The sequence below is a fragment of the Salmo salar genome, unplaced genomic scaffold, assembly GCF_965601325.2.
Source record: "Salmo salar unplaced genomic scaffold, fSalSal1 ptg000432l, whole genome shotgun sequence".
In the NCBI taxonomy this organism is placed as follows: Eukaryota; Metazoa; Chordata; class Actinopteri; order Salmoniformes; family Salmonidae; genus Salmo; species Salmo salar.
Genome location: NW_027675387.1, coordinates 3,112,579 through 3,184,667, shown reverse-complemented (window position 1 = coordinate 3,184,667; position 72,089 = coordinate 3,112,579). Strand labels below are relative to the sequence as shown.

The window sequence follows — 72,089 nt, the reverse complement described above, 5'->3', positions numbered from 1 at the left end:
GAGAGGTATATTGCTGCAGATGTTGGATCTTAATTTGAGCCAGTTTGCTACACCTGGAAAATAATCCTGCAGAAACAGGACATTTGAATTATTGTGTGGATTATAATTAATGAACAGTTTTAAAATGGAAATGTGGAATTTATCATCTTCAGAAACCTTTTCTAAAGTTTAATTACACTCAAATACACTACAAGTTTAGTTTTTCTGCAACAGGGTGATCAAATTAAGATCCTACATCTGTACAGAGTTTATGTCTTTATCTGAAAAGGGCAGTTTGAGTTATTAGCAATAACATTGCAACTGTCAGCTGATGTAAACCTCTGTGATTGGATGTTATAGACCCCCATACATATCCCCATGTACAATTATGTGTACAGATGTAGGATCTTAATTTGATCACCCCCCACTGCAGAATAACTTTCCAGCAATGCAGGAAATGTAAAACTTGTAGTGAATTTTAGGTTTAAAAAGGCTTCTGAAGTTTGTAATTTCCACTTAGAAATTTCAGACTTGAGTTTTCTGTCTCAGTAGTAGTAGACTGTTAGGAGTGTTTTACTGTCATTCACTATACTAACATTACACCAACCTGTCTCAGTAGTAGTAGACTGTTAGGAGTGTTTTACTGTCATTCACTGTACTAACATTACATTTAATTTATCTACACACTTTACAATAATCCCTGGCAGGATTCTCACCTTGAAACTTCATTGCGATTTTTTTCTGTTCTGTTCTGAATATTCTGATGGGTGAGGCCTGAGCTGGAATGTGAAGCTAACTGAAGCTGGCTAGCTTTAGAAAACCAGTATATCAAGCCTGTATCATAGTATACCCCTCAGGCTACGTTCAGGTTTCAGCAAGAGGCAGGTATCAACATGTCGAGTTGTAGGCAACAACCTGGGTTGTATTCATTAGTTTACTCCACAGCCAACAGTTTTAAGATGTTAAATAAAACATAAACCGTTTACTCTAAACGCTGTACAACGTGACCTAAACGGTTTCTGTTGCGAAAAGTTTTGCTACGGTGGGCACTAATGAATACACACAACCTGTTTTTAGGAAGTGTAAGTTGTTGTTAGTCTCTCGAACAATATTTATTAGTCTCTCTTTCACACAACATACCTTCCTGAGTGAAAGGAGTTAACTGTAGATTATAAAGAGAACATGTTTGTTTGTTACTTGTTGTGTTTTAAGCCTGTTTTGAGAAGACAAGTCTATAGACCTATGATACAGTACACTCTTAGAATAAAGGGTTCCAAACGGGTCCTCCGGCCGTCCCCGTAGGAGAACGCTTTTGGGTTCCAGGTAGAACCCTTCTGGCTTCCATGTAGAACCCTCTGTGGAAAGGGTTCTTCACGGAACCCAAAAGTGTTCTACCTAGTACCAAAAAGGGTTCTACAAAGGGTTCTCCTATGGGGACAGCCAAAGAACCCTTTCAGATTGTAGATAGTGTAGGAGCGATCACCCTGGGGCACACAGATGGGCACAGAACGAATTCACCCCACGCATCTAATTTATATCCAAAACATTTTAAGGAGAGTAGGACTATTATAACACTGTCCACCAAAAATATAATTAACTATATTAATACACACAACAATATCATCAACTATATGAATACACATAACAATATCATCAACTATATTAATACACATAACAATATCAACTATATTAATACACATAACAATATCACCAACTATATGAATACACATAACAATATCATTAACTATATGAATACACATAACAATATCATCAACTATATTAATACACACAACAATATCATCAACTATATTAATACACATAACAATATCATCAACTATATGAATACACATAACAATATCATCAACTATATTAATACACATAACAATATCAACTATATTAATACACATAACAATATCACCAACTATATGAATACACATAACAATATCATCAACTATATTAATACACACAACAATATCATCAACTATATTAATACACACAACAATATCATCAACTATATTAATACACATAACAATACCATCAACTATATGAATACACATAACAATATCATCAACTATATTAATACACACAACAATATCATCAACTATATTAATACACATAACAATATCATCAACTATATTAATACACATGACAATCGTCGTCTTACCTTTTATCTCTCAATAGAAACAGAGTCTGAATGATCATTCGGTCGTTGAAAGTTACATTCGTTTGCTCTGCTCATTTACATATCAGGTTCTACCTGTTCTCTCTCCGAGTCCCTCTCTCTTTACAGCTCTTACAATGAGCCTTGGCAAACATTCTACAACTGTCTGGAAGTCTATTGGAGGGATGTGACACCATTCTTCCACAACAAATTACATCATTTGGTGTTTAATTGATGGTAAGTTTTCAATTGTGTTGAGACTCTGACCTGTCCAATGAGCCACATTGATTAAATAATCCTACAGTACCAAAACACCCTCTCACTCTCTCTCACACACACACACACACACACACACACACACACACACACACACACACACACACACACACACACACACACACACACACACACACACACACACACACACACACACACACACACACACACACACACATGCGCAGTGCAGTAATTAGAATCCCAGTCTACTGTACACTCCCATCCTCTGCCTCTCTCCATCACTTTCTCTGTGTTGTCTGTTGCTGTCTCTGTTGGTGAGGGTTAGGCCTACTACAATACAACATTCACAACATGACAACACAACTACATAACACCATTAAATACAATTGGTTACTACAATACAACATTCACAACATGACAACACAACTACATAACACCATTAAAAACAATTGGTTACTACAATACAACATTCACAACATGACAACACAACTACACAACACCATTAAATACAGTTGGTTACTACAATACAACATTCACAACATCACAACACAACTACATAACACCATTAAATACAGTTGAGGATTACTACAATACAACATTCACAACATCACAACACAACTACATAACACCATTAAATACAGTTGAGGGTTACTACAATAAAACATTCACAACATCACAACACAACTACATAACACCATTAAATACAGTTGGTTACTACAATACAACATTCACAACATGACAACACAACTACATAACACCATTAAATACAGTTGGTTACTACAATACAACATTCACAACATGACAACACAACTACATAACACCATCAAATACAGTTGGTTACCACAATACAACATTCACAACATGACAACACAACTACATAACACCATTAAATACAGTTGGTTACTACAATACAACGTTCACAACATGACAACACAACTACATAACACGCTGTTTGTCTTTGTAGGCCAGTAGTTCAGGTGGCTGTTTGTGTAGATGCTGTTTGTATTTGTAGGACAGTAGTTCAGGTGGCTGTTTGTGTAGATGCTGTTTGTATTTGTAGGACAGTAGTTCACGTGGCTGTTTGTGTAGATGCTGTTTGTCTTTGTAGGACAGTAGTTGGCTTCCCTTGTACCTTAGTCTGCCTCCTGTCCCTCCTATCTCCATGGTTGCACCTTCCTGAAAACAATGACTCCATACTTTGCTGAAACCTGTTCTGCCAGATCATGTCCTTAAAGACTAGAATGTTCCATTGTGGTTACCCAAAGAGATGACAAGATAGTTCACACATTCATCATCCAGGGTTACTGTCAAACAGATATGTTACATTTCTGGTTCGTCCATAACTTGTTTCCTGCTTGTAGCAGGCCGTGTTAACAGGAATCCTTTTCTCTAACTAGAAATCATGTGATTTAATGAGAATATTTTTCTGCAGTGAGAGTGTAATGCAAGTCAAGGTGTCCTTGGATGTATGTCAACAAGATTTATAACCAGCATTGTTAAATTAACTGTTGTTATATTTAAAAAAAAATCAATGCTGTCATTTTCTATGTTAGCTTGCTTTTAAAATGTTTTATTGTCACAGACAGCGGATAGATGCAGTGAAATGTGTTGTTTTACAGGGTCAGCCATAGTAGTATGATAGGTGTTGTTTTACAGGGTCAGTCATAGTATTATGATAGGTGTTGTTTTACGGGGTCAGCCATAGTAGTATGATAGGTGTTGTTTTACAGGGTCAGCCATAGTAGTATGATAGGTGTTGTTTTACAGGGTCAGCCATAGTAGTATGATAGGTGTTGTTTTACAGGGTCAGCCATAGTAGTATGATAGATGCAGTGAAATGTGTTGTTTTACAGGGTCAGCCATAGTAGTATGATAGATGCAGTGAAATGTGTTGTTTTACAGGGTCAGCCATAGTAGTATGATAGGTGTTGTTTTACAGGGTCAGCCATAGTAGTATGATAGATGCAGTGTAATGTGTTGTTATACAGGGTCAGCCATAGTAGTATGATAGGTGTTGTTTTACAGGGTCAGCCATAGTAGTATGATAGATGCAGTGAAATGTGTTGTTTTACAGGGTCAGCCATAGTAGTATGATAGGTGTTGTTTTACAGGGTCAGCCATAGTAGTATGATAGGTGCAGTGAAATGTGTTGTTTTACAGGGTCAGCCATAGTAGTATGATAGGTGCAGTGAAATGTGTTGTTTTACAGGGTCAGCCATAGTAGTATGATAGATGCAGTGAAATGTGTTGTTTTTCAGGGTCAGCCATAGTAGTATGATAGGTGCAGTGAAATGTGTTGTTTTACAGGGTCAGTCATAGTAGTATGATAGGTGTTGTTTTACAGGGTCAGTCATAGTAGTATGATAGGTGTTGTTTTACAGGGTCAGCCATAGTAGTATGATAGGTGCTGTTTTACAGGGGCAGTCATAGTAGTACGATAGGTGTTGTTTTACAGGGTCAGTCATAGTAGTACGATAGGTGTTGTTTTACAGGGTCAGTCATAGTAGTATGATAGGTGTTGTTTTACAGGGTCATAATGAATCAGATTACATGGAAAGGGGGACCGGATCCTATATCATAATGAATCAGATTACATGGACAGGGGGGAACCTGATCCTAGATCATAATGAATCAGATTACATGGAGAGGAGGGACCTGATCCTAGATCATAATGAATCAGATTACATGGAGAGGGGGACCTGATCCTAGATCATATTGAATCAGATTATATGGAGAGGGGGGACCTGATCCTAGATCATAATGAATCAGATTACATGGAGAGGGGGGACCTGATCCTAGATTATAATGAATCTGATTATATGGAGAGGGGGGAGCTGATCCTAGATCATAATGAATCAGATTACATGGAGAGGGGAGACCTGATCCTAAATCATAATGAATCCGATTACATGGAGAGGGGGGACCTGATCCTAGATCATAATGAATCAGATTACATGGAGAGGGGGGACCTGATCCTAGATCATAATGAATCAGATTACATGGAGAGGGGGGACCTGATCCTAGATCATAATGAATCAGATTGCATGGAGAGGGGGACCTGATCCTAGTTCATAATGAATAAGATTACATGGAGAGGGGGGACCTGATCCTAGATCATAATGAATCGGATTAAATGGAGAGGGGGGACCTGATCCTAGATTATAATGAATCAGATTACATGGAGAGGGGGGACCTGATCCTAGATTATAATGAATCAGATTACATGGAGAGGGGGGACCTGGTCCTAGATTATAATGAATCAGATTACATGGAGAGGGGGAACTGATGCTAGATTATAATGAATCAGATTACATGGAGAGGAGGGACCTGATCCTAGATCATAATGAATCAGATTACATGGAGAGGGGGGACCTGATCCTAAATCATAATGAATCAGATTACATGGAGAGGGGGGACTTATCTTAGATCATAATGAATCAGATTACATGGAGAGGGGGGACCTGATCCAAGATCATAATGAATCAGATTACATGGAGAGGGGGACCAGATCCTAGATTATAATGAATCAGAATACATGGAGAGGGTGGACCTGATCCTAGATTATAATGAATCAGATTACATGGAGAGGGGGGACCTGATCCTAGATCATAATGAATCAGATTACATGGAGAGGGGGGACCTGATCCTAGATCATAATGAATCAGATTGCATGGAGAGGGGGACCTGATCCTAGTTCATAATGAATAAGATTACATGGAGAGGGGGGACCTGATCCTAGATCATAATGAATCAGATTACATGGACAGGGGGGAACCTGATCCTAGATCATAATGAATCAGATTACATGGAGAGGAGGGACCTGATCCTAGATCATAATGAATCAGATTACATGGAGAGGGGGACCTGATCCTAGATCATATTGAATCAGATTATATGGAGAGGGGGGAGCTGATCCTAGATCATAATGAATCAGATTACATGGAGAGGGGAGACCTGATCCTAAATCATAATGAATCCGATTACATGGAGAGGGGGGACCTGATCCTAGATCATAATGAATCAGATTACATGGAGAGGGGGGACCTGATCCTAGATCATAATGAATCAGATTACATGGAGAGGGGGGACCTGATCCTAGATCATAATGAATCAGATTGCATGGAGAGGGGGACCTGATCCTAGTTCATAATGAATAAGATTACATGGAGAGGGGGGACCTGATCCTAGATCATAATGAATCGGATTACATGGAGAGGGGGGACCTGATCCTAGATTATAATGAATCAGATTACATGGAGAGGGGGGACCTGATCCTAGATTATAATGAATCAGATTACATGGAGAGGGGGGACCTGGTCCTAGATTATAATGAATCAGATTACATGGAGAGGGGGAACTGATGCTAGATTATAATGAATCAGATTACATGGAGAGGAGGGACCTGATCCTAGATCATAATGAATCAGATTACATGGAGAGGGGGGACCTGATCCTAAATCATAATGAATCAGATTACATGGAGAGGGGGGACTTATCCTAGATCATAATGAATCAGATTACATGGAGAGGGGGGACCTGATCCAAGATCATAATGAATCAGATTACATGGAGAGGGGGACCAGATCCTAGATTATAATGAATCAGAATACATGGAGAGGGTGGACCTGATCCTAGATTATAATGAATCAGATTACATGGAGAGGGGGGACCTGATCCTAGATCATAATGAATCAGATTACATGGAGAGGGGGGACCTGATCCTAGATCATAATGAATCAGATTGCATGGAGAGGGGGACCTGATCCTAGTTCATAATGAATAAGATTACATGGAGAGGGGGGACCTGATCCTAGATCATAATGAATCGGATTACATGGAGAGGGGGGACCTGATCCTAGATTATAATGAATCAGATTACATGGAGAGGGGGGACCTGATCCTAGATTATAATGAATCAGATTACATGGAGAGGGGGGACCTGGTCCTAGATTATAATGAATCAGATTACATGGAGAGGGGGAACTGATGCTAGATTATAATGAATCAGATTACATGGAGAGGAGGGACCTGATCCTAGATCATAATGAATCAGATTACATGGAGAGGGAGGACCTGAAACTAGATCATAATGAACCTGATTCTATGGAGAGGGGGGACCTGATCCTAGATCATAATGAATCAGATTACATGGAGAGGGGGGACCTGATCCTAAATCATAATGAATCACATTACATGGAGAGGGGGGACTTATCTTAGATCATAATGAATCAGATTACATGGAGAGGGGGGACCTGATCCAAGATCATAATGAATCAGATTACATGGAGAGGGGGACCAGATCCTAGATTATAATGAATCAGAATACATGGAGAGGGTGGACCTGATCCTAGATTATAATGAATCAGATTACATGGAGAGGGGGGACCTGATCCTAGATCATAATGAATCAGATTACATGGAGAGGGGGGACCTGATCCTAGATCATAATGAATCAGATTGCATGGAGAGGGGGACCTGATCCTAGTTCATAATGAATAAGATTACATGGAGAGGGGGGACCTGATCCTAGATCATAATGAATCAGATTACATGGACAGGGGGGAACCTGATCCTAGATCATAATGAATCAGATTACATGGAGAGGAGGGACCTGATCCTAGATCATAATGAATCAGATTACATGGAGAGGGGGACCTGATCCTAGATCATATTGAATCAGATTATATGGAGAGGGGGGACCTGATCCTAGATCATAATGAATCAGATTACATGGAGAGGGGGGACCTGATCCTAGATTATAATGAATCTGATTATATGGAGAGGGGGGAGCTGATCCTAGATCATAATGAATCAGATTACATGGAGAGGGGAGACCTGATCCTAAATCATAATGAATCCGATTACATGGAGAGGGGGGACCTGATCCTAGATCATAATGAATCAGATTACATGGAGAGGGGGGACCTGATCCTAGATCATAATGAATCAGATTACATGGAGAGGGGGGACCTGATCCTAGATCATAATGAATCAGATTGCATGGAGAGGGGGACCTGATCCTAGTTCATAATGAATAAGATTACATGGAGAGGGGGGACCTGATCCTAGATCATAATGAATCGGATTACATGGAGAGGGGGGACCTGATCCTAGATTATAATGAATCAGATTACATGGAGAGGGGGGACCTGATCCTAGATTATAATGAATCAGATTACATGGAGAGGGGGGACCTGGTCCTAGATTATAATGAATCAGATTACATGGAGAGGGGGAACTGATGCTAGATTATAATGAATCAGATTACATGGAGAGGAGGGACCTGATCCTAGATCATAATGAATCAGATTACATGGAGAGGGGGGACCTGATCCTAAATCATAATGAATCAGATTACATGGAGAGGGGGGACTTATCCTAGATCATAATGAATCAGATTACATGGAGAGGGGGGACCTGATCCAAGATCATAATGAATCAGATTACATGGAGAGGGGGACCAGATCCTAAATTATAATGAATCAGAATACATGGAGAGGGTGGACCTGATCCTAGATTATAATGAATCAGATTACATGGAGAGGGGGGACCTGATCCTAGATCATAATGAATCAGATTACATGGAGAGGGGGGACCTGATCCTAGATCATAATGAATCAGATTGCATGGAGAGGGGGACCTGATCCTAGTTCATAATGAATAAGATTACATGGAGAGGGGGGACCTGATCCTAGATCATAATGAATCGGATTACATGGAGAGGGGGGACCTGATCCTAGATTATAATGAATCAGATTACATGGAGAGGGGGGACCTGATCCTAGATTATAATGAATCAGATTACATGGAGAGGGGGGACCTGGTCCTAGATTATAATGAATCAGATTACATGGAGAGGGGGAACTGATGCTAGATTATAATGAATCAGATTACATGGAGAGGAGGGACCTGATCCTAGATCATAATGAATCAGATTACATGGAGAGGGAGGACCTGAAACTAGATCATAATGAACCTGATTCTATGGAGAGGGGGGACCTGATCCTAGATTATAATGAATCAGATTACATGGAGAGGGGGGACCTGATCCTAAATCATAATGAATCAGATTACATGGAGAGGGGGGACTTATCCTAGATCATAATGAATCAGATTACATGGAGAGGGGGGACCTGATCCAAGATCATAATGAATCAGATTACATGGAGAGGGGGACCAGATCCTAGATTATAATGAATCAGAATACATGGAGAGGGTGGACCTGATCCTAGATTATAATGAATCAGATTACATTGAGAGGAGGGACCTGATCCTAGATCATAATGAATCAGATTACATGGAGAGGGGGGACCTGATCCTAGATCATAATGAATCAGATTACATGGAGAGGGGGGACCTGATCCTAGATCATAATGAATCAGATTACATGGAGAGGGGGACATGATCCTAGATTATAATGAATCAGATTACATGGAGAGGGGAACTGATCCTAGATCATAATGAATCAGATTACATGGAGAGGAGGGACCTGATCCTAGATCATAATGAATCAGATTACATGGAGAGGAAGGACCTGATCCAAGATCTTAATGAACCTGATTATATGGAGAGGGGGGACCTGATCCTAGATCATAATGAATCAGATTACATGGAGAGGGGGGGACCTGATCCTAAATCATAATGAATCAGATTACATGGAGAGGGGGGACCTGATCCTAGATCATAATGAATCAGATTACATGGAGAGGGAGGACCTGATCCTAGATCATAATGAATCAGAATACATGGAGAGGGTGGACCTGATCCTAGATTATAATGAATCAGATTACATTGAGAGGAGGGACCTGATCCTAGATCATAATGAATCAGATTACATGGAGACGGGAGACCTGATCCTAGATCATAATGAATCAGATTAGATGGAGAGGGGGGACCTGATCCTAGATCATAATGAATCAGATTACATGGAGAGGAGGACATGATCCTAGATCATAATGGATCAGATTACATGGAGAGGAGGGACCTGATCCTAGATCATAATGAATCAGATTACATGGAGAGGGGGGACCTGATCCTAGATCATAATGAATCAGATTACATGGAGAGGGGGGACCTGATCCGAGATCATAATGAATCAGATTACATGGAGAGGGGGGACCTGATCCTAGATCATAATGAATCAGATTACATGGAGAGGGGGGGACCTGATCCTAGATCATAATGAATCAGATTACATGGAGAGGGGGGACCTGATCCTAGATCATAATTAATCAGATTACATGGAGAGGGGGGACCTGATCCTAGATCATAATGAATCAGATTACATGGAGAGGGGGGACCTGATCCTAGATCATAATGAATCAGATTACATGGAGAGGGGTGACCTGATCCTAGATTATAATGAATCAGATTACATGGAGAGGGGGGACCTGGTCCTAGATTATAATGAATCAGATTACATGGAGAGGGGAACTGATCCTAGATCATAATGAATCAGATTAAATGGAGAAGAGGGACCTGATCCTAGATCATAATGAATCAGATTACATGGAGAGGGGAGACCTGATCCTAGATCATAATGAATCTTATTATATGGAGAGGGGGGACGTGATCCTAGATCATAATGAATCAGATTACATGGAGAGGGGGGGACCTGATCGTAAATCGTAATGAATCAGATTACATGGAGAGGGGGGACTTATCCTAGATCATAATGAATCAGATTACATTGAGAGGGGGGACCTGATCCTAGATCATAATGAATCAGATTACATGGAGAGGGGGGGACCTGATCGTAAATCATGATGAATCAGATTACATGGAGAGGGGGGACTTATCCTAGATCATAATGAATCAGATTACATGGAGAGGGGGGACCTGATCCTAGATCATAATGAATCAGATTACATGGAGAGGGGGGACCTGATCCTAGATTATAATGGATCAGATTACATGGAGAGGGGGGACCTGATCCTAGATTATAATGAATCAGATTACATGGAGAGGGGAACTGATCCTAGATCATAATGAATCAGATTACATGGAGAGGAGGGACCTGATCCTAGATCATAATGAATCAGATTACATGGAGAGGGGGGACCTGATCCGAGATCATAATGAATCAGATTACATGGAGAGGGGGGACCTGATCCTAGATCATAATGAATCAGATTACATGGAGAGGGGGGGACCTGATCCTAGATCATAATGAATCAGATTACATGGAGAGGGGGGACCTGATCCTAGATCATAATTAATCAGATTACATGGAGAGGGGGGACCTGATCCTAGATCATAATGAATCAGATTACATGGAGAGGGGGGACCTGATCCTAGATCATAATGAATCAGATTACATGGAGAGGGGTGACCTGATCCTAGATTATAATGAATCAGATTACATGGAGAGGGGGGACCTGGTCCTAGATTATAATGAATCAGATTACATGGAGAGGGGAACTGATCCTAGATCATAATGAATCAGATTAAATGGAGAAGAGGGACCTGATCCTAGATCATAATGAATCAGATTACATGGAGAGGGGAGACCTGATCCTAGATCATAATGAATCTTATTATATGGAGAGGGGGGACGTGATCCTAGATCATAATGAATCAGATTACATGGAGAGGGGGGGACCTGATCGTAAATCGTAATGAATCAGATTACATGGAGAGGGGGGACTTATCCTAGATCATAATGAATCAGATTACATTGAGAGGGGGACCTGATCCTAGATCATAATGAATCAGATTAGATGGAGAGGGGGGACCTGATCCTAGATCATAATGAATCAGATTACATGGAGAGGAGGACATGATCCTAGATTATAATGAATCAGATTACATTGAGAGGAGGGACCTGATCCTAGATCATAATGAATCAGATTACATGGAGACGGGAGACCTGATCCTAGATCATAATGAATCAGATTAGATGGAGAGGGGGGACCTGATCCTAGATCATAATGAATCAGATTACATGGAGAGGAGGACATGATCCTAGATCATAATGGATCAGATTACATGGAGAGGAGGGACCTGATCCTAGATCATAATGAATCAGATTACATGGAGAGGGGGGACCTGATCCTAGATCATAATGAATCAGATTACATGGAGAGGGGGGACCTGATCCGAGATCATAATGAATCAGATTACATGGAGAGGGGGGACCTGATCCTAGATCATAATGAATCAGATTACATGGAGAGGGGGGGACCTGATCCTAGATCATAATGAATCAGATTACATGGAGAGGGGGGACCTGATCCTAGATCATAATTAATCAGATTACATGGAGAGGGGGGACCTGATCCTAGATCATAATGAATCAGATTACATGGAGAGGGGGGACCTGATCCTAGATCATAATGAATCAGATTAAATGGAGAAGAGGGACCTGATCCTAGATCATAATGAATCAGATTACATGGAGAGGAGGACATGATCCTAGATTATAATGAATCAGATTACATTGAGAGGAGGGACCTGATCCTAGATCATAATGAATCAGATTACATGGAGACGGGAGACCTGATCCTAGATCATAATGAATCAGATTAGATGGAGAGGGGGGACCTGATCCTAGATCATAATGAATCAGATTACATGGAGAGGAGGACATGATCCTAGATCATAATGGATCAGATTACATGGAGAGGAGGGACCTGATCCTAGATCATAATGAATCAGATTACATGGAGAGGGGGGACCTGATCCTAGATCATAATGAATCAGATTACATGGAGAGGGGGGACCTGATCCGAGATCATAATGAATCAGATTACATGGAGAGGGGGGACCTGATCCTAGATCATAATGAATCAGATTACATGGAGAGGGGGGGACCTGATCCTAGATCATAATGAATCAGATTACATGGAGAGGGGGGACCTGATCCTAGATCATAATTAATCAGATTACATGGAGAGGGGGGACCTGATCCTAGATCATAATGAATCAGATTACATGGAGAGGGGGGACCTGATCCTAGATCATAATGAATCAGATTACATGGAGAGGGGTGACCTGATCCTAGATTATAATGAATCAGATTACATGGAGAGGGGGGACCTGGTCCTAGATTATAATGAATCAGATTACATGGAGAGGGGAACTGATCCTAGATCATAATGAATCAGATTAAATGGAGAAGAGGGACCTGATCCTAGATCATAATGAATCAGATTACATGGAGAGGGGAGACCTGATCCTAGATCATAATGAATCTTATTATATGGAGAGGGGGGACGTGATCCTAGATCATAATGAATCAGATTACATGGAGAGGGGGGGACCTGATCGTAAATCGTAATGAATCAGATTACATGGAGAGGGGGGACTTATCCTAGATCATAATGAATCAGATTACATTGAGAGGGGGGACCTGATCCTAGATCATAATGAATCAGATTACATGGAGAGGGGGGGACCTGATCGTAAATCATGATGAATCAGATTACATGGAGAGGGGGGACTTATCCTAGATCATAATGAATCAGATTACATGGAGAGGGGGGACCTGATCCTAGATCATAATGAATCAGATTACATGGAGAGGGGGGACCTGATCCTAGATTATAATGGATCAGATTACATGGAGAGGGGGGACCTGATCCTAGATTATAATGAATCAGATTACATGGAGAGGGGAACTGATCCTAGATCATAATGAATCAGATTACATGGAGAGGAGGGACCTGATCCTAGATCATAATGAATCAGATTACATGGAGAGGGGGGACCTGATCCGAGATCATAATGAATCAGATTACATGGAGAGGGGGGACCTGATCCTAGATCATAATGAATCAGATTACATGGAGAGGGGGGGACCTGATCCTAGATCATAATGAATCAGATTACATGGAGAGGGGGGACCTGATCCTAGATCATAATTAATCAGATTACATGGAGAGGGGGGACCTGATCCTAGATCATAATGAATCAGATTACATGGAGAGGGGGGACCTGATCCTAGATCATAATGAATCAGATTACATGGAGAGGGGTGACCTGATCCTAGATTATAATGAATCAGATTACATGGAGAGGGGGGACCTGGTCCTAGATTATAATGAATCAGATTACATGGAGAGGGGAACTGATCCTAGATCATAATGAATCAGATTAAATGGAGAAGAGGGACCTGATCCTAGATCATAATGAATCAGATTACATGGAGAGGGGAGACCTGATCCTAGATCATAATGAATCTTATTATATGGAGAGGGGGGACGTGATCCTAGATCATAATGAATCAGATTACATGGAGAGGGGGGGACCTGATCGTAAATCGTAATGAATCAGATTACATGGAGAGGGGGGACTTATCCTAGATCATAATGAATCAGATTACATTGAGAGGGGGACCTGATCCTAGATCATAATGAATCAGATTAGATGGAGAGGGGGGACCTGATCCTAGATCATAATGAATCAGATTACATGGAGAGGAGGACATGATCCTAGATCATAATGGATCAGATTACATGGAGAGGAGGGACCTGATCCTAGATCATAATGAATCAAATTACATGGAGAGGGGGGACCTGATCCTAGATCATAATGAATCAGATTACATGGAGAGGGGAACTGATCCTAGATCATAATGAATCAGATTACATGGAGAGGAGGGACCTGATCCTAGATCTTAATGAATCAGATTACATGGAGAGGGGAGACCTGATCCTAGATCATAATGAATCTTATTATATGGAGAGGGGGGACCTGATCCTAGATCATAATGAATCAGATTACATGGAGAGGGGGGGACCTGATCGTAAATCATGATGAATCAGATTACATGGAGAGGGGGGACTTATCCTAGATCATAATGAATCAGATTACATGGAGAGGGGGGACCTGATCCTAGATCATAATGAATCAGATTACATGGAGAGGGGGGACCTGATCCTAGATTATAATGGATCAGATTACATGGAGAGGGGGGACCTGATCCTAGATTATAATGAATCAGATTACATGGAGAGGGGAACTGATCCTAGATCATAATGAATCAGATTACATGGAGAGGAGGGACCTGATCCTAGATCATAATGAATCAGATTACATGGAGAGGGAGGACCTGATCCAAGATCATAATGAACCTGATTATATGGAGAGGGGGGACCTGATCCTAGATCATAATGAATCAGATTACATGGAGAGGGGGGGACCTGATCCTAAATCATAATGAATCAGATTACATGGAGAGGGGGGACCTGATCCTAGATCATAATGAATCAGATTACATGGAGAGGGGGGACCTGATCCTAGTTCATAATGAATAAGATTACATGGAGAGGGGGGACCTGATCCTAGATCATAATGAATCAGATTACATGGAGAGGGGGACCTGATCCTAGATTATAATGAATCAGATTACATGGAGAGGGGAACTGATCCTAGATCATAATGAATCAGATTACATGGAGAGGAGGGACCTGATCCTAGATCATAATGAATCAGATTACATGGAGAGGGAGGACCTGATCCAAGATCATAATGAACCTGATTATATGGAGAGGGGGGACCTGATCCTAGATCATAATGAATCAGATTACATGGAGAGGGGGGGACCTGATCCTAAATCATAATGAATCAGATTACATGGAGAGGGGGGACCTGATCCTAGATCATAATGAATCAGATTACATGGAGAGGGGGGACCTGATCCTAGTTCATAATGAATAAGATTACATGGAGAGGGGGGACCTGATCCTAGATCATAATGAATCAGATTACATGGAGAGGGGGACCTGATCCTAGATTATAATGAATCAGATTACATGGAGAGGGAGGACCTGATCCTAGATCATAATGAATCAGAATACATGGAGAGGGTGGACCTGATCCTAGATTATAATGAATCAGATTACATTGAGAGGAGGGACCTGATCCTAGATCATAATGAATCAGATTACATGGAGACGGGAGACCTGATCCTAGATCATAATGAATCAGATTAGATGGAGAGGGGGGACCTGATCCTAGATCATAATGAATCAGATTACATGGAGAGGAGGACATGATCCTAGATCATAATGGATCAGATTACATGGAGAGGAGGGACCTGATCCTAGATCATAATGAATCAGATTACATGGAGAGGGGGGACCTGATCCTAGATCATAATGAATCAGATTACATGGAGAGGGGGGACCTGATCCTAGATCATAATGAATCAGATTACATGGAGAGGGGGGGACCTGATCCTAGATCATAATGAATCAGATTACATGGAGAGGGGGGACCTGATCCTAGATCATAATGAATCAGATTACATGGAGAGGGGGGACCTGATCCTAGATCATAATGAATCAGATTACATGGAGAGGGGGGACCTGATCCTAGATCATAATGAATCAGATTACATGGAGAGGAGGGGACCTGATCCTAGATCATAATGAATCAGATTACATGGAGAGGGGGGACCTGATCCTAGATCATAATGAATCAGATTACATGGAGAGGGGGGACCTGATCCTAGATCATAATGAATCAGATTACATGGAGAGGGGGGACCTGATCCTAGATCATAATGAATCAGATTACATGGAGAGGGGGGACCTGATCCTAGATCATAATGAATCAGATTACATGGAGAGGGGGACCTGATCCTAGTTCATAATGATTAAGATTACATGGAGAGGGGGGACCTGATCCTAGATCATAATGAATCAGATTACATGAAGAGGGGGACATGATCCTAGATCATAATGGATCAGATTACATGGAGAGGGGGGACCTGATCCTAGATCATAATGAATCAGATTACATGGAGAGGGGGGACCTGATCCTAGATCATAATGAATCAGATTACATGGAGAGGGGGGGACCTGATCCTAGATCATAATGAATCAGATTACATGGAGAGGGGTGACCTGATCCTAGATCATAATGAATCAGATTACATGGAGAGGGGGGACCTGATCCTAGATCATAATGAATCAGATTACATGGAGAGGGGGGACCTGATCCTAGATCATAATGAATCAGATTAGATGGAGAGGGGGGACCTGATCCTAGATCATAATGAATCAGATTACATGGAGAGGGGGACCTGATCCTAGATTATAATGAATCAGATTACATGGAGAGGGAGGACCTGATCCTAGATCATAATGAATCAGAATACATGGAGAGGGTGGACCTGATCCTAGATTATAATGAATCAGATTACATTGAGAGGAGGGACCTGATCCTAGATCATAATGAATCAGATTACATGGAGACGGGGACCTGATCCTAGATCATAATGAATCAGATTAGATGGAGAGGGGGGACCTGATCCTAGATCATAATGAATCAGATTACATGGAGAGGGGGACATGATCCTAGATCATAATGGATCAGATTACATGGAGAGGAGGGACCTGATCCTAGATCATAATGAATCAGATTACATGGAGAGGAGGGACCTGATCCTAGATCATAATGAATCAGATTACATGGAGAGGGGGACCTGATCCTATATCATAATGAATCTTATTATATGGAGAGGGGGGACCTGATCCTAGATCATAATGAATCAGATTACATGGAGAGGGGGGGACCTGATCATAAATCATAATGAATCAGATTACATGGAGAGGGGGGACTTGTCCTAGATCATAATGAATCAGATTACATGGAGAGGGGGGACCTAATCCTAGATCATAATGAATCAGATTACATGGAAAGGGGGGACCTGATCCTAGATCATAATGAATCAGATTACATGGAGAGGGGGGGCCTGATCCTAGATCATAATGAATCAGATTACATGGAGAGGGGGGGACCTGATCCTAGATCATAATTAATCAGATTACATGGAGAGGGGGGACCTGATCCTAGATCATAATGAATCAGATTACATGGAGAGGGGGGACCTTATCCTAGATCATAATGAATCAGATTACATGGAGAGGGGGGACCTGATCCTAGATAATAATGAATCAGATTACATGGAGAGGGGGGACCTGATCCTAGATCATAATGAATCAGATTAGATGGAGAGGGGGGACCTGATCCTAGATCATAATGAATCAGATTACATGGAGAGGGGGACATGATCCTAGATCATAATGGATCAGATTACATGGAGAGGAGGGACCTGATCCTAGATCATAATGAATCAGATTACATGGAGTGGGGGGACCTGATCCTAGATCATAATGAATCAGATTACATTGAGAGGGGGGACCTGATCCTAGATCATAATGAATCAGATTACATGGAGAGGGGGGACCTGATCCTAGATCATAATGAATCAGATTACATGGAGAGGGGGGGACCTGATCCTAGATCATAATGAATCAGATTACATGGAGAGGGGGGACCTGATCCTAGATCATAATGAATCAGATTACATGGAGAGGGGGGACCTGATCCTAGATCATAATGAATCAGATTACATGGAGAGGGGGGACCTGATCCTAGATCATAATGAATCAGATTACATGGAGAGGGGGGACCTGATCCTAGATCATAATGAATCAGATTAGATGGAGAGGGGGGAGCTGATCCTAGATCATAATGAATCAGATTACATGGAGAGGGGGACCTGATCCTAGATTATAATGAATCAGATTACATGGAGAGGGAGGACCTGATCCTAGATCATAATGAATCAGAATACATGGAGAGGGTGGACCTGATCCTAGATTATAATGAATCAGATTACATTGAGAGGAGGGACCTGATCCTAGATCATAATGAATCAGATTACATGGAGACGGGGACCTGATCCTAGATTATAATGAATCAGATTACATTGAGAGGAGGGACCTGATCCTAGATCATAATGAATCAGATTACATGGAGACGGGGACCTGATCCTAGATCATAATGAATCAGATTAGATGTAGAGGGGGGACCTGATCCTAGATCATAATGAATCAGATTACATGGAGAGGGGGACATGATCCTAGATTATAATGGATCAGATTACATGGAGAGGAGGGACCTGATCCTAGATCATAATGAATCAGATTACATGGAGAGGGGGGACCTGATCCTAGATCATAATGAATCAGATTACATGGAGAGGGGGGGACCTGATCCTAGATCATAATGAATCAGATTACATGGAGAGGGGGGACCTGATCCTAGATCATAATGAATCAGATTACATGGAGAGGGGGGACCTGATCCTAGATCATAATGAATCAGATTACATGGAGAGGGGGGGACCTGATCCTAGATCATAATGAATCAGATTACATGGAGAGGGGGGACCTGATCCTAGATCATAATGAATCAGATTACATGGAGAGGGGGGACCTTATCCTAGATCATAATGAATCAGATTACATGGAGAGGGGAACTGATCCTAGATCATAATGAATCAGATTACATGGAGAGGAGGGACCTGATCCTAGATCATAATGAATCAGATTACATGGAGAGGGGGGACCTGATCCTAGATCATAATGAATCTTATTATATTGAGAGGGGGGACATGATCCTAGGTCATAATGAATCAGATTACATGGAGAGGGGGGACCTGATCCTAGATCATAATGAATCAGATTACATGGAAAGGGGGGACCTGATCCTTGATCATAATGAATCAGATTACATGGAGAGGGGGGGACCTGATCATAAATCATAATGAATCAGATTACATGGAGAGGGGGGACCTGATCCTAGATCATAATGAATCAGAATACATGGAGAGGGTGGACCTGATCCTAGATTATAATGAATCAGATTACATTGAGAGGAGGGACCTGATCCTAGATCATAATGAATCAGATTACATGGAGACGGGGACCTGATCCTAGATCATAATGAATCAGATTACATGGAAAGGGGGGACCTGATCCTAGATCATAATGAATCAGATTACATGGAGAGGGGGACCTGATCCTAGATTATAATGAATCAGATTACATGGAGAGGGAGGACCTGATCCTAGATCATAATGAATCAGAATACATGGAGAGGGTGGACCTGATCCTAGATTATAATGAATCAGATTACATTGAGAGGAGGGACCTGATCCTAGATCATAATGAATCAGATTACATGGAGACGGGGACCTGATCCTAGATCATAATGAATCAGATTAGATGGAGAGGGGGGACCTGATCCTAGATCATAATGAATCAGATTACATGGAGAGGGGGACATGATCCTAGATCATAATGGATCAGATTACATGGAGAGGAGGGACCTGATCCTAGATCATAATGAATCAGATTACATGGAGAGGAGGGACCTGATCCTAGATCATAATGAATCAGATTACATGGAGAGGGGGACCTGATCCTATATCATAATGAATCTTATTATATGGAGAGGGGGGACCTGATCCTAGATCATAATGAATCAGATTACATGGAGAGGGGGGGACCTGATCATAAATCATAATGAATCAGATTACATGGAGAGGGGGGACTTGTCCTAGATCATAATGAATCAGATTACATGGAGAGGGGGGACCTAATCCTAGATCATAATGAATCAGATTACATGGAAAGGGGGGACCTGATCCTAGATCATAATGAATCAGCTTACATGGAGAGGGGGGGCCTGATCCTAGATCATAATGAATCAGATTACATGGAGAGGGGGGGACCTGATCCTAGATCATAATTAATCAGATTACATGGAGAGGGGGGACCTGATCCTAGATCATAATGAATCAGATTACATGGAGAGGGGGGACCTTATCCTAGATCATAATGAATCAGATTACATGGAGAGGGGGGACCTGATCCTAGATAATAATGAATCAGATTACATGGAGAGGGGGGACCTGATCCTAGATCATAATGAATCAGATTAGATGGAGAGGGGGGACCTGATCCTAGATCATAATGAATCAGATTACATGGAGAGGGGGACATGATCCTAGATCATAATGGATCAGATTACATGGAGAGGAGGGACCTGATCCTAGATCATAATGAATCAGATTACATGGAGTGGGGGGACCTGATCCTAGATCATAATGAATCAGATTACATTGAGAGGGGGGACCTGATCCTAGATCATAATGAATCAGATTACATGGAGAGGGGGGACCTGATCCTAGATCATAATGAATCAGATTACATGGAGAGGGGGGGACCTGATCCTAGATCATAATGAATCAGATTACATGGAGAGGGGGGACCTTATCCTAGATCATAATGAATCAGATTACATGGAGAGGGGGGACCTGATCCTAGATCATAATGAATCAGATTACATGGAGAGGGGGGACCTGATCCTAGATCATAATGAATCAGATTACATGGAGAGGGGGGACCTGATCCTAGATCATAATGAATCAGATTAGATGGAGAGGGGGGAGCTGATCCTAGATCATAATGAATCAGATTACATGGAGAGGGGGACCTGATCCTAGATTATAATGAATCAGATTACATGGAGAGGGAGGACCTGATCCTAGATCATAATGAATCAGAATACATGGAGAGGGTGGACCTGATCCTAGATTATAATGAATCAGATTACATTGAGAGGAGGGACCTGATCCTAGATCATAATGAATCAGATTACATGGAGACGGGGACCTGATCCTAGATTATAATGAATCAGATTACATTGAGAGGAGGGACCTGATCCTAGATCATAATGAATCAGATTACATGGAGACGGGGACCTGATCCTAGATCATAATGAATCAGATTAGATGTAGAGGGGGGACCTGATCCTAGATCATAATGAATCAGATTACATGGAGAGGGGGACATGATCCTAGATCATAATGGATCAGATTACATGGAGAGGAGGGACCTGATCCTAGATCATAATGAATCAGATTACATGGAGAGGGGGGACCTGATCCTAGATCATAATGAATCAGATTACATGGAGAGGGGGGGACCTGATCCTAGATCATAATGAATCAGATTACATGGAGAGGGGGGACCTGATCCTAGATCATAATGAATCAGATTACATGGAGAGGGGGGACCTGATCCTAGATCATAATGAATCAGATTACATGGAGAGGGGGGGACCTGATCCTAGATCATAATGAATCAGATTACATGGAGAGGGTGGACCTGATCCTAGATCATAATGAATCAGATTACATGGAGAGGGGGGACCTTATCCTAGATCATAATGAATCAGATTACATGGAGAGGGGAACTGATCCTAGATCATAATGAATCAGATTACATGGAGAGGAGGGACCTGATCCTAGATCATAATGAATCAGATTACATGGAGAGGGGGGACCTGATCCTAGATCATAATGAATCTTATTATATTGAGAGGGGGGACATGATCCTAGGTCATAATGAATCAGATTACATGGAGAGGGGGGACCTGATCCTAGATCATAATGAATCAGATTACATGGAAAGGGGGGACCTGATCCTTGATCATAATGAATCAGATTACATGGAGAGGGGGGGACCTGATCATAAATCATAATGAATCAGATTACATGGAGAGGGGGGACTTGTCCTAGATCATAATGAATCAGATTACATGGAGAGGGGGGACCTAATCCTAGATCATAATGAATCAGATTACATGGAAAGGGGGGACCTGATCCTAGATCATAATGAATCAGATTACATGGAGAGGGGGGGCCTGATCCTAGATCATAATGAATCAGATTACATGGAGAGGGGGGGACCTGATCCTAGATCATAATTAATCAGATTACATGGAGAGGGGGGACCTGATCCTAGATCATAATGAATCAGATTACATGGAGAGGGGGGACCTTATCCTAGATCATAATGAATCAGATTACATGGAGAGGGGGGACCTGATCCTAGATAATAATGAATCAGATTACATGGAGAGGGGGGACCTGATCCTAGATCATAATGAATCAGATTAGATGGAGAGGGGGGACCTGATCCTAGATCATAATGAATCAGATTACATGGAGAGGGGGACATGATCCTAGATCATAATGGATCAGATTACATGGAGAGGAGGGACCTGATCCTAGATCATAATGAATCAGATTACATGGAGTGGGGGGACCTGATCCTAGATCATAATGAATCAGATTACATTGAGAGGGGGGACCTGATCCTAGATCATAATGAATCAGATTACATGGAGAGGGGGGACCTGATCCTAGATCATAATGAATCAGATTACATGGAGAGGGGGGGACCTGATCCTAGATCATAATGAATCAGATTACATGGAGAGGGGGGACCTGATCCTAGATCATAATGAATCAGATTACATGGAGAGGGGGGACCTGATCCTAGATCATAATGAATCAGATTACATGGAGAGGGGGGAGCTGATCCTAGATCATAATGAATCAGATTACATGGAGAGGGGGACCTGATCCTAGATTATAATGAATCAGATTACATGGAGAGGGAGGACCTGATCCTAGATCATAATGAATCAGAATACATGGAGAGGGTGGACCTGATCCTAGATTATAATGAATCAGATTACATTGAGAGGAGGGACCTGATCCTGGATCATAATGAATCAGATTACATGGAGACGGGGACCTGATCCTAGATTATAATGAATCAGATTACATTGAGAGGAGGGACCTGATCCTAGATCATAATGAATCAGATTACATGGAGACGGGGACCTGATCCTAGATCATAATGAATCAGATTAGATGTAGAGGGGGGACCTGATCCTAGATCATAATGAATCAGATTACATGGAGAGGGGGACCTGATCCTAGATCATAATGGATCAGATTACATGGAGAGGAGGGACCTGATCCTAGATCATAATGAATCAGATTACATGGAGAGGGGGGACCTGATCCTAGATCATAATGAATCAGATTACATGGAGAGGGGGGGACCTGATCCTAGATCATAATGAATCAGATTACATGGAGAGGGGGGACCTGATCCTAGATCATAATGAATCAGATTACATGGAGAGGGGGGACCTGATCCTAGATCATAATGAATCAGATTACATGGAGAGGGGGGGACCTGATCCTAGATCATAATGAATCAGATTACATGGAGAGGGGGGACCTGATCCTAGATCATAATGAATCAGATTACATGGAGAGGGGGGACCTTATCCTAGATCATAATGAATCAGATTACATGGAGAGGGGAACTGATCCTAGATCATAATGAATCAGATTACATGGAGAGGAGGGACCTGATCCTAGATCATAATGAATCAGATTACATGGAGAGGGGGGACCTGATCCTAGATCATAATGAATCTTATTATATTGAGAGGGGGGACATGATCCTAGGTCATAATGAATCAGATTACATGGAGAGGGGGGACCTGATCCTAGATCATAATGAATCAGATTACATGGAAAGGGGGGACCTGATCCTTGATCATAATGAATCAGATTACATGGAGAGGGGGGACCTGATCCTAGATCATAATGAATCAGATTACATGGAGAGGGGGGGACCTGATCCTAGATCATAATGAATCAGATTACATGGAGAGGGGGGACCTGATCCTAGATCATAATGAATCAGATTACATGGAGAGGGGGGACCTTATCCTAGATCATAATGAATCAGATTACATGGAGAGGGGGGACCTGATCCTAGATCATAATGAATCAGATTACATGGAGAGCAGGGGACCTGATCCTAGATCATAATGAATCAGATTACATGGAGAGGGGGGGACCTGATCGTAAATCATAATGAATCAGATTACATGGAGAGGGGGGATTTATCCTAGATCATAATGAATCAGATTACATGAAGAGGGGGGACCTGATCCTAGATCATAATGAATCAGATTACATGGAGAGGGGGGGGACCTGATCCTAGATCATAATGAATCGGATTACATGGAGAGCGGGGGACCTGATCCTAGATCATAATGAATCAGATTACATGGAGAGGGGGGGACCTGATCGTAAATCATAATGAATCAGATTACATGGAGAGGGGGGACCTGATCCTAGATCATAATGAATCAGATTACATGGAAAGGGGGGACCTGATCCTAGATCATAATGAATCAGATTACATGGAGAGGGGGGACCTGATCCTAGATCATAATGAATCAGATTACATGGAAAGGGGGGACCTGATCCTAGATAATAATGAGTCAGATTACATGGAGAGGGGGGACCTGATCCTAGATCATAATGAATCAGAATACATGGAGAGGGGGGACCTGGTCCTAGATTATAATGAATCAGATTACATGGAGAGGGGGACCTGATCCTAGATCATAATGAATCAGATTACATGGAGAGGAGGGACCTGATCCTAGATCATAATGAATCAGATTACATGGAGAGGGGGGACCTGATCCTAGATCATAATGAATCAGATTACATGGAGAGGAGGGACCTGATCCTAGATCATAATGAATCAGATTACATGGAGAGGGGGGACCTGATCCTATATCATAATAAATCAGATTACATGGAGAGGGGGGACCTGATCCTATATCATAATGAATCAGATTACATGGACAAGGTGGGACCTGATCCTATATCATAATGAATCAGATTACATGGAGAGGGGGGGACCTGATCCTAGATCGTAATGAATCAGATTACATGGAGAGGGGGGGACCTGATCCTAGATCGTAATGAATCAGATTAAATGGAGAGGGGGCACCTGATCCTATATCATAATGAATCAGATTACATGGAGAACCCTATTTGTATAATATAGCCTACTATTTTTTAATATTTAATATGCCATAAACTATTGTTTTAAAAAAAAGTTTCATTAATTCATTGTAATTAACTTAATCATTATGACACACCCCTCTCTATTGTCATTGGTTGCACTAATTGCACTGTTTGTCTACATAACCTGGTTCAAGTATTGATGACATCACCCTGAAGAAGGCACAGTGATGCTGAAACGTTGGTAAATACCCAATAAATGACTGGGAGTTTATATATGGAGTGTGCGACTCTCTTTATTTTGATAGTTCATAACTCTTATGTATTTGCCATCTTTTTGTGTTTTTCAGGCAGCCTGGGAAAGAATTGAAAAAACTCACTAAATAGTCAAGACAGAGACACCAGAAAGACCCAAGAAGACTTGGATGCAGCATCAGAGGACAGAGCGGGATGTTCAGAACTCACTCAGTCTGGTCAGTTGGTGAAAGTAGACTTGGAGGCTGCTTACCTGACATGGAGGAAGTCCCCCCTCCTCTCCCCTACCTTCCCTATACCCCCTCCTCTCCCCTACCTTCACTATACCCCCTCCTCTCCCCTACCTTCCCTATACCCCCTCCTCTCCCCTACCTTCCCTATACCCCCCTCCTCTCCCCTACCTTCCCTATACCCCCTCCTCTCCCCTACCTTCCCTATACCCCCCTCCTCTCCCCTACCTTCCCTATACCCCCTCCTCTACCTTCCCTAAACCCCCCTCCTCTCCCCTACCTTCCTTATACCCACTCCTCTCCCCTACCTTCCCTATACCCCCCTCCTCTCCCCTACCTTCCCTAAACCCCCCTCCTCTCCCCTACCTTCCCTATACCCCCTCCTCTCCCCTACCTTCCCTACACCCCCTCCTCTCCCCTACCTTCCCTATACCCCCCTCCTCTCCCCTACCTTCCCTAAACCCCCCTCCTCTCCCCTACCTTCCCTACACCCCCTCCTCTCCCCTACCTTCCCTATACCCCCCTCCTCTCCCCTACCTTCCTTATACCCACTCCTCTCCCCTACCTTCCCTATACCCCCTCCTCTCCCCTACCTTCCCTATACCCCCTCCTCTCCCCTACCTTCCCTATACCCTCCCCCCCCCCCCAATTATGTTGGAACATCATGTTTATTTGTTTGAATCTTGTCTTTGTTTGTGATCAGGTTAGAAGAGAATGACTCCTCAACCCAAGAGGTCCTGGAGCAGCTGTGATCAGGTTAGAAGAGAATGACTCCTCAACCCAAGAGGCCCTGGAGCAGCTGTGATCAGGTTAGAAGAGAATGACTCCTCAACCCAAGAGGCCCTGGAGCAGCTGTGATCAGGTTAGAAGAGAATGACTCCTCAACCCAAGAGGCCCTGGAGCAGCTGTGATCAGGTTAGAAGAGAATGACTCCTCAACCCAAGAGGCCCTGGAGCAGCTGTGATCAGGTTAGAAGAGAATGACTCCTCAACCCAAGAGGCCCTGGAGCAGCTGTGATCAGGTTAGAAGAGAATGACTCCTCAACCCAAGAGGCCCTGGAGCAGCTGTGATCAGGTTAGAAGAGAATGACTCCTCAACCCAAGAGGCCCTGGAGCAGCTGTGATCAGGTTAGAAGAGAATGACTCCTCAACCCAAGAGGCCCTGGAGCAGCTGTGATCAGGTTAGAAGAGAATGACTCCTCAACCCAAGAGGCCCTGGAGCAGCAGTGAGAGAGCATCAGTGTTGAAGCATTTGGGGAAATTTAAAGAAGGTTTCCTGGAAAAGAGGATTGTCTGTTACGTAAAGGGTCAGAGCCACTGAGTGGACAAAATATTAAGGATACCTTCCTAATATTGAGTTACGCCTGGTCAGTTTGTCATGGAAAGAAAGGTGTCCTTAATGTTTTGTGTAAATTACATAATAATTATACATTTATGGATTGTTTATGTAGCCTATCGTTTTCTTTTTATTCAACCTGCCATCTACCCACCTGGGGACTGAGAGTTATGAGAGAACCCCCACATCACTAGCTTCTCTTTATTCAACCTGCCATCTACCCACCTGGGGACTGAGGGTTATGAGAGAACCCCCACATCACTAGCTTCTCTTTATTCAACCTGCCATCTACCCACCTGGGGACTGAGGGTTATGAGAGAACCCCCACATCACTAGCTTCTCTTTATTCAACCTGCCATCTCCCCACCTGGGGACTGAGGGTTATGAGAGAACCCCCACATCACCAGCTTCTCTTTATTCAACCTGCCATCTACCCACCTGGGGACTGAGGGTTATGAGAGAACCCCCACATCACTAGCTTCTCTTTATTCAACCTGCCATCTACCCACCTGGGGACTGAGGGTTATGAGAGAACCCCCACATCACTAGCTTCTCTTTATTCAACCTGCCATCTACCCACCTGGGGACTGAGGGTTATGAGAGAACCCCCACATCATAGCTTCTCTTTATTCAACCTGCCATCTACCCACCTGGGGACTGAGGGTTATGAGAGAACCCCCACATCACTAGCTTCCCTTTATTCAACCTGCCATCTACCCACCTGGGGACTGAGGGTTATGAGAGAACCCACACATCACTAGCTTCTCTTTATTCAACCTGCCATCTACCCACCTGGGGACTGGGGGTTATGAGAGAACCCCCACATCACTAGCTTCTCTTTATTCAACCTGCCATCTACCCACCTGGGGACTGAGGGTTATGAGAGAACCCCCACATCACTAGCTTCTCTTTATTCAACCTGCCATCTACCCACCTGGGGACTGAGGCTTATGAGAGAACCCCCACATCACTAGCTTGCATGTTCTGCAGCCTTGTAAAGATAAGGAGGGGACGACTGGGAGGCAGGTTGGCATTTATTGTCATGAATCTTGCCCTGGAGGCAGGTTGGCATTTATTGTCATGAATCTTGTTCTGGAGGCAGGTTGTAATTTATTGTCATGAATCTTGCCCTGTAGGCAGGTTGGCATTTATTGTCATGAATCTTGCTCTGGAGGCAGGTTGGCATTTATTGTCATGACTCTTGCCCTGGAGGAAGTTCAGCAAAGTGGTTACTAGCTGGCACAGGCACAAAGTAATACAGTCCGATTTTAATCCTAACCTCAACCACACTGCTAATCCTTCCCTTAAATTAAGACCATAAAACAACATTATTTTCCACAGCCAATTCTGACTTTGCAGCTGACATATCTAGAGGAAATCGCACAGTTCTGCCTCCAGGTCAAGATTCATGACAAACGTCAACATGAGACAGGGAGAAGCAATGTAAAAATCAATAACGAATTTTTTTCCACTATTAACATGATTTTTCTTGTTTCAAGTATGTTTTATTATGAAAAGTACAATATAACCATGTATACTTGTACAACTATGGAGCGTATGTCCACATATAATTGTACAATTAGTTTTTCCAACATAAAAGACAAGAAATGATCACATTGGTATTTTAACAGTGTTATTTTAAGAGTTTAAATGTTTAAACAGAGGATACATCTAAAACAGGATAAAATAAGTGCAGTATGTTGTGAGAATGTTACTTTAACGTCGACTCATAACGTCACACTATAACTTCATGGGAGTCTTGTGGAAAGACTGCATGTTGTTTTGGGTGGATTGAGTGACGTCTTCATCAACATTTTGCAGAATATTCCGGTAGTATTTTCACCTCTTGTCGGCTGCAGACATTCATAAGGAGTTCCAGTAGTTTATTTGACATTTGCAGGTATTAAAAGTAATACATACATTGTAATTCATTGTTGGATCTCTCTCACATACAGGACAGGACATACCAGAGGAGGCTGCTGAGGGGAGGACGGCTCATAATAATGTCTGGAACAGAGTGAATGAAATGGAACACATGGAAACCACGTGTTTAATACCATTCCACTTATTCCACTCCAGCCATTACAAGCCTGTCCTCCCTAAATAAGGTCCCACCAACCTCCTGTGGTACAAACACAAACAGTAAAATATATCATAAAAAATGCAAAGTGGTAAAAGATCAGAAAAGGAACCAAAAGGTTCAGTCATGTTGTAATAGTCTGATGACAACAGTTTAGGTTTATGATTTAACAGGCAGATAGAACTGGGATAGAAGCTGTTCTAGAACCTGTGGTCCAGAAACTGATTTAACAGGCAGATAGAACTGGGATAGAAGCTGTTCTAGAACCTGTGGTCCAGAAACTGATTTAACAGGCAGATAGAACTGGGATAGAAGCTGTTCTAGAACCTGTGGTCCAGAAACTGATTTAACAGGCAGATAGAACTGGGATAGAAGCTGTTCTAGTACCTGTGGTCCAGAAACTGATTTAACAGGCAGATAGAACTGGGATAGAAGCTGTTCTAGAACCTGTGGTCCAGAAACTGATTTAACAGGCAGATAGAACTGGGATAGAAGCTGTTCTAGAACCTGTGGTCCAGAAACTGATTTAACACGTGCGAGTGTCCAGTGTGTGTGTGTGTGTGTGTATCCAGTGTGTGTGTGTGTGTGTGTGTGTATCCAGTGTGTTTGTGTGTGTCCAGTGAGTGTGTGTGTGTATCCAGTGAGTGTGTGTCCAGTGAGTGTGTGTGTGTATCCAGTGAGTGTGTGTGTGTCCAGTGAGTGTGTGTGTGTGTGTCCAGTGATTGTGTGTGTGTGTGTGTGTGTGTGTGTGTGTGTCCAGTGAGTGTGTGTGTGTGTGTGTGTCCAGTGTGTGTGTGTGTGTCCAGTGTGTGTGTGTGTGTCCAGTGTGTGTGTGTGTGTGTCCAGTGTGTGTGTGTGTGTCCAGTGTGTGTGTCCAGTGTGTGTGTGTGTGTGTCCAGTGTGTGTGTGTGTGTGTCCAGTGTGTGTGTGTGTGTGTCCAGTGTGTGTGTGTGTGTCCAGTGTGTGTGTGTTCAGAGTGTGTCCAGTGTGTGTGTGTTTAGTGTGTGTGTGTGTGTGTGTTTCAGTGTGTGAGTATGTGCCCAGTGTGTGTGTGTGACCAGTGTGTGTGTCCAGTGTGTGTGTGTGACCAGTGTGTGTGTCCAGTGTGTGTGTGTCCAGTGTGTGTGTGTGTGTGTGTGTCCAGTGTGTGTGTCCAGTGTGTGTGTGTGTGTGTGTGTGTGTGTGTGTGTGTGTGTGTGTGTGTGTGTGTGTGTGTGTGTCCAGTTATTATTTCAGGGACACTGAGGAGTCATCATCAACCCAAAACCCTGGATAGAGGGGCTCAGTGAATGTGGAGGTGAATGTGATCAGGTGGGTCAGTGTGTCAGAGGAGGCTCTATAGAAGGACAGAGTGCCGGCTGACCGGTCCAGATACACTCCTACTCTGTGGGAGCTGGAGGAGGGGACGTCTATGGTAGTGAGATGATTATTATGCCTGGCAATGTATCTGTTGTTATAGCAGAACAGACTCCAGGACTTGTCATTGTGTCCAAGACAACAGTCCTTACCCCCTCCTCTCCTGTTGATTCCTTTATATGTCACTCCTATATCAGCCCCCATTATCCCACCACTCCACTCTACCTCCCAGTAACAGCGCCCAGTCAAACCCTCTCTACACAGCACCTGTCTACAGACCTCAAATCTCTCTGGGTGATCAGGATACGGCTGCTCCTCTCCCCTACATGTCACCTTTCTGTTCTCCTCAGACAGAGAGAGGCGTCTGTTTACTGTGTTTAGGTCCAGTGTGAGATCACAGACATCTGATGGATGAAACCAGACACAATATTAGAAATCATCATCATTCACATTAGAATGTTAACTCACTTTTCACTAATTCATTTAATGTAGATGTTTCTAGGTACCAAAAGGAGCAGTTAACAAAGCTGCAGAGGCAGCCAAACAGTACCTTGTGAGTGAGGGCAGGACCCTACCCAATGAGTGCTCAGAGTTGGCAGTCATGTTTGTACGCAACTGTCCTGATAAAGAGTTGGCCCAAGTGTTCAAGAGCAAAGCCCTTCGTGACTGGACAGCCAGTGAGGTACAGAATCAGTTGGATGAACTGTTAAGGGAACGTAAAGCATGTAGAACACAACTTTCACAGCAGGTGGCTGCCGTCTTTGACTCCCCCCAGGAGGGAGTGGGTCCTGTGAACAGACCTAAGGTGTCATCCTTTTCTCAATGTGGCCGTGAACCAGACCAGGCACCATCTATATCTATATCTGAGGGTGAGACATTAGAGAAGGTTTTGACTTTGTTAGAGAAGGCTCTGGTCAGCAATACTCAGTCTGTGAACAGAGGGCCCCGTAAACAGTTCCACAAACGTCAGCGTGAGTGCGCCGTCTGTGGAAGCACTAATCACTGGACTAAAGCTCACTGTCAGATGCACCAGCTGTGCTTCAAGTGCTTCTCTCCGGGCCACATGAGCTTTGACTGTAGTGAGGCTGGGCAGCGACAGAGCCCTGGATGTGGACAGACTGGCAGGTCTCAGGAAAACTAGAATGCCTCCATTCTGAGGAGGGCAATGTGGGGCAGTCTTGTTTTTCCTCCACTGATGATGATATCGAATCTGTTTATTCTTACTTTTGTGAGTCAGTACCCAAGAACAACACAGTCATTTTTCAGAACACAATGAGAATTACTCAGAATGACAGTTTGTTTTACACCTCTGTGCCAGTACAGGATAAAGTTGAGCTGAAGGGGATGTTAGATAGTGGGTCCATGGCTACTACTCTGCGCGCAGATATTGTACCTCGGTTGAGGGAGGCAGGAGTGGTAGAGGGGAACTTTCTAGCTCCTTCAGATATCATCCTGGTGGGTTGTGGTGGGAAGCAAACTAGCCCAGTGGGCATGTGTGATTTAAAAATGCAGCTTTATGGTTTCAGCTATGTAGTCCCAGTGCTTATTGTAGATGGGCAGGTTGATGAACTCATTGTGGGCACTAATGTGTTGAAGTCTTTGATTAGACAGGTCAAATCAAATGACAGCTACTGGCGGGTGGTGGGTACACCAGGTTCCTCTAGCCAGTGCGATGACAGCCACTTCCTGCGTCTCCTGTCAAATCTGGAGAGATGGAGAGGAGACTCTATCCCAGATAAAGTAGGCACCATTAAGTTGAAGAGAGCAGTAACGCTCCAACCCATGAGTGAGCATCTGGTGTGGGGCCGCCTACCCCCAAAGACAAAACTCTCTGTGGGCAGTACTGTTGTCATCTCGTTGTGTGAATCGACACATACTAGTGGGGAGAGTAGTTACGCCTCTGTGGGGGGATGGATGGCTACCTGTGAAGATAGTGAATCCAACAACATCACCAGTTACCCTGAGACGAAATGCTAAAGTGGCGGATGTGTATCCTTGCATTGCATTAGAGGATTTTGATGATGTCAAGCAGCAAGCAGCTTACCAGAACGTGGCTAAAGTTCAATGTGACAGCTCACACGGCAGTCTGACAGCTAAGAGTTCAGTTAGTGGCAGTGTAGTTCATGGCAACAGTACACTGAGCAATCTTGGACTTCAAGGCCTGTCTGTTGAGGAGTGTCCAGTTTCACAGTTCTGGAAGGATAAACTTGTCAATTTAATTGGGAAGTATGACAGTGTTCTCTAGACATAGCCTAGATTGTGGTGAGGCAAAGGGGTTCTGCCATCGCATACGGCTGACTGATGACCGCCCATTTCGATTACCTTATCGTAGGCTTTCTCCAGCTCATTACCAAAAACTCAGGGAAACACTGGATGATATGGAGGAAAAGGAAATCGTCAGAAAATCCAGCAGTGAGTATGCCTCACCATTGGTGCTGGTATGGAAAAAGAATGGGGACTTGCGCCTATGTACTGACTTTAGGTGGTTAAATGCCCGCACTGTAAAGGACGCTCATCCCCTGCCTCATCAGGCTGATGTACTGGCCGCGCTGGGAGGTAATGCCTTCTTCAGCACAATGGACTTGACGTCAGGGTATTATAACGTGCCACTGCATGAAGAGGATAAGAAATACACTGCCTTTCCTCTCCTTTAGGCCTGCATGAGTACAATCGGTTGCCTCAGGGCCTCTGCAACAGCCCGGCTACGTTCATGAGAATGATGCTGACCATCTTTGGTGACCAAAACTTTCTAAGTCTCCTTTGTTATTTGGATGATCTGATGGTTTTTGCTAAGACTGAGGAAGAGAGTCTGCAGAGATTTGAGATGGTTTTTCAGCGGTTGCAGGAGCACAATCTTAAACTGTCTCCGTCTAAGTGCAAGTTTTTGAGGAGGTCTGTTAAGTTTTTGGGTCACATCATTTCTCAGGAGGGTGTAGCCACTGACCCTGCTAAAGTTCAAACTATTTTGAACGTGACTGAGAGCGAGATGATGGAAGCTGATGGTGTCACTCTATCAACACTACATTGAGAATTGTTACATGGTTGCTAGGCCATTGTTTCAGCTAACTACAGGTTAGCTGAAACAGGAGGAGGAGGCCTGGAGGAGGAGGAGGCCTGGTCCCTCTCGCAGGCTCACTGCTGCAGACTGGACTGCCGAATGTCAACTCGCTTTTGAAGCTTTGAAATCAGCACTAGTTGACCAGGCACTGCTGGCTCATCCAGATTTTTCTCAGCCATTTTTACTTTCTGTGGATGCATCTACTAGTGGTTTGGGAGCTGTACTATCCCAAGTGCAAGATGGGACGGCAATAGCCAGGCCAATAGCTTTTGCTAGTAAATCTCTTAATCATGCACAATCCAAGTATCCTGCTCACCGGCTGGAATTTCTAGCCATGAAATGGGCCATTCATGATAAATTCAGCCATTGCCTGCGAGGGCATAAGTTTACTGTGTGGACCGACAACAATCCACTCAAATATATTCTTACAAAGCCGAGACTTGATGCATGTGACCAGAGATGGGTCGCAAAGCTGGCACCCTTTGACTTTGATATCCAGTACATACCGGGTCCCAAGAATGTCGTTGCTGATGCTTTGAGCAGAGAGCCATTTGTCCGCTCCACAGTTCTGCACCGACTGACAAGAATTCCATATGATGTCCTGCTGGAGGAAGCCAGAGGTCTTCGAGTGGATGATGTTCAAGACATGTTCCGCCTCTCCTGTGAACAGCCCGAGGCTGGCTGTGGAACGTCTATGGCTCCTGGGAGTGAGTTAAGTAGAGCTGGAGACGATGTCAGTGGGTTGGTTTCCTGTGAAGAGGTGTCTGCTGTCCTCCATGCTCACCGCCGATGGGATGATGGTGCCACGGTGAGGGCCATTTCACATGCGCAGCACCTTGAGAAGTTGATGTCCATGGGTCAGAGCCCTTTACCTGTCTTTACACACAAGGAGCTGTATGATAACCAGTCACTGGATCCTGTCATCAGCAGAGTCATGTTCTTTGTAGATAGAGGCCGGCGCCCATCTAGGAGAGAGCGAGTCCTTGAAGCTAATGAAACAGTTTATACTCTAAGACAGTGGGGAAAACTCACCACGCGGTTAGGGATTCTGTATCGTGTCTCAAAACACCCAGTGAGTAAGAAGAAAATATTCCAGTATGTTGTACCTGTGTCTTTGAGAGGCCTTGTGTTGAAGGGAGTTCATGATGACGCTGGTCATCAGGGTCAGCAGCGCACATTGTGGCTTACGAGACAGCGGTTTTACTGGGACTCTATGGAAAAGGATGTCAAGGAATACGTGGCCCACTGTAAGAGATGCGTGTTGAGTAAAGCACCTGAGCCTGAAGCAAGAGCTCCACTTGTCTCCATTGTGACAACGGCACCTTTGGAACTTGTGTGTATTGATTTCTGGACTGCAGAAGATTCAAACAACAAGTCTATTGATGTGTTAGTAGTGACTGATCACTTTACTAAGCCGGCATGTGTGTATCCGTGTCCAAACCAGTCTGCTAAGACTGTGGCTCGTGTTCTCTGGAATAATTTCTTCTGCGTTTATGGGTTCGCTGATTGTATCCATTCTGACAGGGGTGCTAACTTTGAAAGTTCACTTATTGCAGAATTACTTCAGTTCTCTGGTGTTGGAAAGTCCCACACCACACCTTATCATCCCATGGGGAACGGTCAAGCAGAACGTCTAAATCGCACGCTGGGTGGGATGATTAGAGCTCTGCCAGCTAGGTCCAAGGCTAAATGGCCTCAGATGTTGAACACATTGACATTCTCCTATAACAGCACTGTTCACGAGACTACTGGGTTTCCGCCCTTCTTCTTGATGTTTGGACGCACCCCTAGGTTGCCAGTAGATGTTATGTTTGAAAGTGTGCTGTTGGATGGGGACACGGTCGATGTGGATAAGTATGTCCAGTCTTTGGGTGAGGATCTGAGAGAAGCCATGACATTGGCTCAGCAGCATGCTAGTAAGCAACAAAAGAGACAAGCTGAGGCCTACAACAGACGGTCGAAGGGTCATTCGGTAGAGAAGGGAGACAGAGTTCTACTTGCTAACAAGGGAGAGAGGTGCAAGAAGAAACTGGCTGATCGCTGGGACAGTGCGGTGTACATAGTTGTTGCGAAGAACAGCTCACTGAACACATATCGTATACAGCACCCTACCACTGGACGCATCAAGACGGTGCATAGGAACCTGATTATGCCAGTCAACTTTCTGCCTTTGCCTTCTTGGGAGGAACCTGAGAGTCACGGATATCTATCGGGTGGTGACGTGTTCTCTGGGATGTCTGCAACGTCCAGCAAAATGGATGGGAGTGACGCAAGGACTGTTCACTGGGTAGCAAGCCTTCCTGAGTCTTCTGGGAGGATATTCCAAGAGGATGGTGAAGTCCCAGTTGATGGAAGTGAAGTGGAAAGGCCATATGACGTCCCCTTCAGTGAGGTGTGCTCAGTAGAAGTGGACCAGAGAGAGATCCCCAAAGCCTACAAGAGTTCTGATGGCGAAACTCCATTCAGTGGGGATGGTGCTGTGACAGATGTTGTTAACTTAGTTGAAGATGCTTTGTCAGTGTGGTCTGTGGCAATCTACCAGGATTCTGATCAGTCGTCTGACACTACTAGTGTTGAGTCTGTAACTGAAAGTGTGCTAGCTCCGGATAGGCCGAGTTGTAGTATTCCCCAACCTGAGGTTAGACCTCTGAGCACGGTTAGTGCTGTCCGTGACATTCCTGCTAGGTTTTTGGGTGAGGGTGTTCGGACTAGACTAGGTAGATTTATTAAGCCAGTGAATAGGTTAATCCAAACTATGTCTACACAGGAAATGAAACCGTTCTTGGTTTCTCAGTGACGGTAGGATATTGCCTACCTTTTCATTTTTTGGGGTGTATATGGTAATCTAACTGGGTCTTAGAGTGATTTGTGGGTTGGTCTAAAAATTTTGACAATTCATGTAACTTTGTGTGTAGTTCATCAGCATAAAATGTATTTGGCATTTTTTTGTATACGGTTGAATAAGGGATTAGCTACCTCTTATTTTTCCTAATCCTTCGCGGGATAGCTTTCCAGCTGATCGACCATTTGTGGGTCTAGATTTAAGGGACTACACTGGGTTACTCCGTCGCTCTGTGGGTGTGAATTTTTTTTTCTTTCTTTGCTTTGTTACCTTCGAGGTAATGTGTTTTGTTTTGTGCCTATAATCTAGTGTAAAACAGTGGGGGTGAATGTAGTAGAGTGATGTTGTTCCCCTAGATTATGCACCAAGTTGCACGCAAGGACAGTTCAAGTAGGCCAGGTCAAGAGGGGATGTTAATAAGTTAATAACAATAATAATAATTCTATGTGTTTTCTTTATTTAATTACAGCAGCATAGTTAATGTTATTTTTCGGTGTACAAACATTTTTTGATATCTATATTGTAAATACACCTAATTGTAAAAGTTTGTATATTTTGGTTTGGTCCATCGCGGGTTATCCGTACTTACTTTTATCGTTCTCTTTTGCCGGACCTTCAGCTAGCAAGGTGCCCGAGAGCTGTGACTGCACCGAGGGCTAACATATTGTGTGTTGTCTCTTCGTGTGCAGGACCAATAAACATGATTCAACCATCATAATTCCAGTTGTGGCAGTGTCCTGATTAAAAGTACACAACGCAGAACGAACCACGCTACAAACCGGTTTGTAGCGTGGTTCGTTCTGCGTTGTGTACTTTTATGATGGTTGAATCATGTTTATTGGTCCTGCACACGAAGAGACAACACACAATATGTTAACCCTCGGTGCAGTCACAGCTCTCGGGCACCTTGCTAGCTGAAGGTCCGGCCAAAAGAGCGGGAACTGCATGCATACATTCAGTGCCCAACAGCACACTATACAATTAAAATGATATACAACATATTCGGAACAAAATAAAAGACATACCTGCACACGAAGAGACAACACACAATATGTTAGCCCTCGGTGCAGTCACAGCCCTCGGGCACCTGCGTGAGCACATAGCAACTCACTCAAACACGGTCCCAAATACTCCCAAGTTACAATAGGTACCCTAATTAGCGAGCTTGGTGAAAGTTGTTAACATAAATCTTTATAATTGTTCACATTGTAACAAAACCTATAGTTGCGTAACAGCACTTTATGTAACTTTACCACGGTTTTATATTGACAAATTACGGCGCCAAGGACAACATACTTTGCTAGCTGAAGAGTTACACATTGGTGCAGCTGGCTTCCGGGTTAAGCGGGCAGGTGTTAAGTAGCGCGGTTTGGCGGGTCATGTTTCAGAGGACGCATGACTCCACCTCCTGAGCCGTTGGGGAGTTTCAGCGATGAGACAACCATGTCTATGCATTACTCATCTCATATGTATATACTGTATTCTACTGTATCACTCATATGTATATACTGTATTCGATACTATTCTACTGTATTACTCATCTCATATGTATATACTGTATTCTATACTATTCTACTGTATCTGTCTATGTATTACTCATCTCATATGTCTATACTGTATTCTACTGTATCTTAGTCTATGTATTACTCATCTCATATGTATATACTGTATTCTATCCTATCCTACTGTATCTTAGTCTATGTATTACTCATCTCATATGTCTATACTGTATTCTACTGTATCTTAGTCTATGTATTACTCATCTCATATGTATATACTGTATTCTACTGTATCTTAGTCTATGTATTACTCATATCATATGTATATACTGTATTCTATACTATTCTACTGTATCTTAGTCTATGTATTACTCATCTCATATGTCTATACTGTATTCTATACTATTCTACTGTATCTTAGTCTATGTATTACTCATCTCATATGTATATACTGTATTCTATACTATTCTACTGTATCTGTCTATGTATTACTCATCTCATATGTATATACTGTATTCTATCATATTCTACTGTATCTGTCTATGTATTACTCATCTCATATGTATATACTGTATTCTATTCTATTCTACTGTATCTGTCTATGTATTACTCATCTCATATGTATATACTGTATTCTATTCTACTGTATCTGTCTATGTATTACTCATCTCATATGTATATACTGTATTCTATCATATTCTACTGTATCTGTCTATGTATTACTCATCTCATATGTATATACTGTATTCTATACTATTCTACTGTATCTTAGTCTATGTATTACTCATCTCATATGTATATACTGTATTCTATCCTATTCTACTGTATCTTAGTCTATGTATTACTCATCTCATATGTATATACTGTATTCTATACTATCTACTGTATCTGTCTATGCTGCTCTGACATCACTCGTCCATATATTTATATATTCTTATTCCATTACTTACATTTGTGTGTATTAGGTATTTGTTGTGAAGTTGTTAGATATTGCTGCACTGTTGGAGCTAGGAACACAAGCATTTCGCTACACCCGCAATAACATCTGCTGAACACCTGTATGTGACAAATAACATTTGATTTATTATGAAGGTAATTTGTGTAAAATGTACCTTTTCCCCTCATTCACCCCATCTCTTTACATTGATGATGCATATTCAGTGGCCTGACTGCGTCCAGACTGTCAAAGGCCCATCCTGGTAGATCTGAACCTAATGCAGCTTGGAGTGATCAGATGACAGAAGTCACATTTAGGTGCCAGGTGTAACTGAGGCCATAGATGCTCCATATACATTACTTTGAGTGTTTTATATAATATGACTAAATGTGTTTCTGTGTTGCAGGGACAGTCAAGAAATGGAACAGCAAGGCCACAGAACATGACATAAGCAGAGCTGTGGGAGACCACCTCAAGTCCCTGGTAGAGCCGGGGGTGGTGTTTACCACTCCACCACGCCTTCAGCAGGCTGGAAAAGTGGGATTGATACGGTTTTTCATACTAAGATGGACCAAGAGTCTGTTGATTGGTCAGTCATTGGGTTAATTTGTTGAAATCAAATCAAGCTTTATTTATACAGCACATTTCAGACATGGATGCAACACAATGGCTTCACAGGAAAAAACAAATAAACAAATATTTAGTACACAACAAACAGAAGACGTAACAACTGAAAGACTAATGAGCATTCTAAGGAAATGCCATTGATTAAAATATTCCTTGGATGCAATATCCAACCCAAAATATAAGTGTGTTCTTTAGGAGGGTCTCTGATATGACATGATGCAACACAATGTCTTCACAGGAAAAAACAAATACTTAGTACACAAACATAAGAGGATGAAATGCCATTGATTAAAATATTAATTGGATGCAACATCCAACCCAAAATATAAGCTTGTTTTTTAGGAGGGGCTCTGATAGACACTATGGGGGTGTCCACTGAAAGTTGACTAGTAACAACAACTGGGACCTAAAAGACACCCACCATGAGACCCACTAAATCTGCCCAAGAAGAGGCAAACAAAAGAAAAACCCACACCAAACTTAAAGACAGGAAGCAAACCAAAAAGGTGGAGCAACTAAAGGTGTTGACTCTCCACATGTATCAAGACAACTGGAGCACTGGGCCAGACACTCTTAAATAGAACCTGGACCAGCTCAGGTGAAACACCTTCCCACTAACGAGATGGACAAGCCAGCACAGGTGTAACACATACTGACTAACGAGGTGACACCAATCAGTGCGTCCTACGTGCTAACGAGCTACACGTGCTAACGAGGTGACACCAATCAGTGCACCCAAGACACATTTCAGTTGTACAATCAATAAATCAAATGTATTTATAAAGCCCTTCTTACATCAGCTGATGTCACAAAGTGCTGTACAGAAACCCAGCCTAAAACCCCAAATAGCAAGCAATGCAGGTGTTGAAGCATGTCAGTTGGCTTTTCATTCAGAGTATCACTACAACTTCCATTTCACATAATCATCTACAATGCTTCACCTTCTACAATATAAACATGGTGTCTACTGGCTGTCAACAATTAAAAACAAGAAAAAACACGTATTTCTAAATAATAATTTACAATAGTATTATTTTTTCTCCTTTTTCTTTCCATAGAATCCTAAATCTCACCAGCTTCTAGAACTCGTGTCCTCCTAAACCTCACTAGCTTCTAGAACTCTTGTCTTCCTAAACCTCACTAGCTTCTAGAACTCTTGTCTTCCTAAAACTCACTAGCTTCTAGAACTCTTGTCTTCCTAAACCTCACTAGCTTCTAGAACTCTTGTCTTCCTAAAACTCACTAGCTTCTAGAACTCTTGTCTTCCTAAAACTCACTAGCTTCTAGAACTCTTGTCTTCCTAAACCTCACTAGCTTCTAGAACTCTTGTCTTCCTAAACCTCACTAGCTTCTAGAACTCTCCTCTTTCTAAATCCCACTAGCTTCTAGAACTCTTGTCTTCCTAAAACTCACTAGCTTCTAGAACTCTTGTCTTCCTAAACCTCACTAGCTTCTAGAACTCTTGTCTTCCTAAAACTCACTAGCTTCTAGAACTCTCCTCTTTCTAAATCCCACTAGCTTCTAGAACTCTTGTCTTCCTAAAACTCACTAGCTTCTAGAACTCTCGTCTTCCTAAACCTCACTAGCTTCTAGAACGAGCCCAAACAAAACTCAAATCAAATTGTAATAGTCACATGCGCCGGATACAACACTGGAAAGCTTACTTACGAGCCCCTAACCAACAGCGCACTTTCAATACGGAAAAGAATAAGAGATAAAACTCATCTCCAACACGGAAAAACGTGTCAAAATAAATTGTGATCCATGGCAACTCACTGGTTAAATGGCTAAACGCAAAACACAAATCTTTTTGACTGCCAACCCTTGAGATAATCAGCAACCAAGTTGTCCTTACCACCGACATGTCTGATTTCAAGAGGAAACTCCTGCAATATCCGTAGTAACTTTCCACCTCACTGCAGAGCTTCTCTCTCTTTTCAGGGTTCACTAGATAGGCATGTTGTTGGATCGGGGTCCAGTCCCCAATGTCATGCTCTAGTACATTTGGTTTGGCACATCTGAGAATGAACCCTGATATTCTAAAAGCAGGGCAACAATTCCAATATAATTGTACCCAAAAATTGTCAGTTGGTTGCATGAATAACTATGATTACTAAATGTTACATAATTGTAAATATGAAATATCAAAACCAAATATACACCCCTTTGTTAATATGTATTGGCAATAATTAACTTAATGGTGAGACATGGAATGATAAAAAATGTATATTTTGTCAGGCTGGATGTTTGAAATATGAGGTGATTTGAGTCAATCTTCTTCAGTAGTGGAATAAAGACAATTAGCACTTGAATGTTGTAAATAAATACTGGAGTGATGTAAGATTGTTAATAAAATTGATTATAGGTGTATAGGCTGCAAGTATGTTGAAATTAAGTTGTTTTCAAGTCATTGAAAAAAACGACATCTTTTCAACTACAACCGAACATTTATTGGACTTTTAGTCTTATTTTCAACGTCTTTTCAATTCCATTTTGCTAAATGAGAATAGTGCAATGTCAAAACACAGTTGCAACGTGTCCAAATCAATAACCAATATGCAGAAGAAGTTTGGGATATATTGAAAACCTAAACATTTTGAAGTGTTTCATTTTGATTCCAGTGGGTAACCAACATGGTAAGTGTAACACAACTCTTTTTGTGTTAATCACTTTTTGTTAAATCTCATAAATAGTAACTCTTCCATTTCAGAGCCTGGATTTTCCCCCTGAGGCTAATATCCATATCATGCTGAAATCAATAGAACAGGGGACAAACGTTTAGGGTTCTACATTGTGACATCATTAAAATACTCCTACTACAATGTTAAAACATTCTATATTGTGACATTAATTCATTGATATCATGAAACAAATCCTTCATGTATGTATTTTCTGATGTTTGATCAGAGATATTTTACGACAGTATCTCTTCCCACATTGATCACAGCTATAGGGTTTCTCTCCTGTGTGTCTTCTCTGGTGCACTGTCAGATTGCTAGATTGAACAAAACTCTTCCCACATTGACCACAGCTATAAGGTTTCTCTCCTGTGTGTGTTCTCTGGTGTACAGTCAGAGAGCCAGATGTAGTAAAACTCTTCCCACATTGATCACAGCTACAGGGTTTCTCTCCTGTGTGTATTCTCTGGTGTACTGTCAGATTGCTCGAGTGACCAAAACTCTTCCCACATTGATCACAGCTATAAGGTTTCTCTCCTGTGTGTATTCTCTGGTGTAAAGTCAGCTGGCTTGATGTAGTACAACTCTTCCCACATTTATCACAGCTATAAGATTTCTCTCCTTTGTGTGTTCTCTGGTGTATTTTAAGTTTTACTGAAGAGTTGAATCTTTTCCCACAGTCAGAGGAGCAGTGAGATTTCTTCCCTGTGGGTCTCTGCTGGTGTTTCTTGAGGAGTTCTGATCTGGAGAGACTCTTCTCTGCCTCGTCAGCATCATGAGGTTGTTGAGGCTCCCCAGAGGATCCACGATAGTCACTTCTCTCTCCTGTGTGAATGACAACGTCAGATGGTTAAATGCCCACAACAAAAATCCACTGTTTATTTGAGGTAAAGGGTGATGCCCAGAGCGTACCCATGAAGTTGTACAACAATTGACGTCTGTTAAATTTGAAAATAAACACAGTCAAGATAGCAACAATAGTCATATTTTGTCTTGTTTTCACATTAGTAGTAACATCGATGATTGTAGGCTATAAATAAGTTATTCATGTTGTTGAAACTCTAAGCAGTGTGCCAGACGACTTTTGGTCTCCAATTTGGGTCCCTTTCTGTGTTTGCGACAATTGCGGCACGAGGGCAAAGCACACACAATTTGGTTGCAGAAACTCCTCCCTGCTAATGAGGAAACCGATAGTTATGGATGTAGTATATCTGGTAATGAGGAAATGTAATGGACTGCTCGCTCCACTCCGGAGCGAGCAGTCGCACTTCGCTTCGCTCCACAGGTAATACTACACTTCTTTACATTACAACGGTTTGGTTTGTTTGATCTGAGCAATTTTTCTTAGCTATCAAAGATAATTGTGTAGTTTAGAGTAATTATCGAGGTTAGCTAGCCAGCCGCGACGCGACGCCTTGTCCTGACTCCAGACTTAGTCAACACACCTAGTCATCAAACCCACTGCTAGCTAGTGGGTTTGCTAGCTAAACAACCGTTACCGATTAGCAGCGCTGTAGATACTAATACATTACAACGGAACGGTTTGACTAGTGCAGTGTTAGCTAGCTAGCTACATAGTTGTCTTTGTCATAGCTTGATAATTGTGTAGTTTAGTAATTATCGAGGTTAGCTAGCCAGCTATTTCCGTCCCCCGCGACGCCATTGTTCCATACCTAGCCAACTATTACCGACGAGCAGCATTGTAGAAACTAAATACATTACAAAGGAACGTCTTGATTAGTGTTATGTTAGCTAGCTACAAAGTTGCTTTTGTATAATAGCCAACCTCTACCGACTAGCAGCAATGTAGAAACTATCACATTACAACGGAACGACTTGATTAGTGTAGTGTTAGTGTTAGTTAGCTAGCATTTTCGTCATTTTAGTCAATAAGATTTTTGCAACGTAAGCTTAACTTTCTGAACATTCGAGACGTGTAGTCCACTTGTCATTCCAATCTCCTTTGCATTAGCGTAGCCTCTTCTGTAGCTTGTCAACTATGTGTCTGTCTATCCCTGTTCTCTCCCCTCTGCACAGGCCATACAAACGCTTCACACCGCGTGGCCGCTGCCACTCTAACCTGGTGGTCCCAGCGCGCACGACCCACGTGGAGTTCCAGGTCTCCGGCAGCCTCTGGAACTGCCGGTCTGCGGCCAACAAGGCTGAGTTCATCTCAGCCTATGCTACCCTCCAGTCCCTAGACTTCCTGGCGCTGACGGAAACATGGATTACCACAGATAACACTGCGACTCCTACTGCTCTCTCCTCGTCTGCCCACGTGTTCACGCATACCCCTAGAGCATCGAGCCAGCGGGGTGGTGGCACTGGAATCCTCATCTCTCCCAAGTGGACATTCTCTCTTTCTCCCCTGACCCATCTGTCTATCTCCTCATTTGAATTCCATGCTGTCACAGTTACCAGCCCTTTCAAGCTTAACATCCTTATCATTTATCGCCCTCCAGGTTCCCTTGGAGAGTTCATCAATGAGCTTGACGCCTTGATAAGTTCCTTTCCTGAGGATGGTTCACCTCTCACAGTTCTGGGTGACTTTAACCTCCCCACGTCTACCTTTGACTCATTCCTCTCTGCCTCCTTCTTTCCACTCCTCTCCTCTTTTGACCTCACCCTCTCACCTTCCCCCCCTACTCACAAGGCAGGCAATACGCTTGACCTCATCTTTACTAGATGCTGTTCGTCCACTAATCTCATTGCAACTCCCCTCCAAGTCTCCGACCACTACCTTGTATCCTTTTCCCTCTCGCTCTCATCCAACACTTCTCACTCTGCCCCTACTCGGATGGTATTGCGCCGTCCCAACCTTCGCTCTCTCTCTCCCGCTACTCTCTCCTCTTCCATCCTATCATCTCTTCCCTCTGCTCAAACCTTCTCCAACCTATCTCCTGATTCTGCCTCCTCAACCCTCCTCTCCTCCCTTTCTGCATCCTTTGATTTTCTCTGTCCCCTAATCCTCCAGGCCGGCTCGGTCCTCCCCTCCTGCTCCATGGCTCGACGACTCACTGCGAGCTCACAGAACAGGGCTCCGGGCAGCCGAGCGGAAATGGAGGAAAACTCGCCTCCCTGCGGACCTGGCATCCTTTCACTCCCTCCTCTCTACATTTTCCTCTTCTGTCTCTGCTGCTAAAGCCACTTTCTACCACTCTAAATTCCAAGCATCTGCCTCTAACCCTAGGAAGCTCTTTGCTACCTTCTCCTCCCTCCTGAATCCTCCCCCCCCCCCCCCCACTCCCTCTCTGCGGATGACTTCGTCAACCATTTTGAAAAGAAGGTTGATGACATCCGATCCTCGTTTGCTAAGTCAAACGACACCGTTGGTCCTGCTCACACTGCCCTACCCTGTGCTTTGACCTCTTTCTCCCCTCTCTCTCCAGATGAAATCTCGCGTCTTGTGACGGCCGGCCGCCCAACAACCTGCCCACTTGACCCTATCCCCTCCTCTCTTCTCCAGACCATTTCCGGAGACCTTCTCCACTACCTCACCTCGCTCATCAACTCATCCTTGACCGCTGGCTACGTCCCTTCCGTCTTCAAGAGAGCGAGAGTTGCACCCCTTCTGAAAAAACCTACACTCGATCCCTCCGATGTCAACAACTACAGACCAGTATCCCTTCTTTCTTTTCTCTCCAAAACTCTTGAACGTGCCGTCCTTGGCCAGCTATCTCTCTCAGAATGACCTTCTTGATCCTAATCAGTCAGGTTTCAAGACTGGGCATTCAACTGAGACTGCTCTTCTCTGTGTCACGGAGGCTCTCCGCACTGCTAAAGCTAACTCTCTCTCCTCTGCTCTCATCCTTCTAGACCTATCTGCTGCCTTTGATACTGTGAACCATCAGATCCTCCTCTCCACCCTCTCCGAGCTGGGCATCTCCGGCGCGGCCCACGCTTGGATTGCGTCCTACCTGACAGGTCGCTCCTACCAGGTGGCGTGGCGAGAATCTGTCTCCGCACCACGTGCTCTCACCACTGGTGTCCCCCAGGGCTCTGTTCTAGGCCCTCTCCTATTCTCACTATACACCAAGTCACTTGGCTCTGTCATATCCTCACATGGTCTCTCCTATCATTGCTATGCAGACGACACACAATTAATCTTCTCATTTCCCCCTTCTGATAACCAGGTGGCGAATCGCATCTCTGCATGTCTGGCAGACATATCAGTGTGGATGACGGATCACCACCTCAAGCTGAACCTCGGCAAGACGGAGCTGCTCTTCCTCCCGGGGAAGGACTGCCCGTTCCATGATCTCACCATCACGGTTGACAACTCCCTTGTGTCCTCCTCCCAGAGTGCTAAGAACCTTGGCATGACCCTGGACAACACCCTGTCGTTCTCCACTAACATCAAGGCGGTGACCCGATCCTGTAGGTTCATGCTCTACAACATTCGCAGAGTACGACCCTGCCTCACACAGGAAGCGGCACAGGTCCTAGTCCAGGCACTTGTCATCTCCCGTCTGGATTACTGCAACTCGCTGTTGGCTGGGCTCCCTGCCTGTGCCATTAAACCCCTACAACTCATCCAGAACGCCGCAGCCCGTCTGGTATTCAACCTTCCCAAGTTCTCTCACGTCACCCCGCTCCTCCGCTCTCTCCACTGGCTTCCAGTTGAAGCTCGCATCTGCTTGCCTACGGAGCTGTGAGGGGAACGGCACCTCCGTACCTTCAGGCTCTGATCAGGCCCTACACCCAAACAAGGGCACTGCGTTCATCCACCTCTGGCCTGCTCGCCTCCCTACCTCTGAGGAAGCACAGTTCCCGCTCAGCCCAGTCAAAACTGTTCGCTGCTCTGGCACCCCAATGGTGGAACAAGCTCCCTCACGACGCCAGGACAGCGGAGTCAATCACCACCTTCCGGAGACACCTGAAACCCCACCTCTTTAAGGAATACCTAGGATAGGATAAAGTAATCCTTCTAACCCCCCCCTAAAAGATTTAGATGCACTATTGTAAAGTGGTTGTTCCACTGGATATCATAAGGTGAATGCACCAATTTGTAAGTCGCTCTGGATAAGAGCGTCTGCTAAATGACTTAAATGTAAAATGTAAAATATGACTAAAAGTTTGACTAAATGATTTCACTCAGAAACCCTATAACCTGTTGAAATGTATTCGAATTAAGGCTATAATAATGGGTTAATACTGTGCAATACTGTGTGTGAGTAAGACACGGGTACCACTTCAAAAAATGAGCAGGGCAGAGTTGATAAGACGACCTTGGGAAGGAACAGGAGAAGAAGCCTCCCTAAGTTAGGGAGAGAAACAACGGCCTGGGAACAGCTAGGCTGGTAAAAGATAAGGAGACAGGTGGTCTGGGTACTGTGAAAGCTTGGTGGAGTTCTGTACTGGTGTGTGTGTTAATATAAAAGGCTTAGTACATTGTAAGGATTTTCAGAGCTCTCATAAATTAACGTTTAGACCCTTGTAGGCTGGCTATCCGTCTGCTTCATTCAACCAGAATCTAACACACTCTGGGGGGGGCAGACTGAGTAGTTTAATTGAAGTTCGGATTAAGAACATTGATAACTTAATTCACGTAACAGGAAACCACTAGTTATGGATGTAGTATATCTGGTAATGAGGAAACCACTAGTTATGGATGTAGTATATCTGCCTGGAGCAAAAATGATGAGACTTTTGGTCTCCAATATAGGCCCCTTTCTGTGTTTGGACTATAAGGGCGACACAATTTGGTTGCAGAAACTCCTCCCTGCTAATGAGGAAACCACTAGTTATGGATGTAGTATATCTGGTAATGAGGAAACCACTAGTTATGGATGTAGTATATCTGGTAATGAGGAAACCACTAGTTATGTATGTAGTATATCTGGTAATGAGGAACCCACTAGTTAAGGATGTAGTATATCTGGTAATGAGGAAACCACTAGTTATGGATGTAGTATATCTGGTAATGAGGCAACCACTAGTTATGGATGTAGTATATCTGGTAATGAGGAACCCACTAGTTATGGATGTAGTATATCTGGTAATGAGGAAACCACTAGTTATGGATGTAGTATATCTGGTAATGAGGAACCCACTAGTTATGGATATAGTATATCTGGTAATGAGGAAACCACTAGTTATGGATGTAGTATATCTGGTAATGAGGAAACCACTAGTTATGGATGTAGTATATCTGCTAATGAGGAAACCACTAGTTATGGATGTAGTATATCTGGTAATGAGGAAACCACTAGTTATGGATGTAGTATATCTGGTAATGAGGAAACCACTAGTTATGGATATAGTATATCTGCTAATGAGGAAACCACTAGTTATGGATGTAGTATATCTGCCTGGAGCAAAAATGGTGAGCTAAGATTTTAGTTTTTCACAATGTATTCTGAATATTACAGCGCAAGATCAGGAGTGCTACTCAAGGAAACTCACATTAAGCTCTGTGTCTACTCACTAATTCACCACCGTGGGGGAAACTCAGGGGAGTTCTCATAGGCTGACAGCAAAAATAGCCTCCATTTACAGGTTGAGTACATTTCACATTACTTTTGGATTATAATTGTAAAGCTCGTTTGAATCTCCTGCTTAATATGTTTGTGTTATTGTCGCAAATCAACTGATTTATAGTTAAACACTTCAACCAGTTAAATGCTCTTTGGCTAGCTTTTCCATCAGCCTGACAATAAGGGTTTGTACACTAAGTGTTTAACAAATTGGCCCATAACTTCACCTAACAATAACATAGACCTACTGTAGGACCCATAACTTCACCTAACAATAACATAGACCTACTGTAGGACCCATAACTTTATCTAACAACAACATAGACGTAGGACTATAAATCATTTAATATTTCAGGTGAAACATGGAAATTAAAATGTCTTTGTCATGACATTTCATAACCTGATCACCAAATAATTTTGTGAATAATCCCACTAGGCTACTCTGTAATGTGTTGTCATTCTAAATGTCCTGAATAAAGGAAAATAGCTCTGTGTGTTGTACAATAGCCTATCCATCAAGGAACAGTTCTCTACACATTATGACCAAAGTAGGAATGTTGGATCCAACGTGGAGCATATCTCTGTGCACAAACAGACTAACGAGACCCTACTGTAAATCAATCAGACAATAACGCATTATAAAAATCAATTTGTTAGGGGTGTTGGATCCAATGTGGAGCACAGTATAACTGTCTTTACCAGAGTAATGAATGAAGAAGCACTTTGGTTGTTGTTGCATGTCGTCATGTTTGTCATGTGACTGTCATTCAGAAAATGATTTCCTGGATCAGCTGATGATAGTTGAACATGTGACTGTAACTAAACAGCTAAAGTATTATGTATTATGTGTAATTATTGAAGAACCACATTAATGACAGTATCCATTTGGGAGTTGTCAATAAAGTTAAGGTCACTCTTGGTTAGAACCATTGGATTAGCAAACTCAAATGATTTAGGATTTCTGTATCCATGAAAACTGTTTTTCCAGCGTAACATAAGGAGACACTAAATGTTACGTAGGTAGAGAGCATTTCAGAGATCTGAATACAAACAACTTTCCTAACAGGACAATAACCTAAACCACAAGGCCAAATCTACACTGGAGGAGCTTACCAAGATGACATTGAATGTTCCTGAGTGGCCTAGTTACAGTTTGGACTTAAATCGTCTTTAAAATCTATAGCAAGACTTGAAAATGGCTTTCTAGCAATGATCAACAACCAACTTGACAGAACAGGAAGGATTTTAAAAGAATAATGAATATTCACATGAAGATCAGTCTCCTATTGGATGACATCACGACTTCCCATCAAGCCAACTCCTTGAAGGCCTTACTATGACATCACTCACTCCTTCTAGTTTGCAGTTGTTAAAAAAGCACTATTTTGCTCAAAACATTTATTTGTTTCCCATTAGTGTGTTTATACTTTACTGTATTTATATCACTTTTCAACAGGAAAAGTGAACAATTCATACAGTACAAAAACATATTTGAGTGTAGAATGCCCTTTTAAAAATCACACATTAGTTCAACATCTGCAGAGTTTGTGTCCCTGTTTTATTAGATAGTACTCACTGTATTTACTGGTGTTAATCAGATCAATGTCCCTGTTTTATTAGATAGTACTCACTGTATTTACTGGTGTTAATCAGATCAATGTCCCTGTTTTATTAGATAGTACTCACTGTATTTACTGGTGTTAATCAGATCAATGTCCCTGTTTTATTAGATAGTACTCACTGTATTTACTGGTGTTAATCAGATCAAGGTCCCTGTTTTATTAGATAGTACTCACTGTATTTACTGGTGTTAATCAGATCAATGTCCCTGTTTTATAAGATAGTACTCACTGTATTTACTGGTGTTAATCAGATCAATGTCCCTGTTTTATTAGATAGTACTCACTGTATTTACTGGTGTTAACCAGATCAATGTCCCTGTTTTATAAGATAGTACTCACTGTATTTACTGGTGTTAATCAGATCAATGTCCCTGTTTTATTTGATAGTACTCACTGTATTTACTGGTGTTAATCAGATCAATGTCCCTGTTTTATTAGATAGTACTCACTGTATTTACTGGTAATAATCAGTTCTCCAGTCTTCTCTTCTTCGTCCTCCTCTAATGTGACAGTAATCTCCCCCTCTTCATCCTTCATTCCAAAAACGTCTTCATCTTCTTTCACTTCATCCTCCACTCCAAAAACGGCATCTTCCTCCTCGTCTTTCACTCTGAAAGCGTCTTTCTCTTCTTCTTTCACGGTAACAGCCTCACCTTCTACTTGTCTTTGTAATGTAACATCCTCCTCTTCCTCTTTCACGACAACGTTCTGCCACAGTCCCTCTTTCTCCGTCCAGCAGACCTCTTCTTTAGCAGGAGGAGAGTAACTTAGTGAGCGCATGGTCGGGGATGTTAGCTAGCTAGGCTAATGCTAACTTAACCAGCCAGAGAGTTGACTTACAACGTAAATATGAAATTAAATGGGGTAGCTAGTTGTTTCCACATAAGTATGTTTGAATCATAGTGGCAATTAAACCAGGAAAGTGTCTAAAGAACTTGAATGTTCCGACTTTGTCGGCTAGCGAGCTACCGAGGTGGCTGCAGTTGTTGAAGAAGCGTTCCGTCCACTAGATTATACGTCACACTAGAAACATCGCCTGAAAGACACATGTCGCCATCTGTTGTCTGGAGGGAGGAAACGCAGTTGAGGAGGGAAAACTATTTTTATTCTTTCATTGAATTATAATATTATAAAGCAGTTTAGGGAAACGTTTTTTTTCTCTCCATTAAATATGAATATTATATCAACAAGTACAAAGAGCAACAAGTGTTTGATTAGTTCAGATTTTTTATGAGAATTTAAAACAAACTCTACATCTACTCCACATCTGTATTTCTGATTCAGTCAAATAACTAGATATCAAAATAAGCACCTAGTTATTGGTACCCTTGATAATGATGAGCAAAAATTACTGTATGAAATAAATAAATTAACTTTACCCACTACCAGGATATTTTAGCCCAAAACCTGGTTACCTCTCTGCTAGGAGGCTGAAACTTGGCCATAAGAGGATCTTCCAGCAAGACACATCAATATCCACAAAGAAATGGTTAATTGGGCACAAAAATCAACATTTTTAATGGCCATCTCAGTCTTCGGACTTGAACTCCATTGAAAATCTATGGTTTGAATTGAACAGGGCAGTCCATAAGACAGACTAAATAAATCAAGGACATGGAGAGATTCTGTATGGAGGAATGGTCTAAGATCCCACCCAATGTGTTCTCTAATCTCATTAAACATTTCAGTGTCGTTATCCTCCCAAGGGGAGGGTGCTGGAGTACTGAAAACATGGGTGGCAATAATTCAGACCCCAACCTTTTGAGAATTACATTTTAAACTAAATCTCTTTCTCTGAGCAATTGTATTAGTATAAAATAATATAATTTCCTTTTTTTGTGTTGGTGTAACAATACATCATGTAGATGTATATAATGAACAGACTAGGTCTATACTGCTCCTACATGGTGTAACAATACATCATGTAGATGTATATAATGAACAGACTAGGTCTATACTGCTCCTACATGGTGTAACAATACATCATGTAGATGTATATAATGAACAGACTAGGTCTATACTGCTCCTACATGGTGTAACAATACATCATGTAGATGTATATAATGAACAGACTAGGTCTATACTGCTCCTACATGGTGTAACAATACATCATGTTGAAGTATATAATGAACAGACTAGGTTCTATCCTATTCTACTGTATCTGTATTCTACTGTATTACTCATCTCATATGTATATACTGTATTCTATACTATTCTACTGTATCTGTCTATGTATTACTCATCTCATATGTATATACTGTATTCTATCATATTCTACTGTATCTGTCTATGTATTACTCATCTCATATGTATATACTGTATTCTATACTATTCTACTGTATTTTAGTCTATGCCACTCTGACATTGCTCGTCCAAATATTTATATATTCTTAATTCCATTCCTTTACTTTAGATGTGTGTATTTGTTGTGAAGTTGTTACATATTATTGCACTGTTGTCCTTGAGTGGTCCAGCCAGAGCCCGGACTTGAACCCGATCAAACATCTCTGGAGAGACCTGAAAATAGTTGTGCAGCGATGCTCCCCATCCAACCTGACAGAGCTTGAGAGGATCTGCAGAGAAGAATGGAAGAAACTACCCAAATACAGGTGTGTCAAGCTTCTAGTGTCATACCCAAGAAGACTCAAGGCTGTAATCGCTGTTTCAACAAAGTACTGAGTTAAGGGTCTGAACACTTATGTAAATGTAGGATTGGGCCGTTGTCATCAAACTTCCATGATTAGTAAGAATTAGGGTAGATTTATAGGACTATTGTTTTTATGATTCATACATACTTTCCTAACCCTAAAATGTACCTAAATAATCTACAAGATCAGAGTATTTTTAAATCTACCAGTTGGTGTTGAAACAGAGACGAATGATGACTTTCTTGAATTGATCCCTAGTTTCTGACTCCGTGTATTCTATTGAGTCCGTCAACAAAATGAGAATTAAAAGGTATTTAAAGGTACAACATTCTAATTAAAGGTATTACCGTATTTAAAAGAATGGCTTAAGATGAAATGTACTCTAAACCCTATTGAATGAAAACTCCATGACAAAATCTGTTGGCCAACAACTGTGAGGGTTTTCAGCCAGGTATCAACACATGCAGAGTGTGAGTAAGCAAGACATACATTCCTAAATGGGGATCGGCCCCAGTCTCCTGGTAAAACACCAGAACCCTCCCCCTACAGCATTTATGTTCATTTTGAGAAAGTAGCACTACAGTCTCCAGGTAAAAAACTACTTTTGGGTAAAAATAGACGCGACACCTGTCTATGAATTTGAGAGGTTACATTGATGCTCCAGATACTCAACTAGTCTAAAGCAGACCCGTTTTATTGCTTCTTTAATCATAACAACAGTTTTCAGCTGTGCTAACATAATTGCAAAAGGGTTTTCTAATGATCAATTAGCCTTTTAAAATGATAAACTTGGATTAACTAACACAACGTGCCATAGGAACACAGGAGTGATGGTTGCTGATAATGGGCCTCTGTACGCCTATGTAGATATTCCATTAATAATCATCTGTTTCCAGCTACAATAGTCATTTACAACATTAACAATGTCTACACTGTATTTCAGATCAATTTGATGTTATTTTAATGGACAAAAAATTGCTTTCTTTTAAAAACAAGGTTATTTCTAAGTGACCCCAAACTGTTGAACGGTAGTGTACATCTACATCCTCCCATGTTGCTGAACCACTGATCAATAACTCCCTATTACAGGAAAAAACACTATTTCCATTGGTTGTTAGTACTGTACTGACCTCTCGTCCTCTGTCTCTCTCGTACTCTGCCTTGTGTATTTATCTTCAAAATATTCTTATAGTCCCAACATAGAACCAAATAGACTTCCCAAAAACAATATGGCATTTACTTTATTTCACATTTATTTAATCAGATATGTCAATTGAGAACCAATACGCATTTACAATGACAATCTGAATGAAGAAATACTAATATCAATCTATTTAATAATTAACATGTTTGAAATATCCCAATGATATAGTGAACAACATTTAGGGGTTTACACTTGCATTCAATCAATCTTAAGTTCATAATCAAAACATTTTTTTTTACTCTTTTAATCCGATTTTCGACATGATCATGTCTTGAGCTGGGAAAAACATGTAGACCTATTTTTCAGTATGATTTCATTCATACAATATTATTTAATGTAGAATGAACAAAAACACAATTTCTCAATCAAAAACATAAGTCAGAACACAGCCTCTATTCTCTCATGTGATTTCAGGTCCTCTGACTGGGAAAATGTCTTTTCACAATGAGAGCAGTGGTATGTCTTCTCCTCCTGTGTATTAGTATGTTGGAAAGGCTTTTCTCCTGTGTGTGTTCTCTCATGCTTTTTCAGGCTCCCTAACCGGGTAAAACTCTTTTCACATCGGGAACATTTGTAAGGCTTTTCTCCTGAGTGTATTCTCTCATGCGCTTTCAGGCTCCCTCGATGGGTAAAACTATTTTCACTATTGGAACAGTGGTAAGGCTTTTCTCCTGTGTGTATTCTCTCATGCTCCTTCAGGCTCGCATACCACCTAAAATTCCTTCCACAGTGGGAACAGTGATAAGGCTTCTCTCCAGTGTGTCCCCTCTCATGTGGTTTCAGGCTCCCTAACTGAGTAAAACTCTTTACACAGTGGGAACAGTGGTACGGCTTCTCTCCAGAGTGTCTTCTCATATGTATTTCCAGGTTCCCTAACCCAGTAAATATCTTTCCACACTGAGAGCAGTGGTAGGTCTTCCTATCTTCTGTGTGTATTTCTTCATGTTGTTTCAGGTACCGTAACTGGGTAAACCTCTTTCCACACTGGGAACATTGGAAACTCTTTTCTCTTGTGTGTGTCCTCTCATGCTCTTTTAGGTTCCCTAACTTGGTAAAACTCTTTCCACAGTGGGAGCATTCGTAAGGGTTTTCTCCTGTATTCTCTCATGTACTTTCAGGTTCCTTAACCACTTAAAACGCTTTCCACACTGGGAACAGTGGTGTTGTCTCGCTGGTTTGGGCGTCTCTGGGTCTGGTTCCCCTGAAGGAGTCTCCCCGCTGTCAGAGTGAGAGTCTGGTCCCTCTCCTACCAAAGACAAACAGAGTATTTAGTTAAATATTAAACAGAGAACTGAATTAAACCTCCATAAAATAAAACTGTCTTCCTGTGAGGCTAGATTCCTCAAAAACCTGAAGTCAGTTTTCAGAACATTACATAATTTAATAAAAACTTGGTGGCCGCCCTAATAATAATAATAATGTAGAACATAAAATCTAATCTTTCTCACATGTTTATAGGCTGAGCAGAGCTCTACAATAGGGAAAGGGGGATACCTAGTCAACTGAATGGATTCAACTGAAATGTGTGTCCCGTATTTAACCCAACCCCTCTGAATCAGAGAGGTGTGGGGGGCTGCCTTAATAGACATCCACGTCATCGGCAGCCAGGGAACAGTGGGTTAACTTCCTTGCTCAGGGGCAGAATGACAGCGTTTTTACCTTGTCAGCTCGGGGATTTGATCCAGCAACCTTTCGGTTACTGGCTCCTACCTGCCAGGCTACATAATGTCGTATTTTAGGCTGAGCAGAGCTCTATAATAATAGATAATGTCATGTTTATAGGCTGAGCAGAGCTGTATAATAATAGATCATGTTTATAGGCTGAGCAGAGCTGTATAATAATAGATAATGTCATGTTTACAGGCTGAGCAGAGCTCTATAATAATAGATAATGTCATGTTTATAGGCTGATCAGAGCTCAATAATATTAGATAATGTCATGTTTATAGGCTGAGCAGAGCTCTATAATAATAGATAATGTCATGTTTACAGGCTGAGCAGAGCTCTATAATAATAGATAATGTCGTATTTTAGGCTTAACAGAGCTCTATAATAATAGATAATGTCATGTTTACAGGCTGAGCACAGCTCTATAATAATAGATAATGTCATGTTTATAGGCTGAACAGAGCTCTATAATAATAGATAATGTCATGTTTACAGGCTGATCAGAGCTCTATAATAATAAATAATGTCATGTTTATAGGCTGAGCAGAGCTCTATAATAATAGATCATGTTTATAGGCTGAACAGAGCTCTATAATAATAGATAATGTCATGTTTATAGGCTGAGCAGAGCTCTATAATAATAGATCATGTTTATAGGCTGAGCAGAGCTCTATAATAATAGATAATGTCATGTTTACAGGCTGAGCAGAGCTCTATAATAATAGATAATGTCGTATTTTAGGCTTAACAGAGCTCTATAATAATAGATAATGTCATGTTTACAGGCTGAGCACAGCTCTATAATAATAGATAATGTCATGTTTATAGGCTGAACAGAGCTCTATAATAATAGATAATGTCATGTTTACAGGCTGATCAGAGCTCTATAATAATAAATAATGTCATGTTTATAGGCTGAGCAGAGCTCTATAATAATAGATCATGTTTATAGGCTGAACAGAGCTCTATAATAATAGATAATGTCATGTTTATAGGCTGAGCAGAGCTCTATAATAATAGATAATGTTTATAGGCTGAGCAGAGCTCTATAATAATAGATAATGTCATGTTTATAGGCTGAGCAGAGCTCTATAATAATAGATCATGTTTATAGGCTGAACAGAGCTCTATAATAATAGATAATGTCATGTTTATAGGCTGAGCAGAGCTCTATAATAATAGATCATGTTTATAGGCTGAGCAGAGCTCTATAATAATAGATAATGTCATGTTTACAGGCTGAGCAGAGCTCTATAATAATAGATAATGTCATGTTTATAGGCTGATCAGAGCTCAATAATATTAGATAATGTCATGTTTATAGGCTGAGCAGAGCTCTATAATAATAGATAATGTCATGTTTATAGGCTGAGCAGAGCTCTATAATAATAGATCATGTTTATAGGCTGAACAGAGCTCTATAATAATAGATAATGTCATGTTTATAGGCTGAGCAGAGCTCTATAATAATAGATCATGTTTATAGGCTGAGCAGAGCTCTATAATAATAGATAATGTCATGTTTACAGGCTGAGCAGAGCTCTATAATAATAGATCATGTTTATAGGCTGATCAGAGCTCTATAATAATAGATAATGTCATGTTTATAGGCTGAGCAGAGCTCTATAATAATAGATAATGTTTATAGGCTGATCAGAGCTCTATAATAATAGATAATGTCATGTTTACAGGCTGAGCAGAGCTCTATAATAATAGATCATGTTTACAGGCTGAGCAGAGCTCTATAATAATAGATAATGTCATGTTTACAGGTTGATCAGAGCTCTATAATAATAGATCATGTTTATAGGCTGATCAGAGCTCTATAATAATAGATAATGCCATGTTTATAGGCTGATCAGAGCTCTATAATAATAGATAATGTTTATAGGCTGATCAGAGCTCTATAATAATAGATAATGTCATGTTTATAGGCTGATCAGAGCTCTATAATAATAGATAATGTCATGTTTATAGGCTGATCAGAGCTCTATAATAATAGATAATGTCATGTTATAGGCTGATCAGAGCTCTATAATAATAGATAATGTCATGTTATAGGCTGAACAGAGCTCTATAATAATAGATCATGTCATGTTATAGGCTGATCAGAGCTCTTTAATAATAGATAATGTCATGTTTATAGGCTGAGCAGAGCTCTATAATAATAGATAATGTCATGTTATAGGCTGATCAGAGCTCTATAATAATAGATAATGTCATGTTTATAGGCTGATCAGACCTCTATAATAATAGATCATGTTATAGGCTGATCAGAGCTCTATAATAATAGATAATGTCATGTTATAGGCTGATCAGAGCTCTATAATAATAGATAATGTCATGTTATAGGCTGAACAGAGCTCTATAATAATAGATCATGTTTATAGGCTGATCAGAGCTCTATAATAATAGATAATGTCATGTTTATAGGCTGATCAGAGCTCTATAATAATAGATAATGTCATGTTTATAGGCTGATCAGAGCTCTATAATAATAGATAATGTCATGTTATAGGCTGATCAGAGCTCTATAATAATAGATAATGTCATGTTATAGGCTGATCAGAGCTCTATAATAATAGATAATGTCATGTTATAGGCTGATCAGAGCTCTATAATAATAGATAATGTCATGTTTATAGGCTGATCAGAGCTCTTTAATAATAGATAATGTCATGTTTATAGGCTGATCAGAGCTCTATAATAATAGATAATGTCATGTTTATAGGCTGATCAGAGCTCTATAATAATAGATAATGTCATGTTTATAGGCTGAGCAGAGCTCTATAATAATAGATCATGTTTATAGGCTGAGCAGAGCTCTATAATAATAGATCATGTTTATAGGCTGATCAGAGCTCTATAATAATAGATAATGTCATGTTTATAGGCTGATCAGAGCTCTATAATAATAGATAATGTCATGTTTATAGGCTGAACAGAGCTCTATAATAATAGATCATGTTATAGGCTGATCAGAGCTCTATAATAATAGATAATGTCATGTTATAGGCTGATCAGAGCTCTATAATAATAGATAATGTCATGTTTATAGGCTGAACAGAGCTCTATAATAATAGATAATGTCATGTTATAGGCTGAACAGAGCTCTATAATAATAGATAATGTCATGTTATAGGCTGATCAGAGCTCTATAATAATAGATAATGTCATGTTTATAGGCTGAGCAGAGCTCTATAATAATAGATAATGTCATGTTTATAGGCTGAGCAGAGCTCTATAATAATAGATAATGTCATGTTATAGGCTGATCAGAGCTCTATAATAATAGATCATGTTTATAGGCTGATCAGAGCTCTATAATAATAGATAATGTCATGTTATAGGCTGAACAGAGCTCTATAATAATAGATAATGTCATGTTATAGGCTGAACAGAGCTCTATAATAATAGATAATGTCATGTTATAGGCTGATCAGAGCTCTATAATAATAAATAATGTCATGTTTATAGGCTGAGCAGAGCTCTATAATAATAGATCATGTTTATAGGCTGAACAGAGCTCTATAATAATAGATAATGTCATGTTTATAGGCTGAGCAGAGCTCTATAATAATAGATCATGTTTATAGGCTGAGCAGAGCTCTATAATAATAGATAATGTCATGTTTACAGGCTGAGCAGAGCTCTATAATAATAGATAATGTCGTATTTTAGGCTTAACAGAGCTCTATAATAATAGATAATGTCATGTTTACAGGCTGAGCACAGCTCTATAATAATAGATAATGTCATGTTTATAGGCTGAACAGAGCTCTATAATAATAGATAATGTCATGTTTACAGGCTGATCAGAGCTCTATAATAATAAATAATGTCATGTTTATAGGCTGAGCAGAGCTCTATAATAATAGATCATGTTTATAGGCTGAACAGAGCTCTATAATAATAGATAATGTCATGTTTATAGGCTGAGCAGAGCTCTATAATAATAGATAATGTTTATAGGCTGAGCAGAGCTCTATAATAATAGATAATGTCATGTTTATAGGCTGAGCAGAGCTCTATAATAATAGATCATGTTTATAGGCTGAACAGAGCTCTATAATAATAGATAATGTCATGTTTATAGGCTGAGCAGAGCTCTATAATAATAGATCATGTTTATAGGCTGAGCAGAGCTCTATAATAATAGATAATGTCATGTTTACAGGCTGAGCAGAGCTCTATAATAATAGATAATGTCATGTTTATAGGCTGATCAGAGCTCAATAATATTAGATAATGTCATGTTTATAGGCTGAGCAGAGCTCTATAATAATAGATAATGTCATGTTTATAGGCTGAGCAGAGCTCTATAATAATAGATCATGTTTATAGGCTGAACAGAGCTCTATAATAATAGATAATGTCATGTTTATAGGCTGAGCAGAGCTCTATAATAATAGATCATGTTTATAGGCTGAGCAGAGCTCTATAATAATAGATAATGTCATGTTTACAGGCTGAGCAGAGCTCTATAATAATAGATCATGTTTATAGGCTGATCAGAGCTCTATAATAATAGATAATGTCATGTTTATAGGCTGAGCAGAGCTCTATAATAATAGATAATGTTTATAGGCTGATCAGAGCTCTATAATAATAGATAATGTCATGTTTACAGGCTGAGCAGAGCTCTATAATAATAGATCATGTTTACAGGCTGAGCAGAGCTCTATAATAATAGATAATGTCATGTTTACAGGTTGATCAGAGCTCTATAATAATAGATCATGTTTATAGGCTGATCAGAGCTCTATAATAATAGATAATGCCATGTTTATAGGCTGATCAGAGCTCTATAATAATAGATAATGTTTATAGGCTGATCAGAGCTCTATAATAATAGATAATGTCATGTTTATAGGCTGATCAGAGCTCTATAATAATAGATAATGTCATGTTTATAGGCTGATCAGAGCTCTATAATAATAGATAATGTCATGTTATAGGCTGATCAGAGCTCTATAATAATAGATAATGTCATGTTATAGGCTGAACAGAGCTCTATAATAATAGATCATGTCATGTTATAGGCTGATCAGAGCTCTTTAATAATAGATAATGTCATGTTTATAGGCTGAGCAGAGCTCTATAATAATAGATAATGTCATGTTATAGGCTGATCAGAGCTCTATAATAATAGATAATGTCATGTTTATAGGCTGATCAGACCTCTATAATAATAGATCATGTTATAGGCTGATCAGAGCTCTATAATAATAGATAATGTCATGTTATAGGCTGATCAGAGCTCTATAATAATAGATAATGTCATGTTATAGGCTGAACAGAGCTCTATAATAATAGATCATGTTTATAGGCTGATCAGAGCTCTATAATAATAGATAATGTCATGTTTATAGGCTGATCAGAGCTCTATAATAATAGATAATGTCATGTTTATAGGCTGATCAGAGCTCTATAATAATAGATAATGTCATGTTATAGGCTGATCAGAGCTCTATAATAATAGATAATGTCATGTTATAGGCTGATCAGAGCTCTATAATAATAGATAATGTCATGTTATAGGCTGATCAGAGCTCTATAATAATAGATAATGTCATGTTTATAGGCTGATCAGAGCTCTTTAATAATAGATAATGTCATGTTTATAGGCTGATCAGAGCTCTATAATAATAGATAATGTCATGTTTATAGGCTGATCAGAGCTCTATAATAATAGATAATGTCATGTTTATAGGCTGAGCAGAGCTCTATAATAATAGATCATGTTTATAGGCTGAGCAGAGCTCTATAATAATAGATCATGTTTATAGGCTGATCAGAGCTCTATAATAATAGATAATGTCATGTTTATAGGCTGATCAGAGCTCTATAATAATAGATAATGTCATGTTTATAGGCTGAACAGAGCTCTATAATAATAGATCATGTTATAGGCTGATCAGAGCTCTATAATAATAGATAATGTCATGTTATAGGCTGATCAGAGCTCTATAATAATAGATAATGTCATGTTTATAGGCTGAACAGAGCTCTATAATAATAGATAATGTCATGTTATAGGCTGAACAGAGCTCTATAATAATAGATAATGTCATGTTATAGGCTGATCAGAGCTCTATAATAATAGATAATGTCATGTTTATAGGCTGAGCAGAGCTCTATAATAATAGATAATGTCATGTTTATAGGCTGAGCAGAGCTCTATAATAATAGATAATGTCATGTTATAGGCTGATCAGAGCTCTATAATAATAGATCATGTTTATAGGCTGATCAGAGCTCTATAATAATAGATAATGTCATGTTATAGGCTGAACAGAGCTCTATAATAATAGATAATGTCATGTTTATAGGCTGATCAGAGCTCTATAATAATACATAATGTCATGTTTATAGGCTGATCAGAGCTCTATAATAATAGATAATGTCATGTTATAGGCTGATCAGAGCTCTATAATAATAGATAATGTCATGTTATAGGCTGATCAGAGCTCTATAATAATAGATAATGTCATGTTATAGGCTGATCAGAGCTCTATAATAATAGATAATGTCATGTTATAGGCTAATCAGAGCTCTATAATAATAGATAATGTCATGTTATAGGCTGAGCAGAGCTCTATAATAATAGATAATGTCATGTTATAGGCTGAGCAGAGCTCTATAATAATAGATAATGTCATGTTATAGGCTGATCAGAGCTCTATAATAATAGATAATGTCATGTTATAGGCTGAGCAGAGCTCTATAATAATAGATAATGTCATGTTTATAGGCTGAACAGAGCTCTATAATAATAGATCATGTTTATAGGCTGAGCAGAGCTCTATAATAATAGATAATGTCATGTTATAGGCTGAGCAGAGCTCTATAATAATAGATAATGTCATGTTTATAGGCTGATCAGAGCTCTATAATAATAGATAATGTCATGTTATAGGCTGATCAGAGCTCTATAATAATAGATAATGTCATGTTATAGGCTGATCAGAGCTCTATAATAATAGATAATGTCATGTTATAGGCTGATCAGAGCTCTATAATAATAGATAATGTCATGTTTATAGGCTGATCAGAGCTCTATAATAATAGATAATGTCATGTTTATAGGCTGATCAGAGCTCTATAATAATAGATAATGTCATGTTTATAGGCTGATCAGAGCTCTATAATAATAGATAATGTCATGTTATAGGCTGAGCAGAGCTCTATAATAATAGATAATGTCATGTTTATAGGCTGAACAGAGCTCTATAATAATAGATCATGTTTATAGGCTGAGCAGAGCTCTATAATAATAGATAATGTCATGTTATAGGCTGAGCAGAGCTCTATAATAATAGATAATGTCATGTTTATAGGCTGATCAGAGCTCTATAATAATAGATAATGTCATGTTATAGGCTGATCAGAGCTCTATAATAATAGATAATGTCATGTTATAGGCTGATCAGAGCTCTATAATAATAGATAATGTCATGTTATAGGCTGATCAGAGCTCTATAATAATAGATAATGTCATGTTTATAGGCTGATCAGAGCTCTATAATAATAGATAATGTCATGTTTATAGGCTGATCAGAGCTCTATAATAATAGATAATGTCATGTTTATAGGCTGATCAGAGCTCTATAATAATAGATAATGTCATGTTATAGGCTGATCAGAGCTCTATAATAATAGATAATGTCATGTTTATAGGCTGATCAGAGCTCTATAATAATAGATAATGTCATGTTATAGGCTGATCAGAGCTCTATAATAATAGATAATGTCATGTTATAGGCTGATCAGAGCTCTATAATAATAGATAATGTCATGTTATAGGCTGATCAGAGCTCTATAATAATAGATAATGTCATGTTATAGGCTGATCAGAGCTCTATAATAATAGATAATGTCATGTTATAGGCTGAACAGAGCTCTATAATAATAGATCATGTTATAGGCTGATCAGAGCTCTATAATAATAGATAATGTCATGTTTATAGGCTGATCAGAGCTCTATAATAATAGATAATGTCATGTTATAGGCTGAGCAGAGCTCTATAATAATAGATAATGTCATGTTTATAGGCTGATCAGAGCTCTATAATAATAGATAATGTCATGTTATAGGCTGATCAGAGCTCTATAATAATAGATAATGTCATGTTATAGGCTGTATTTGATCCAATGTAAATAACATTTTGTTGGTGTCCCACTTCATCTCTAAAGTAATAATTACCATATTTTCTAAATGATAATTCTTTAGTTCAGCCTTTCCTTGAAATGGCTATTTTATTTTATGTTTTTTTGTAGACTTACAAACGTTTGCTAATATGTTCAGTCTCCCCAAAACGCTTGTCCTTTTGCTAATATGTTCAGTCTCCCCATAACACATGTCCATTTCATGTCAATAATGCATCTTATTTTATGTATTTCTCCAACATTATTTAGAAATCTGCTTTTTGTTGGTATACACGCAAGGCCTACAATAGACACACGTCAAAAGTTTCATTTATAACTTGTTTGCCATTCTGTGAGACAATTAAGTTGTGATTTTGTGGTGGGAGGGACTCTGATGGTATACACATGTTACAGTTAAGCAATAAGACCAGAGGAAGTGTGGTATATGGCCAATATAGCATGGTTAAAGACTGTCCTTATGTACAACATAACACAGAGTACCTGGATACAGCCCTTAGCCGTGGTATATTGGCCATCTATCACTGAGGTGTCTTATTGCTATTATAAACTGGTTACCAACGTAATCAGAACAGTAAAAATACATGTTGTCATACCCATGGTATACGGCCTGATATACCACGGCTGTCAGCCAATCAGCATTCAGGGATTTAATCACCCATTTTAAAATGTAGCTTCAACATTATATTATAACATAAATTCCTATAGTACAGAACAACATTTTCAAGTATAGAATTTCAGTAGCATGCTGCTTTAAAACAACACATTCGTTCAAAACCTTTGCAGTTAGAGCTCGTTTTTAAGACAGTACTTACTGGTGGTAATCAGATCTCCTGACTCCTCTGTCAATATGACAGTTCTCTCTCCCTGTTTCCCCTCCTTCACTTCAAAAACTACATCCTCCTCTTTCACCTCTTCCTCTTCTTTCACAGTAACATCCTCCTCCTCTTTCACTCTGAACGCGTCTTCCTCTTGTTTAACTGAAACGTCTTTCTCTTCTTCTTTCACTGTAACAGCCTCACCCTCTACTTCTTGTTTTACTGTGACATCCTCCTCTTCCTTCTCCTCTTTCACGACAATGTTCAGCCCCAGAGCTTCTTTCTCCGTCCAGCAGACCTCCTCTTCTTTAACAGGAGGGGAGTAGTTTAGGGAGCTCATGTTCGGGGATGTTAGCTAGCTAGCTAGTTAGCATGAGCGACTAGTTTAGTGCTAGGCTAATTTATCAAGCCAGCTAGTTGACTAACAATGTACCTATAACATTTAAATGGGGGCAATTAACTAGATGTCAGAAGTATATTTAAAAAACAGAGGCAAATATGCACAGAAACAGTCTAAATGTTTCGGCTGTTGGCTACCGAGGTGGCTGACTAGATGTTGTTGAAGAAGTGTTCCGTCCACTAGATTTTACGTCACGCTGCAGCGTCGCCTGAAAGACGCACATCGCCGTCTGCTGACTGGAGGGAAACGCAGTTGTTGTTGCACACAAATGTATTTTTCATTCCTTTCATTAAATAATAATATTATATTGAGACGTTCAAAAAGAGCAGTGCATATTTTGAGTGAGAATTTAAAACATACTGTGCTTCACATCTGTATTTAAGGCAGTTTCATATTCATTCATTTAAAGAAACCCACTGGTCACACTGGTTGAATTATCTGTCAAACTAGGAACTCCGCAGCCTAGTTGAACAGTGATCTATGTTCTATGAACGCTGCTGGGAGCAAACTGGAGAGTAGCTAGAGGAAAACAAACCTAACTGCATGTCCAGGCCCTGGTATATCACCAGACTGTACAAACCTAACTACATCCCCAGTCCCTGGTATATCACCAGACTGTACAAACCTAACTGCATGTCCAGGCCCTGGTATATCATCAGACTGTACAAACCTAACGGCATCCCCAGTCCCTGGTATATCATCAGACTGTACAAACCTAACTGCATCCCCAGTCCCTGTTATATCATCAGACTGTACAAACCTAACTGCATCCCCAGTCCCTGGTATATCATCAGACTGTACAAACCTAACTGCATCCCCAGTCCCTGGTATATCATCAGACTGTACAAACCTAACTGCATCCCCAGTCCCTGGTATATCACCAGACTGTATACAAACCTAACTGCATCCCCAGTACCTGGTATATCACCAGACTGTATACAAACCTAACTGCATCCCCAGTCCCTGGTATATCACCAGACTGTACAAACCTAACTGCATCCCCAGTCCCTGGTATATCACCAGACTGTATACAAACCTAACTGCATCCCCAGTCCCTGGTATATCACCAGACTATACAAACCTAACTGCATCCCCAGTCCCTGGTATATCATCAGACTGTACAAACCTAACTACATCCCCAGTCCCTGGTATATCACCAGACTGTACAAACCTAACTGCATCCCCAGTCCCTGGTATATCATCAGACTGTACAAACCTAACTGCATCCCCAGTCCCTGGTATATCACCAGACTGTACAAACCTAACTGCATCCCCAGTCCCTGGTATATCATCAGACTGTACAAACCTAACTACATCCCCAGTCCCTGGTATATCACCAGACTACATACAAACCTAACTGCATCCCCAGTCCCTGGTATATCATCAGACTGTACAAACCTAACTACATCCCCAGTCCCTGGTATATCACCAGACTGCATACAAACCTAACTGCATCCCCAGTCCCTGGTATATCACCAGACTGTATACAAACCTAACTGCATCCCCAGTACCTGGTATATCACCAGACTGTATAAAAACCTAACTGCATCCCCAGTCCCTGGTATATCACCAGACTGTACAAACCTAACTACATCCCCAGTCCCTGGTATATCATCAGACTGTACAAACCTAACTGCATCCCCAGTCCCTGGTATATCACCAGACTGCATACAAACCTAACTGCATCCCCAGTCCCTGGTATATCACCAGACTGTATACAAACCTAACTGCATCCCCAGTACCTGGCATATCATCAGACTATACAAACCTAACTGCATCCCCAGTCCCTGGTATATCACCAGACTGTATACAAACCTAACTGCATCCCCAGTCCCTGGTATATCATGAGACTGTATACAAACCTAACTACATCCCCAGTCCCTGGTATATCACCAGACTGTACAAACCTAACTACATCCCCAGTCCCTGGTATATCATCAGACTGTACAAACCTAACTGCATCCCCAGTCCCTGGTATATCACCAGACTGTACAAACCTAACTACATCCCCAGTCCCTGGTATATCATCAGACTGTACAAACCTAACTACATCCCCAGTCCCTGGTATATCACCAGACTGCACAAACCTAACTGCATCCCCAGTCCCTGGTATATCATCAGACTGTACAAACCTAACTGCATCCCCAGACCCTGGTATATCACCAGACTGTACAAACCTAACTACATCCCCAGGCCCTGGTATATCACCAGACTGTACAAACCTAACTGCATCCCCAGTCCCTGGTATATCATCAGACTGTATACAAACCTAACTGCATCCCCAGTCCCTGGTATATCACCAGACTATACAAACCTAACTGCATCCCCAGTCCCTGGTATATCACCAGACTGCATACAAACCTAACTACATCCCCAGGCCCTGGTATATCACCAGACTGTACAAACCTAACTGCATCCCCAGTCCCTGGTATATCATCAGACTGTATACAAACCTAACTGCATCCCCAGTCCCTGGTATATCACCAGACTATACAAACCTAACTGCATCCCCAGTCCCTGGTATATCACCAGACTGCATACAAACCTAACTACATCCCCAGTCCCTGGTATATCACCAGACTGTATACAAACCTAACTGCATCCCCAGTCCCTGGTATATCACCAGACTGTACAAACCTAACTACATCCCCAGTCCCTGGTATATCACCAGACTGTACAAACCTAACTGCATCCCCAGTCCCTGGTATATCACCAGACTACATACAAACCTAACTACATCCCCAGTCCCTGGTATATCACCAGACTGTACAAACCTAACTGCATCCCCAGTCCCTGGTATATCACCAGACTGTATACAAACCTAACTGCATCCCCAGTCCCTGGTATATCACCAGACTGTATACAAACCTAACTGCATCCCCAGTCCCTGGTATATCACCAGACTGTACAAACCTAACTACATCCCCAGTCCCTGGTATATCACCAGACTGTACAAACCTAACTGCATCCCCAGTCCCTGGTATATCACCAGACTGTACAAACCTAACTGCATCCCCAGTCCCTGGTATATCACCAGACTACATACAAACCTAACTACATCCCCAGTCCCTGGTATATCACCAGACTGTACAAACCTAACTGCATCCCCAGTCCCTGGTATATCACCAGACTGCATACAAACCTAACTGCATCCCCAGACCCTGGTATATCATCAGACTGTATACAAACCTAACTACATCCCCAGTCCCTGGTATATCATCAGACTGTATACAAACCTAACTACATCCCCAGTCCCTGGTATATCATCAGACTGTACAAACCTAACTACATCCCCAGTCCCTGGTATATCATCAGACTGCATACAAACCTAACTACATCCCCAGTCCCTGGTATATCACCAGACTATACAAACCTAACTGCATCCCCAGTCCCTGGTATATCACCAGACTGCATACAAACCTAACTACATCCCCAGTCCCTGGTATATCACCAGACTGTATACAAACCTAACTGCATCCCCAGTCCCTGGTATATCACCAGACTGTACAAACCTAACTACATCCCCAGTCCCTGGTATATCACCAGACTGTACAAACCTAACTGCATCCCCAGTCCCTGGTATATCACCAGACTACATACAAACCTAACTACATCCCCAGTCCCTGGTATATCACCAGACTGTACAAACCTAACTGCATCCCCAGTCCCTGGTATATCACCAGACTGTATACAAACCTAACTGCATCCCCAGTCCCTGGTATATCACCAGACTGTATACAAACCTAACTGCATCCCCAGTCCCTGGTATATCACCAGACTGTACAAACCTAACTACATCCCCAGTCCCTGGTATATCACCAGACTGTACAAACCTAACTGCATCCCCAGTCCCTGGTATATCACCAGACTGTACAAACCTAACTGCATCCCCAGTCCCTGGTATATCACCAGACTACATACAAACCTAACTACATCCCCAGTCCCTGGTATATCACCAGACTGTACAAACCTAACTGCATCCCCAGTCCCTGGTATATCACCAGACTGCATACAAACCTAACTGCATCCCCAGACCCTGGTATATCATCAGACTGTATACAAACCTAACTACATCCCCAGTCCCTGGTATATCATCAGACTGTATACAAACCTAACTACATCCCCAGTCCCTGGTATATCATCAGACTGTACAAACCTAACTGCATCCCCAGTCCCTGGTATATCACCAGACTGCTGTGACCCTCCCACTCTGTCTGCTGAATTCTTTCTCTTTGCTCTTCCTTAATAGGATGTCGGTGGGCGGAGCCGGGAGGGTCGTCAGTGAAATGGGACACACCTGGGCTGGGTGTGTCCCAGGATAAACACACCTCTTCCCCGTTCATTGAGGAGACTCTCTCCATGCAGACACAGACAGATTTTGGGTGTCTGCGTTGGCACCTTTCAACACCCCTCATTATCACATGTATACACGCGACCACTCACTTACACTACTGACTAAACACACACCATTGTTCATTGTATTTACTTTACTTAAGTTAATAAATATATTTAGTTATTCTTTATCTCCACGTTGTCTCACTTTTTGTTACGGTCTTCGAGCCGGTTCGTGACACTATGGTCAGTGAGCTGGAGCTATTAGCCTAACCAGCGCAGCCAATCAGCACGGCTATGGTCAGCGAGCTGGAGCCCAACTAATGGAGACCAGTTAGAACCCAACTAACAAAACCCAACTAAAACATGACTGCAGATCAGAAGAGACATACAGAATGATGGCTGGGAAAATCACAGCATTTAGAACAGACACATTTTATACGTAGCAGCATAGCCTTTATGTCATTATTATAGATGGTATCCCACACCGTAGCAGCATAGCCTTTATGTCATTATTATAGATGGTATCCCACACCGTAGCAGCATAGCCTTTATGTCATTATTATAGATGGTATCCCACACCGTAGCAGCATAGCCTTTATGTCATTATTATAGATGGTATCCCACACCGTAGCAGCATAGCCTTTATGTCATTATTATAGATGACATCCCACACCGTAGCAGCATAGCCTTTATGTCATTATTATAGATGGTATCCCACACCGTAGCAGCATAGCCTTTATGTCATTATTATAGATGGTATCCCACACTGTAGCAGCATAGCCTTTATGTCATTATTATAGATGGTATCCCACACCGTAGCAGCATAGCCTTTATGTCATTATTATAGATGGTATCCCACACCGTAGCAGCATAGCCTTTATGTCATTATTATAGATGGTATCCCACACCGTAGCAGCATAGCCTTTATGTCATTATTATAGATGACATCCCACACCGTAGCAGCATAGCCTTTATGTCATTATTATAGATGACACACCGTAGCAGCATAGCCTTTATGTCATTATTATAGATGACATCCCACACTGTAGCAGCATAGCCTTTATGTCATTATTATAGATGACATCCCACACCGTAGCAGCATAGCCTTTATGTCATTATTATAGATGACATCCCACACCGTAGCAGCATAGCCTTTATGTCATTATTATAGATGGTATCCCACACCGTAGCAGCATAGCCTTTATGTCATTATTATAGATGGTATCCCACACCGTAGCAGCATAGCCTTTATGTCATTATTATAGATGGTATCCCACACCGTAGCAGCATAGCCTTTATGTCATTATTATAGATGGTATCCCACACCGTAGCAGCATAGCCTTTATGTCATTATTATAGATGACATCCCACACCGTAGCAGCACAGCCTTTATGTCATTATTATAGATGGTATCCCACACCGTAGCAGCATAGCCTTTATGTCATTATTATAGATGACATCCCACACCGTAGCAGCATAGCCTTTATGTCATTATTATAGATGGTATCCCACACCGTAGCAGCATAGCCTTTATGTCATTATTATAGATGGTATCCCACACCGTAGCAGCATAGCCTTTATGTCATTATTATAGATGGTATCCCACACCGTAGCAGCATAGCCTTTATGTCATTATTATAGATGGTATCCCACACCGTAGCAGCATAGCCTTTATGTCATTATTATAGATGACATCCCACACCGTAGCAGCACAGCCTTTATGTCATTATTATAGATGGTATCCCACACCGTAGCAGCATAGCCTTTATGTCATTATTATAGATGGTATCCCACACCGTAGCAGCATAGCCTTTATGTCATTATTATAGATGACATCCCACACCGTAGCAGCATAGCCTTTATGTCATTATTATAGATGGTATCCCACACCGTAGCAGCATAGCCTTTATGTCATTATTATAGATGACATCCCACACCGTAGCAGCATAGCCTTTATGTCATTATTATAGATGGTATCCCACAC

General features: G+C 41.3%; 1 protein-coding gene across 1 annotated transcript; it reads right to left on the bottom strand.

Moving 5' to 3' along the window:
* Nucleotides 1-40,073: 40,073 nt before the first annotated feature.
* LOC145876092 (uncharacterized) lies at nucleotides 40,074-51,849 on the bottom strand. The gene is made up of 2 exons (XM_082971880.1): nucleotides 51,316-51,849; nucleotides 40,074-43,593 (listed from the first exon to the last, which is right to left on the bottom strand). The coding sequence occupies exons 1-2, from the start codon at nucleotides 51,644-51,646 to the stop codon at nucleotides 42,968-42,970; spliced, it is 957 nt and encodes a 318-aa protein (XP_082828006.1). The 5' UTR covers nucleotides 51,647-51,849; the 3' UTR covers nucleotides 40,074-42,967.
* Between the last annotated feature and the right edge of the window lie 20,240 nt (nucleotides 51,850-72,089).

Coding starts and splice junctions, on each gene's coding strand:
- LOC145876092 (XM_082971880.1), bottom strand. CDS start 51,646: ATGCGCTCACTAAGTTACTCTCCTCCTGCTAAAGAAGAGGTCTGCTGG. Junction 43,594..51,315: donor GATTATTACCAGTAAATACA/GTGAGTACTATC, acceptor TCATTCACACAG/GAGAGAGAAGTGACTATCGT.